The 72089-nt window shown below is 40.1% G+C and overlaps 1 protein-coding gene and 1 non-coding gene across 3 annotated transcripts; both read left to right on the top strand.

Annotated features, from left to right (window-relative positions):
* Positions 1-12879: 12879 nt before the first annotated feature.
* LOC131240003 (protein TRIGALACTOSYLDIACYLGLYCEROL 3, chloroplastic) lies at positions 12880-57717 on the top strand. 2 transcript variants are annotated; one of them, XM_058237991.1, is made up of 11 exons: positions 12880-13061; positions 13194-13427; positions 14268-14396; positions 37032-37127; positions 37275-37352; positions 39099-39160; positions 39274-39349; positions 55732-55839; positions 56852-57027; positions 57112-57196; positions 57301-57717. In XM_058237991.1, the coding sequence occupies exons 2-11, from the start codon at positions 13224-13226 to the stop codon at positions 57337-57339; spliced, it is 1053 nt and encodes a 350-aa protein (XP_058093974.1). In that variant the 5' UTR covers positions 12880-13061; positions 13194-13223; the 3' UTR covers positions 57340-57717. The 2 variants fall into 2 exon arrangements, with proteins under 2 accessions (XP_058093974.1, XP_058093973.1); XM_058237990.1 differs by having other exon boundaries at positions 12881-13427.
* Positions 54169-54295, top strand: LOC131241899 (U6atac minor spliceosomal RNA). The gene has a single exon (XR_009169464.1). It is a non-coding gene; the product is annotated as a U6atac minor spliceosomal RNA (small nuclear RNA).
* Positions 57718-72089: the final 14372 nt, after the last annotated feature.

Here is a 72089-nt window from a genome sequence, read left to right as displayed (position 1 = left end):
GAGCAAAGTGTGCGAGAAACGTGAATGTTTTAGAAATAAAAATTCAAACTTAAGTAAACTAAGTCGTGTCCCTTACAGGATAAATATAAGGATTCAGACCATCAGAATCTGACCCAAATACACCCTCGGATCAGGAAAATTTTTTCAAACATGGCAGTGAACTTGTGGCCCTGATCGAGTGCCGGTGACCATTGAACTAAAACTGGTCTGCCACGGTCGATCTGTAAATCCGATCAGACTGAAAACTTAGCCTGACCTAGATTCATGGTTAATGAGCTTAACTCCTACTGCATGCAGAAAATGGGCCTCCAGAACATCTCCGTTGGACTGAAACGGCCCGTATTTGGCTATAACCTAAGTATACCTTGGCCCTGGGGCCATTTCCATCAGTTCTGGGCCTATATAAGGGCCTTAAACCCTCTCTGTCTCATTCCATACGATTTTGCAACCCTAGGAGAGAGAAGAGAGCAAAGAGAGAAGGAAAGAGAGAGAAAGTGAGAGAGAAAGTGGGAGAGAGTTCCTGGTATCATAGCCCATCGCTCCACGTGCTGAATCCACCTGTCTGTATCGCTATACCGGCGATTTTGATTCCATTTTCGGGTAAGGAATCCTAACCCTAACCTGTTTTAGGGATTCCAATAGTGTAAGTGGTGAAATAGCTAACCCAATTCATGGTATAGGTTGTCATTCTGCCGTTGATAAAGACTAAGTGTCTAAAACGAATCCGTTACGCGTTTACCGGCGTAAGGTGCGGACTATAAACATATAGGTTATGGTTTTTAAGGCTTTCAATGTCTGTTAATGGTTTATTACTGACATGGGTGTCATTTCACATGCCAAATGCGTCATTTGTTTCACGTTTCAGATATATATGAACTATATTGACTATAGTGTACTCTAGGTATTTGTTGAAATGATTGAATGCATGTAGAATTGAGATTCGTGTTTGCCATGATTATCTGTCATGGATAGGGGATAGTTGCATTTGTAACAACTCCTTGGCGAAAGGATCCACCCAAATACATGTTATGACCGATGTACGTCATGTATGTTGAAGGGTGTAGTTTAAGTGTTTGTTGAAAGGACTGAATGAATATGAAATCATAATTTGTACCTACCGTGGTTATGGGATGCAAGTGCATGATGATGGTGTATGTGAGAACTCCTTGTCGGAAGGATTTGTCCAAGTATATGTTAAAAATCAACATATGTCATGTATGTCGATAGGTGTAGTATAAGTGTTTGATAAATTGTCTGTATGAGTAAGTAATTGGTGAATTGTATTGTATATGGGCGTTGAGATAAGGTTCTCAACTACCTTAACTATGTGTATAAATCCCTCTATGTACCTTATATTATATTATCTGATTACTTATGAAATGCATATGTGTGAATTCATGTTTATATTGTATTTCATAAAATGCTTAAATGGTTATAGGATTTGAATTACTTGCTGCTTGATTATCTCACATGAACTCTTGTTGGTACTGAGTGTGGTTGGGACTATGAAATAGTCCAAGCAATCGGTAACAGGTTCTGATTTGGTAGCTGAGGTTGTTTTCGCCCACATGACGTGTTCGATGAGTCTGAGCCGTACTTCAGTTGTAGACAGTGGTTAGGCCACACGGAGTGCTCGTGCACTTCATGTCGATCAATTCGATTTGCGCTCGTACCGGTCGAGCTCGTCAAGTAACCCGATTAGCCCGATGTATGTTCACCATGTATGGACGCTACTGCTTGAATCTAAGGTACCAAACTCACCAGTAAAAACCCCTTTAACCTTGGTACCTCGATCCGCTAAGACTCATGAGCCGGGCATGGTGGTATGGGACACCGTGGTCGAGCTGTCGGCCTACGCTGGGGTGACGAGCCTCCCCGTAGTGTCCAGTGAGCAACACAGCCTCGTGAGCCAAATACAGTGGTATGGGACACTGTATTCGAGCTGTCGGCCTACACTTATAAGGTGACGAGCCCTTTGTGTGACCTCGAGCATATTCTAAGACTGCGTAGAAGCGACGAGCCTTTCCATAGCAACAAAAGTACAAACTGTACCTACACTGATAAGGTGACGAGCCCTTTGTAGCGACCTAGAACCGCAACATCGTATGAGAATTGCTAGGACTGACGACCCTAGAATGGATCATTGTTTGGGAATTAATATAAAGGAGGTACCTTAGCTTCCCAATCCTGTTGTATGAAAATGACTAATAAGAACTTGGTAATCACGCTCATGCACCGCATTACGTGTGCGTTTGGCGTAACGGGTCAAGCACTAAGGAAGTGTTTCATGCGCGATCGTGAGATGAAGTCACTGAGGGAGCGCAGGCGAGGGCATGCATCATTAATTCATATCATTCTTGCATTAATCAGAGTATTTAGGGATGTCTGATTGTGCTGCTTTATCATTACTGCTTGATTGGTTTGATAACATGTTAACCTTTGCTTTATTATTCTACTGAGTTGATCACTCACTCCCACGTTACGGGACGGTGTTGTACACACCAATCAGATCCTGTTGTAGGTTTAGATGATGGCGTAGCCTGCGAGGCAGAGCCAAACTTTGAGGATGATGAGGATGCTTTCTCATATATGCAGTATTCAGGCGGGTTCTCGTAGACCGTTCTGAATCGACGGGGCTTCAGGGTTTATGCTTGTAGAGGACTACCACTCTTTTGACATTTTGTATTTTGAATCAATACTTGTAACTATTTGACCTGGCAATGCGTTCATGCTTTGGGGACCTACAATGATTTATATATTTTATACTCTGATTACAGTCTTCCGCTTGCGTAAATTTAACTGTCCCTGGAGTTTGATCTGCTGATTTAGCTTAATCTCATTCATGTTTTATGCACTAACATAGACAACATCAAATCATCATTATGTATGTTGTATAAGTGATGTGTTGGAATTTGGGAGTTGGGTACTTACTCGACCCTCGATTTTTAGGGCGTTACAAGATAGTATCAAAGCATGATTTGGATTAAACTGGACCTGGGTTATGGTAACACGACGCACAGTGACGCACTCTGATTTAGGAAGGGGGTGATGAAACTTAGAGACCTTGACAATTTCAAACTCGAAACAAATCCAAAAAGGCATGAATATGTGCACGTGCAGTTAGGAAAAGGGGACCCTATGGGCCTAAGGACCCAAAACTAAGAAATTTAGAGGGGAGTAATGAGATAGCTAGGACCTTGGGAATGAAGATTATATAAACAATAGTGACCATTAAATGTTGGGACATGTAGAGTTTTGGACCTAGAGTTGGTACTCCTAGATTTCGAAAGATCTGACAGTATAGGAAATCGAATAAGTTAATAACGTAAACCCTAGGACCTCCCTAGCTGGTATGGTCATGTGTGAAGTGCACGAGTACAAATACATTCAAGTTCAGACAACTCAATTCCAATCAGACAACTTTTGACCCTAAGCGATAAAACAATTCCTTGTATTAGAAATGGCATGAAATCATCTAGCGTATGAGCATAGACTTTGGATTACAACTAGTGGATTATAGCTACTCCCAAGTTAAGACTAGGATACTGGTTATGCTAAGGACTGTAAAAGAACCTATTATACTAAGAAAATTGGAATATAGACTTAGCTGTCTTGATTAGGTTAGAGTGAGACCTCGTTCCTTCGTTGAATCCCCTTAGTACTTATAGGCTTCTTTAATAACTCTTAGAAAGCTGTTTTGACTTAAAAACTAGTCACGTTCAGAGAAAACTTATATATCCCTTGGATTTAACGTAGGTCACATCAATACACCCCTTAGAATTACCTTCTTAAGGACTTGTTACAATCGGGAACACGGAGTAGAGAAACTATATATAAGTGAAGTATTCACGGTTTGAATCGAATTCTCAATCCTGGTAGTTACCAATGAACTCTATGCTCTAATCAAGCAGAAGATAGGGATCAACTAGGATTAAGAACTGATACGAAAAATTTTCTGTCCTCGCGAGGCAGAAGGTCTATGTATCTGGCTCAGACCCACTACACAACTTTCCTTCCATGTTGGCCCTACCACTTACAACTAAAGTTTATTACTTCATCTTTGAGAAGTGTTAAGAATATATAGCTAATAGAGATTTCTCTCTTTAGGCCTAAGAAATTTCTCAAATGGGCAATAAACAGTTAGAAATTAGGTCCCAAATCACAGACCATTCTGGCATACATGTTGTGTATATGAACTTAGAAGGATAGTCTGCCTGTTAACCTATTTTGTCCAAATTCCTTATGTACTAATAATGTATAGATTATCTTACAGTATTAAACTAGACATGATTAAAGAGGGTAAGTCTGGACCGTGACAAAACTCCTTAGTAGAATTAGGCATCTTACCATAAACTTACACCCGTTCCCGAAATCAACTACAACAGCCATCATTTTTAGCTCCTTTCTATAACCATAGGAACCAACTCTATAGTACACATCATCGATGAAAGGAAGACTAATGTATTGAGAGATCGTTTCTCATTCCGTGTCGAGGATAGGTCCCAAATTACACCTTGTTCCGACATACGAATCAGGACATAGATCCTTGAGCCTTAAGAGTGAAAATAATTTTTAAGGGGGTAGAACATTATGAGCCCAATCTAGTTAAGTCAGTCTATACATCCATTGGATCAGAGTGGCGCAGCGGAAGCGTGGTGGGCCCCTGCCCCACTGTTCCAGGATCGAAGGAAATTGATCCAGGCTGTGCGAAGGGATATGTCACTAAATAGGATCCGAATCTTCCTTAGAATGTCTATAATGAAGTCTTTGAAGAAAAGAAATTAGGGTTCAAGTGTTAAACCAATTCATGTTAAAGAATAGGCCTAACAATGGGTACAAGCTGAATTACAATAGCCGAGGTCAGTGTATCTACAATGTGCTCGTTGAATACGAACTTAATAGGAGCCTTAGCCAATTTTAGGGCGAAACAATTTTAAGGAGGGTAAACTAAAATAAGCCAGACTAGCATAGATAGTGTACATCCTGCCACACATATAAACTTAAAACCAATAAAGTTTAGGTAAAAGAAATAATGGAATCCTTACTTATTACCCTTAGCCAATTTCGGGGATGAAATTATTTTTAAGCGAGGTAGATTGTAACACTCCGGATTTTGCCAACTTGGAGTTAGACGTACTTAGGTAATGGGTCGATCCTAACACCTTAATTACTTCTCAAAAACTCAATCCCAAAGTCTCAAATTCCCTTTCAACCCATTTCCTTCAAAATCTCCCATTTCCTTCAAAAATCTCACCTTTCACTACCTTATTCTTCAAATTTTTCTAAGTACTTTCATATTAGATACTAATCTTAAAGTTTAAATGATGAAGAACAATACTTAAACTAAAACTTACTGTAAATGGTAAATATATAAATAAAATGGGCTTTTGACTATTAAACATTTGGAATCTTATGAAATAAATATATTATTTAGAAAGATTAGCTTCTCCTACCCCAAAATCATATATTGCATATGAAATAACTCATTCTGGTTTATAAATAAGACCCGATAATGCCTCGACGGACTCGGGGCCCCAAACAACACAATTCGGGGGGACCCGAGGTGGGTCCCGCATGTATCCGGCACCCCCAGAGGAGAGGACATTGCCCCTGGGGTGAGCCATCACCCTAGAGTCTAGTGACCGGCAAGGCCTCATCCGTACAGCGGGCCCGATCGGGCCGCATCGGGCCGGGCAATCCGCTTTTCACAAATTTCTATGACTTTCGTCCAACTTTGAAAAGTTATATCTCCCTCGTTATAACTCTGATTTAGGTGATTAAAAAGTTATATTGAAGCTTGATAAGTCTAGTTTCATATAAAAATAAGTGAAAAATATAATAAAATACTTAGTATATTAAATATAGGTCGTTGTGACAACTATCCGAAAATCATTAGTTTGGACAGCTACTGCTTCTAGAATTTTTCTACAACATGAAATTTAATGAAATTTGGTAGGGATGAATTGGACTTGATGAAGAATTATTAAAAAAATAATTAAAATAATATACCAACTAAAAGTGCTAGAAAGGGGCGTAGAACTGCCCTAGGACCTTATTCTATTGTAATTAGGGCATAATTTAGTTAAGTGCTAAAATGAACAATTAATAGAATTAGCTCGAACTACTTTAAATATGAATTATAAGACTCAAAATGTGTAGAATCATTAACGCTTCATTATCTTGAAACTTAGAATCCATCTCAAAACCCAGTTGCTCTCGGGAGCACCTTGAAACTCCGTATCGGACTTGGACCGCACGTCGAAAGTCTAATTACCCCAAAACCATACGGTTATGACAGCCTTGCTGTACTTGACAACCCCCTCAGAAATCAAGTCCTAATAGTGTCTAGAAACACACAACTTGAGCCTGGAGCAAAGTGTGTGAGAAACGTGAATGTTTTAGAAATAAAAATTCAAACTTAAATAAACTGAGTCATGTCACTTGCGGGCTAAATATAAGGATTCAGACCGTCAGAATCGGACCCAAATACACCCTCGGATCAGGGAAAATTTCTCATACATGGCAGTGAACTTGTGGCCCTGATTGAGTGCCTGTGATTGTTAAACTGAAACTAGTCCGCCACGGTCGATCTGTAAATCCGATCGAACCGAAAACTTAGCCTGACCTAGATCCATGGTCAGGGAGCTTAACTCTGACTGCATGCAGAAAAGGGGCCTCTAGAACATCTTCATTGAACCGAAACGGCCCGTATTTGGCTATAACCTAAGTATACCTTGGCCCTAGGGCCATTTCCATCCGTTCTGGGCCTATATAAGGGCCTTAAACCCTCTCTCTCTCATTCCATACGATTTTGCAACCCTAGGAGAGAGAAGAGAGCAAAGAGAGAAGGAAAGAGAGAGAAAGTGAGAAAGAAAGTGGGAGAAGTTCCTGGTATCCGAGCTCATCACTCCACGTGCTGAATCCACCTGTCTGTATTGCTATACCGGCGATTCTGATTCCATTTTCGGGTAAGGAATCCTAACCCTGACCTGTTTTAGGGATTCCAATAGTGTAAGTGGTGAAATAGCTAACCTAATTCATGCTATAGGTTGTCATTCTGCCGTTAATAAAGACTAAGTGTCTAAAACGAATCCGTTACGCGTTTACCGGCGTAAGGTGCGGACTATAAACATATAGGTTATGGTTTTCAAGGCTTTCAATGTCGGTTAATGGTTTATTACTGACGTGGGTGCCATTTCACATGCCAAATGCGTCGTTTGTTTCATGTTTCAGATATATATGAACTATATTGACTATAGTGTATTCTAGGTATTTGTTGAAATGATTGAATGCGTGTAGAATTGGGATTTGTGTTTGCCATGATTATCTGTCATGGATAGGGGATAGTTGCATTTGTAACAACTCCTTGGTGAAAGGATCCGCCCAAATACATGTTATGACCGATGTACGTCATGTATGTTGAAGGGTGTAGTTTAAGTGTTTATTGAAAGGATTGAGTGAATATGAAATCATGATTTGTGCCTACCGTGGCTATGAGATGTAAGTGCATGATGATGGTGTATGTGAGAACTCCTTGTCGGAAGGATTTGTCCAAGTATATGTTAAAAATCAACATATGTCATGTATGTCAATAGGTGTAGTATAAGTGTTTGATAAATTGTCTGTATGAGTAAGTAATTGGTGAATTATATTGTATATGGGCGTTGAGATAAGGTTCTTAACTACCTTAACTATGTATATAAATCCCTCTATGTACCTTATATTATATTTATATTGTATTTCATAAAATGTTTAAATGGTTATAGGATTTGAGTTACTTACTGCTTGATTGTCTCACATGAATTCTTGTTGGTACTGAGTGTGGTTGGGACTATGAAATAGTCCAGGTAATCGGTAATAGGTTCTGATTTGGTGGCTGAGGTTGTTTTCACCCACAGGACGTGTTCGATGAGTCCGAGCCGTACTTCAATTGTCGACGATGGTTAGGCCACATAGAGTGCTCGTGCACTTCATGTTGATCAATTCGATGTGCGCTCGTACCGGTCGAGCTCGTCAAGTAACCCGATTGGTCCGATGTATGTTCACCATGTATGGACGCTACTGCTTGAATCTAAGGTACCAAACTCACCAGTGAAAACCCCTTTAACCTTGGTACCTCGATCCGCTAAGACTCATGAGCCGGGCATGGTGGTATGGGATACCGTGGTCGAGCTGTCGGCCTACGCTGGGGTGACGAGCCTCCCCGTAGTGTCCAGTGAACAACACAGCCTCGTGAGCCGAATACGGTGGTATGAGACACTATTCAAGCTGTTGGCCTACACTGATAAGGTGACAAGCCCTTTGTAGTGACCTCGAGGGTATTCTAAGACTGCGTAGAGGCGACGAGCCTTTCTGTAGCAATAAGAGTACAAACTAGGCCTACACTGATAAGGTGACGAGCCCTTTGTAGTGACCTAGAACTGTAACATCGTATGAGAATTGCTAGGACTGATGACCCTAGAATGGATCATTGTTTGAGAATTGATATAAGGGAGGTACCTTAGCTTCTCAATCCTGCTGTATGAAAATGATTAATAAGAACTTGGTAATCACGCTCATGCACCGCATTACGTGTGCGTTTGGCATAGCAGGTCAAGCACTGAGGAAGTGTTTCATGCGCGATCGTGAGATGAAGTCGCTGAAGGAGCATAGGCGAGGGCATGCATCATTAATTCATATCATTCTTGCATTAATCAGAGTATTTAGGGATGTCTGATTGTGCTGCTTTATCATTACAGCTTGATTGTTTGACAACATGTTAACATTTGCTTTATTGTTCCACTGAGTTGATCACTCACTCCCACGTTACGGGACGGTTTTGTACACACCAACCAAACCCTATTGTAGGTTCAGATGATGGCATAGCCTGCGAGGCGGAGCTGGACTTTGAGGACGATGAAGATGCTTTCTCATATATGCAGTATTCAGGCGGGTTCTCGTAGACCATTCTGAATCGACGGGGCTTCAGGGTTTATGCTTGTAGAGGACTACCACTCTTTTGACATTTTGTATTTTGAATCAATACTTGTAACTATTTGACCTGACAATGCATTCATGCTTTGGGGACCTACAATGATTTATATATTTTATACTCTAATTACAGTCTTCCGCTTGCTTAAATTTAACTGTCCCTGGAGTATAATTTGCTGATTTAGCTTAATCTCATTCATGTTTTATGCACTAACATGACAACATCAAATCATCATTATGTATGTTGTATAAGTGATGCGTTGGAACTCGGGAGTTGGGTACCTGCTCGACCCCCGTTTTTCAGGGTGTTACAATATTGAATTGAACGAACAATTTGTTACGTTTAAATGGGTTCTTGGTTGAATACACGCCATGGACTGATGGACGACGGATCTTGTGATTCGATCCTCAAAGATGATGGCTTCGTTTATGGGTAAGGATTACTCCCAATGGTCCTAAGGGTCCTAATGTCTATCTAGATGAAGATCCATTGTTGGATTAGTGGTCCAACGATTTCTGTGTGATGATCAGGTAGCAGACCTTTAAGTGGGACATTGTGGATCTGATGATTTAAGACCCTAGATTAATAACGTATAGTTAAATCTGTCTAATAGGGGAGGGGTTTAGACTAGAATGAAGGTGAATGTTTCAAGAAGCTAGGTTTGTAATTTCATGGAAACACCCGAGTACTAAAAAAAAGTACGGGTTGTTATTCATATATTTAAATTGAAATTCTTAAAAGTTGGAATCAAACAATCATTAGAAAGTACTTTCATGCCCTGCGTGCTCATGTGGCCCAGATAAGCATGTCACATATGTGTAGACGTGGAATCCGCAACTTTGCTATCGCTCCACCTATTGAAGTGCTCCCGACCAACCTGTGAAGGTTTCCATGCCTTTGCGCTCTCATAACCACGAGTACCCTTTTTTAAACTTTAAGGACACCATTAAGACCGGTGAACCTACACCTTATAGTCTCGAGTGCACCAAAAGAAATCAAACTCTTCTTTATATCAGGAACGTGCCTGACATCAGTTAATGTATGATCCATCCCATCAAACATCTTGATACACACCGTACCAATAACCATAACATTACAGGCATTGTAATTGCCCATAAAGACATGTCCACCATCGCACTCTTTGTAACTGGCAAACCAACTTCGATGAGGAGTCCTGTGATATGACGCTCCTGTGTCAAGAATCTACTCGTCTTTACAATTGTTGTACAAATGTCCGATCGTAGACACAGACAACACCTCACATGTGCTTGTCTCTTCATCGGATGTGACAATATTGGCCTCCCTGGAAGAAGCCTTTGAGTTTTCTTTCTTCGACTTAAGATTTGTACAATCCTTCTTTATGTGTCCAGTCATCCCATAATTCTAGCATTTTAACTTACCTTTGCCCTTAGCCTTGGATTTGGATGTAGACCTTGAAGATCATGTATCTCGCTTAGTATCCTGTCTCTTGTGAGTAGTGCATCAGAAGAGGTCCTTATGCTACTATTGATCTTTCTCATAGTATTCCCTTGAATGAATGAGATTACGATGTCCACACTCAGGAACTTATTACTGGTGCACAATGACTCCTTGAATGACTCATATGATGTCGGAAGAGAATTCAACAATATACATGCCTGATCTTTATCTTTGACAACTTCCTCCATTTCTAGCAACTTGTAAATCAACTTTTAAAATTACTGATGTGGGCTTCCACATCTCCACCTTCTTCCATCCTGAAGTTGAACAACTGCAGGTTCAAGTGTAGACAATTTTTAAGGGACTTTTTCGTAGAAACGTCTTCTAACTTTGTCTACAAACTCGTTGCAGTTTTCTCCCTCAAAACATTATAGAGAACCTCATCCATGAGATACAATCGAATAGAGGATAAGGCCTTCTTATCAAGGGTCTTTCAATCATCGTCGCTTAAGAGTCCCATCAAGCCCTTGCTGAGTTAATAGACTAATAATCTTAATCTTTCATAGCTCAAAATTATTTTTGCCTGAGTACTTATTAATATCATACTTAGTGTTTCCTATTGATACTAATCCTTCAGATTCAAGCTTGCGCCCTAATGATAGCTTTGATACCACTTGTTGGGGGACTGTGAAAGCATACAAAGATGAATATATGATAGCAATCCAAAATCACCAAGAAAAAAAGAAGAAGAATACAGAGATTTTAACATGGAAAAACCCTTATGGGAAAAAACCACGACACGAAGTGACAGAAATAACTATGAAAGTAAAAATTACAAATTAAGCGAAAGAGATTACCCAATTCGAATAACCTCGAATCTCACCCTTGCTACACCCTTTGAAACCCTATGACAATTTAGAAAATCTTAGAATACCTCCCAATCTCATTTTCTCTCATATATATAGCCTTGGAAAGAATTCCAAACGAAATCGGAAACAAATCCCGCAAATCCGTGGCTTTTGTGAAAAATATGCACAAAATCTGTTAGCATCGAACACTCATAGATAACATCGAAACTAATCCTTCGGTGGCATCGAACACTTATTGATGGCATCGAACTAACACCTCAATAGTCTAGAGCAAAATATGATTTTTTGAAAATTCTCGATAGCATTGAACACTCATCGATGACATCAAAAAAGTGCCTAGTTAGTCCAACGACCAATTGAAGAAAATTCGAAAAATATCGATGAGATTGAGCACTGTTCGATGCCATCGAAGTAGACATCAAACAGACTGTCAATGGCATCGACATACCCAGTAAGAGACTCGATTTTAGATATCTATTACAACAGGGCCCACAAATGTAGTGGATTTGGGGCAATATTTACTATTAGCTTTGGATGATACAATACTGGGAATCCTTTCCCTCATTTCCAAACTTCGGATGGAATTTACATAATAACAAATGTAATTCCATGTCAACAAATTCTACCTAATACCATGCACCAAACAGACACCCATTGATTAGGGGTCGTTTGGCACCATGGATTTGGGGGGGATTTTAAATCCCTTAGTTGTTTGGCACCATAAAGCAACTGGGGGTTTCAAATCCTCTCAATCGGGGGGTTTGAAATCCAAGGTGATACCTTGGATTACATCTAAAATCGTTCCCATAGTTGCATGTGTAACATGTGTATCACTAGACTATTAATTTATTGGACACATGGCCCACTAATGATATCCTAAAATAATTAGATTATCAATTGCATCACTATAATTACTTTAATACGATGATCAGCACCGTCTAAACATTGTTCATGTAAATCAACAATTAAAAAATGGTTGGTTAGTCACTCGGACGTAATCTTGTGCTTGTGGCCCATCCGAGACCTAGAATTTCATCATTTTTTGGTAAAGTATATATTTCAGCGGGCTTATTATAACCATTGTGTCAAAAATTACATAAGTTCACTAATTAGAGATATACTATGAATAACTACTTTTGGATTAAAGTTGATTATCAAGGGTGCTAAACACAACCAGAGGATTTCAAATCCAGGGGTTTTCAGATCCAGGGGGGTCCGAATCCAGGTGGTTTCAAATCCACGCTTAGGTATTACTCAACAGGACGTGGAGAAGAAACAAAAATCAACGGTTCTGGGACAAAATTTACATTGCTACCGTTAGTGTGGATTGGAGGAGTTTCCTGTAGTTCTGTTTTTTGTTTTTTTGTTTTTTTTTTGCACGGTAAAAAAATCTTTCTCACCTGATAGACGGAGCAGATTTTACATAAACAAGATTGGTGTACATAGCTTGTGTATTTTACGCACTAGTTATAACAGGCTGTAGACGATTATTGTCGATTCACGGCGCTTGCCAATGTGCCATCGCAAAGACGTTTTGGATCACTTAGTCGTCGTGGATCCCACATGTCCGAACCAAAAGCCGCGTAACAACTGTCTCTCCGCCCAAGCATTGCATAAATACCTCGACAAAAACACGGCCAAAATCTCGTGTGAGAGAGCGAAGCCTATAAACAGAAGGAAAAGGAGGCCATCTGCCATACATTTCTCGTGCAAAATACCCATCTCCAATTCAACCGACCACCCCTTTTCTTCAGCTTTTCTTGGAAATATCCACTCCAACCCATCTTTTCTACTCTTCAATTGTAAGAACGCCCCCACCTCGTATAACTATCCATCCATCTCTCTCTCTCTCTCTCTCTCTCTCTCTCTCATTCTCCATATGGTTATTGATTTCGGCCTTCTCTCTCTCTAAATCGAATTGGATATCTGTCAAGATCTCATCGTCAGCATCCCACGCCTTCGAAATGTCGAGGCCCATGGTTTTCACGGCGAATTCGAAGTTACCCCATTTGCTCGGTTTCCGCCACTCTTCTTCTCGGTGTTCTAGATTTTCCATTACGAGTGCAAAGAGATCGAGTTCGTGTTTCAGGGATAGGAAGATCGTTTGCGCTTGTTCGGCGCCTCCGAGGAATTGGGGCGATGGCCTTTCTGCAATTAAGATAAATAATGTAACCTCTTCAATACCACGATCTTTTCTGCCTTTCTTGATTATTTGGGTGCTTTTTTTTTAAAAAAAAAAAGAAAAAAACTTTTTTGGGTATCATATGTTGGATTGAATTGGTAATTCGATACATGTTTGGGACCAAATCCTATAATGGGATTTAAGTATTGGAGCGTTTTTGTTGAAGAAGGTTGCGAATTTGGCTTTAATTCTCTGGATTATGGCTGAATTTCGGTATTTATTTACTGTCTTGGATCGATCAGTAATGCGGGATATCTTTGTAGACAGTTTGCTGGAATGGGTTTTGAATCATGGTGCTTTCCGTTGAATAAAATTGTTCATTTCGCTTTGTTACAGATCAAAACTTTTCAAAGATAAACAATGAATTTCGATTTGGTTGTCTTGGTTGTGATTGTTTATTTATTTTATGTTGGATCAAAGTGGTAATTTGGGATATCTTTATAGATTGTATGCTGAAATGGGTTTTGATTTTTAGCTCTCTTTGTTTAGAAAGTTGTATATCCAGCTTTAATTCTCTTGATTATGGTGAATTTTTTATGTTAATCTACTTCATCGGATTGAACAAACATTTCTGTAGACTCTGCTAAAATGGTTTTCTTTCTTCCTTTCTTTCTTCTTCATCTTCTTTTTCTCCAAACATGCTTATGAAGTTGGATCTAATTCTCTTGAATACAGTTTGTTTCCAAGCTCTGTTTGCCCTTTTGGATCCATTTGGAGGATCTTTGTAGATAACATGCTGAAATGGGTTTAGATCTTGGTGCTTTTCATTGAGCATGATTTTGAGTTTGGTATTTATATTGATGGGCTTTGTTTGTCATGTTGTTAGGATTCATCTGTGTTAGAGAATTCAAGTGTGGGTAGGGAGGTTGAGGATGAATCGGATTTTCTCATCGAGTGTAGAGACGTTCACAAGTCATTTGGCGAGAAGGAAATCTTGAGAGGTGTGAGCTTCAAGGTGAATTTTATTTAGTTTTCTTTAAACTATCTTAATTTAGACCCCTCTAGTCATTGTATGTGTTATGCAATAGTCATGCCATTTATGTTGTTGGATTTTATGGCTATAATGAGGTCGAGAACATCACCAACATTTCTATTGACAGTTAGTGCAATAGTTTTTTTGCATTTGATATGATATTCGAAGGAGTTATACTGATGAGGACATCACGTCACGTACGCCCTTGCGTATGTATCAGAGGAGGAGGCGGGCCGTGCTGATTTCCATGTGGCTAGGCAAGTACCCGTGATCGTGCTGAACACCCCATGTGCATGTGCGAACATCTAGAAGACCCCACACTGGGAAGATGCACATGGGTTGCTTTATCGAGTGATCCAGACCATTAGATCAGAGGGACGCGACGATCGGGCCATTGGATCGATGGATCACATGATTGGGCCATTAATCGTTGATCGTCCACATTAGTTTTAGACTTTATCATATTTTAGGATTTAATTTTTGATTATTTTATATTTGGACACATTATGAGTGTTTTAGTTGATTTTATTTAGACTAGGGTTATTTTCGTTAAAATTCACTTGACAGGGATTTTTATAAATTTTGAAACTTCTTGGATCTATAAAAAGAGGGGGGCATGTGACCTCTATCCCATTGAATTTCATGATTAAAAAAAAAGAAGAAGAAGAGAAAAGCGCTTGCTTTCTTCTCCCATCTTCATGCGATTTGGAAGGAAGATTGGTGTGAGGCTAATCTTCATCAACGGAGGTGCAAGGTCTCCATCTATCCTCACACCATCTTCTATTTTCTTCCTCATCCAGGTATTTTCTTCAGGTTCTTCATTCTCCCCATCACAGATCTTCGTCTTCTCCTAAACCCAAACTTCTTATACCCATCCACAATTCAAACCCTAATCGACCTAAACCCATCCTCTCATGCCACACATGTGAAACCCACCTGCACCTTTTGGTTTCCTACCATTATTATATCAAAACCCCTTTCTTCCATCCTCGAAACCCTAATCCTAAACCTAAAATTTCGAATTTTCCTACTTTCCCAAATTACCCAAACCCTAATTTTCACCCTAGGTTGTATTAGGTTTCCTATTTTGAAATAGACTATACCCTATGCTAATTGGATATCCCTACATCCATTAGATCCTAGTTTCTTTTTATTTAATGATCTTGTGTTACGATGTTGGTAGCTTAGGTCAGGGTTATGGATGTTTTTTCATTTTTTATTTTCATGATATTTGTGATGAATATAGCGATGTTTGTGCTTTTTTAGTTAAATATCTTAATTCAGTTATTTGATCTCACATGTTACTTAGTTCATGCATCGGTCCTGCATCATATACCTTGTTGAAACTAGGTCAACTTAATGCCGTTTCACTATAATGAAGTTGAGAACTTCACTAGCATTTTTGCTGACAGTTAGTGCAATAGTTTGATGCTTCTGATATGATATTCCAAGGAGTTATACCTTGCTGAAACTAGGTCAACATAACGCCATTTCATTGGAGAATTAATTGAGCACCCTCCCAAATGTTATTCATGGATATCTTTCTATTTAATTGCCTATTGCAAGAAGGCCACCATTCAACTGTAGAAGTGTGTTATTTCTTGATTAAAATAAACTTGATCCATGAGATATGCATACTTTGACAAGTAATTCATTAGTCAGTAACAATGTTGTCAAAAGTGATCGCATAATCGGTTATGCGAATGGCATATGTGATGGTTGCATATGCCATATGAATAGTATGCAATTGCATATGCGAACTTTTGATTTTTGATTTATTTATTTAATTTCTCTCGATATTTTCATTTTTTTTTTAAATTTTCAAAAAAAGTTGTGCAATCGCCATGAGTTATGAAAGGCTCATGTTCATGTTGTTGGGTCTGAAAGTGGACGGTTTAATCCCTAAATTGGTTTTAGTCCTTAGCGGGCACACATTCAACCTCGAGCTGTTGTCAATGAGCACGAGTGGGATTCTATGATCTTTATGATGAACAACTTTATTCAGTGAATGCCCATAATTGTGACCCTTGGATGGGAGCTCTTCATCTGTAAAGATAATGGCTCGCGGTGTGAGGAGCTGCCCAATCACGTAAGTGAACATTTCGGGTGGTGCCTCTCCGAAGATGTGTATATCCTTGTGGGTTTTGACAAACATTTCACAATGCGATTGTGATGTGCACAAATTCCCAAAGGAAAATTTCGATAAGGATGTATTTTTAGCAAGGCTACCACATTATAGGAAGTCCCAGCCTTAAACGTCATTCTTGCTAACAACCCTTTGGGTTCCTAGGAGAAGATGCATCGCATATTGGGTTTCATGTTGCATATCTTGATGCATTTAGGGTGGTTCTAAGGGATTGCATGCTCATCATTGAGTGAAACTATTTGTCCCTGAAGGATGACCGGAGCATGAGAGATCGGGGGTTCGGGCCTAGGTAGCAAAGTTGAGCTTGCCTTTCCCTCAAGATAAACTAGTGTGGAGAGGTGACCCTTATTCGGTGCAACTTGGCACGAATTTGCTCCTTGGAGTATGATGGTTGCCGCGTTTGTTGGGCTATATTGAGGAACCAGGTTCTCCCTGAGGATGACTGATTGACTAGAATTTGTTGGACTGAACTGTGGAGTTGGGTTCCTTCCTTCGGGGACAACCAATTTACTGGAATTGTGCCCAGACATGGTAGGGGCATGTGGCATTTAGACTTGCTAGGGTGTCCTTCTGTGGAGGGCAATGAGTGGGTTGGAATGGAGAATTTGACCTCGTCTTTGAAGAACGACCAACTGACTAGGACCCTATCCTGAGTTAGCTAAGGCATGCGACATTTGAATTGGCGATGACGCCCCCCTTGGAGGTCGACGACTAGATTGGGCACCATGTTGGCAAGTGGCGCCCTTTGCAAGACTACGGGCATGGATGATGTCGGCATAGTTTTGTAAGCAATTGTGTTGATGGACTAAATGAGAGATTGGGTGAGCCGGACAGACTTAGCCTTGATCATGTTGATGGTAGGGGTGCTCGATGAGCTTGGGTTTGCTTGATTCTATTACAAGGGGTTTTGGAGGATATCATTGGAAACAACGAGGGTCATGATCATGGTTTTCTTTTCATTAATTAGATTTTGGACCGCATGCTTCATGGTGAAGCATTGATCCATTGTGTGGTCCCTGGATTGGTGAAATGTGCAATTCTTGCTTTCGTTGTAATTGGGTGGAAAAAGGTTCGGTGGGGGCCTAAGTTGGAGCAGAGTGAGGATTTGCCTTTGGACTATCATCGCTAGTACTTCGCTATAGGGTTGTGACAGTGGTGTGAAAACCCTAGGCTCTCGCATCTTTGATTGGGGTACAACGCATTCCCATTGGCTACTATCGTCCTTACTGGGGGAGTGAAACCTTGAGTTATAGTGACGAGATTGTTGATTTTTGCTGGACTTTGATGAGGACATTTCTGTTTCTATCTCTATTCCCGCACCTAATCGACTTTCCTTTAATTTGACCCTTTCTTGCATGGGTGGCTTGATGAGGCCAAGGGGAGATTATCTTAGTTCTTATTTTGGCTTCGACTTGTTCTCCGACGCAAATGAGTTGGGCGAAGTTGGCGTGGGAGTAGGAGATGAGGTATCCAGAGAATCGAATTTGTTGAGTAAATAATCATGGAAATTTATTCCTCATTGTCAATAAGTGTTTTCATTCTGATGGCCATGGCCTGCCTGTTGAGGCATAAATAAGGGATCAAAAATAGATCAGAGAAAGAAGATTAGAAAGAAAGAATATGTAAAGAAGAATGAAGTAAAGAGCAGGAATTCATGTGTTTGCGCTGACCCGTGCAAACTATGTTGGTTGCGCGGGGCCGCGCAAATGGTATAGGAGGTTGCGCGCACCTGCGCAACATCAGTTTGGGTAGGACAAGTTAAGTGGCTGGGATCTGATGAAAGGTGGGCCCCATGGCACAAAGATCAAGGGTTCGCATGTGTGAAGGCCTATAAATACCCCACTCCCCCTCTCATTTGGGAAGGTTGAAGATTTTGAAGAAGATCAGAGCTCCAGGGAAGAAGAGAAGTTCGAAGGTATCAGAAGGAGAAGAGAGGAAGAAGAGCAGAGAGACTTTGTGCTGGACCACGCAACAACATAGTGTTGCGTGGGAATGAATGTTCAAGAAACAGAATTCTGCTGAAATGACTAGATGAAATGCAATTTTCGATCTTCTTTTTGGACAAGAATATGAGCTTAAAAGAAAGAGATCCAATGATTAGATCCGCACAAACATTCCTCTCAATGAGATGATCAAATCACAAGCTGAAGTGCTATGGGGTTTGATATTCGGATTTGACATTTAAAACTCGTTCAATTCTTGTATTCTGCATATCTTATCTTAAAATCAAAAGAAATCAAAGGGTGTAAATGAATTCAGTATGAATAAATATGACGATTGTTCTTCATGCACTCTCTTTGTTTTGATTAAATAAGATAATTTCCCAAACCAAATGCATTTGTTTCTTGTCGAAACAAAATGGCGACTCCATTGGGGATTTGTCTTATTTAAGATTCTAGCATAAGAAGGTGATAAGGACTGGTTTGTCGTAACATCTCGAAGAATGAGGGCCCAAAATGCAGTAATCACTAGAGTGAATGCACCTCCATAGAGTCCGGGGGCCGGTAATGCGAAATGCAGCTAGAAAAAACCCTGAACTACCTCCTCCCGCAATATATCCTGGGAGAGCCGTTCCTCAATTGACATCACATGATTTCCCGGCCTTGCCTACTATGAGAGTTCAATGGACAAAAGAGCTGAAGAGTAAGGCACTGCTTACAAGCTCGCCAACTCCTGTATCGCTCCAATCAACCGACTGCTGTTAGAGGTGGGCATTTTTAGCCCGATCTGGGGGAACCGACCCGATCAGACCCGAACCGACCCGTTTCGAACAAAACCGACGGCCTAGATCGGGCCTGATCAAGTGTGGAAATCCAGATCCGATCGTTTTTCGGATCGGGTCCGGATAGAGGTCTATCCGAACAGATCCAATCTGAATACCCGAACCGATAAGAACTGCACCGAACCGACCAGATCCGACTCAAAGTGGTCTGGAGATGGAGATAGGAAGCTTTAAAGGAGGAAATGGTGGCGAAAAGAGAAGAAATTATATTATGGAGGGTTTGGGGATTATTGTAGTTGTTTTGGGAGAGGGGCAGTGGTGTTTTGTTGTGGTCGGGTTTGATTATGACAACACATCGGCCGGTGATGATCTCGTCGGTGGAGTCGAGGAGAGAGTGATCGTTATGGTTGTTGTTGTAGGCGTCGTCGCATTTGGTTTCATCTTCGGCAAAGGATTCGTTGTTTTGGTCTTGAAGGCGAGGGCGGACTTTTAGAACATTTCAGAGATCTAGGGCGGTTTTAAGGACCGCTCCATTGGTAACATTCTTGGGTTTTCGTTATATGAAATGAATTTTAGTGTAGAGAGAGAGAGAGAGAGGGAGAGAGAGAGATGGAAGTACGTTTGGAAAGATGGAGGGATCTTCACCATGGAAAGATCTACGAAACTTTCTGGATACGGGGATCTACTGAAGCCGCTTCCCGTGGGTAGTCGACTGGCGGTCCACATTAGATGTACTGAGACATGAAATAGACTTGAATTTGAACCGTTCATCATCCTAAGATCTAATCTGTCCAACTAAGGAATGGCAGAACTCCCTCTAGCTCTGGCATGACCAAAATCTTTCCCAGTGCAAAGGACGTACATATTGAATGGCTCTGATCATCATCCGTACATGTCCCAGCGAATGGACAACAAGTTCATTCAGTAGCGCGCATACTACAAGACTGAGGCTAAGGGGATGATGACGGCGTCAGGGATTCCAACCTGCAAGAGAGAGAAGATCCGCACAGACTGGGAAATGGATTGGCTACTCTCCCTGGTAGGTGCTCTATGGGGCCATCATGATGTATTTGTTTCATCCATGCTGTCCATCAATTTTTACAGATCATTTTACTTTATGAGACAAAAAATGAGGTATATCCCAATCTCAGTTGGACCACTTACAAGAAACAGTGTTGAATGAGCGTCTACCGTTAAAAACATTTTGGGTTCACCTATGCCTGTATGACCTAATTAACAGATGGGATGTCAAATAAACAGTATAGTGGACCTTAGGTGGATATCCAATTACTATTGTTTTCATGTGGTGTGATCCTCCTGAGATTTATATACTTCTCATTTTTTTGATCAAGCCTACAATGATCTTTAAAAATGGATGAACGGAATGGATGAAACACATACATCATGGTGGGGCCCACAGAGCATCGAACCACCAGCCACGGGCTAGTGTCAGGGAGAGTAGCCAATCCATTTCCCAAAGACTGACCAACACGGCTATTGACGGCTGGAACCGGCGGATAAAAGGCTGGTCACACCTGCATTGCCATTTGCCTCAGCTGTCATTTTGACAGGGAGTACTAAGATGGCGACACGTATACTTACATTTATGAGTTTGTAGGCCACTGATCAACGACTGACTTATAGTACTCTTAAAGCAATGGAGTAGGCCCAATATTTAAATACCAAAAGAAATATATATGAAATATAACTTTAAATCGTTGAGGTGTGCTAAGCCCAGACGCGTGTTTGCTCATGCAGACGCAAACGTAACAGCATGTTATAATTATGTAAGATCGTGGCCTTGCATCAGGTGAAGGCATTGTTTAAATCAGGTGCTACAAAACGAACGGATGGAAACACATCTTTTTTTAGCCATCCATTTGTTTTTATAATATGGCCCACCTAGAGAGTGAAATGGCCTAATTTAAGCATGAAGATCTAAACAGTGTAGTTCACGGAAATATGGGCTCTACTACATGTGTCATATTGGCATGTGTGATTGCACACAGACGTGAAGGGCTGTACACGCGTTTGTGCTTTGCAAATCTTCTCTTATGAAACATCGGCTAATCACTCGAGGCGAGGGATTGCAGAGCCTAAAACCTCTTTCTCTACATCTGAGAAACCATGGCTTCCATCATCCGCTCCCGCCTCCGATCTCTATACCTCTTCCAACGCGACTTCTCTGCATCATCCATCCCAACGCTCGAAAACCCCAGCTTGATTCTCGCCACACCCATCCCAACTCCCGACAATCCCGGCTTGAAGAAAGAAAATCTTAGTTGAATCCGAACCTTGCACCATCCGATCCTACTCGGTTTTCTTGACCGAGTTGGACTCGGTTCAATTCAGGTCAGTAGGGATTCGGATCGATGTGGGTCAGATGACCCAGACTCGGTCTCGGATCGGTCCGAGTTCAAGTTGGACCATATAAAATCCGGGCCGAATCGAGTTGGGCCCAATCCGATCCGACTCGGTCCGATGCCCAGCTCTAACTGCTGTGGAATTACGGGAAAGTCGAACAACACTCCTCTTTTCGTAAGCCCCATTGCGTGGACATATTCTCATTCTACCCCAACTATAGCTTCATCGGGGCATGGAGAAGTCGTCGTGTGCATGGTCAGAACAAGTTAAGGACCCCCGCCGACAACAGAGGACCGTTTGACCGAGATGACACAAGCGCAAAGAGCACTAATGGAAGAATGCAGGAATCTTTGAGAAGCTTTAGCAACTCTTGTGCACAATGTAGCGCAAATGACAACTCCTCCAATGATGGGTAATATGAATGGACGGGAACAACAATTTGAGGGCTCTCAGCCGCTAAGAATAGGATCACTCGGATCTGCTCCTGCAACAAGAGCGATAACTCAAGAGGAAGTGCGATAGGTTGTTGAAGAAGCCGTCAGAATGGAAAGAGAACGTGAGAATGTTGGCCGATTCAGATATCGAACGCCGTATCCAAGAGAGGTAGAAGATGTTCCCTTTCCGGTTAATTTCAAGCAGTCGGATTTTCAGAAACGGAGACGGATCGCCAGAAGCACATCTAATGCATTTCATTACCAGCATGGGAAACTTCTCTATAGTATCGCAATACTACCTTTGGTTGTTCGGTTCCTCTTTGACAAGCAAGGCGTTTCGATGGTACTCCAATCTGGCACCAGGATCGATTTGAACTTGAGAACAGATGTAAGACGCCTTTATGTCAAATTTCTTCTTGTTAGAACGTGACATCAGCATCACAGAGTTAGCTTCAGTACAACAAAGAGAAGGGAAACTCGTAGAGAAATTCATATACAGATGAAAAACATTGGGAACTTCTTGCAGACAATTACTGCAAGAGAGAGCAAGTGAAGATGTGCTTAAACTCCATGGAAACAGGAATCGCATTTGGTCTTACCAGTGCCGATATCAGGACTTTCTGTGATTTAACCACAAAAGCCCACTCCTTGGAATTAATGACCAGGAAAATGCCGGCATTTCACTATGAAATGACTAGAAGAGGACCCAATAGGTTGATCGCAAATGCTGTGGATCATGAAAAGAGAAATCAGGACACAAGGGAAATGAGAGGAAAGAAGACTGAGCGGAAAGAAGAGTCAAACCGTCCTAGAGGCAGATTTAGTGATAAAAGGCCCAGGTCACTTAACTCTCATGAGGGGTTTGCATTCGAAAAGGAAGACGTAGTTCCTATGATGAACCAATTGCTGAAGGCTGGCACGATAGAATTACCTCCATCCAAGCGCCCTGAAGAGGCAGCAAGAACAAGAGAGATTTTTGCCGCTATCATCACTTAGTGGGACACCCGACAGAAAATTGCTTCACACTAAAATGTATAATATAGAGAATGATAAACAGAGGCGAGATAATAATTGGGAAAGAAAAAGAAAGATATGCGAAAGAAACAGTGAATGTATTAACTGCCCAAGAAAATATTCATGGAAGAACAGGGAAAGAACATCATAAGGTTGTAGGCAAAGCTGTAGTCATCACATTACGATCAGGGAAAAGAGCGACAAGCCCTTCGAAATAGCAAGATGAAGCAACAAAAGCAAAAACTACCAAGAAATATCCTGGCAATGATAAAAAAGGAGAGGAGTGAGACAAGGAAAGTGACTTATGACGTGATAAGTCATTTGAAAGCTATACCGGCCCGGTTAAGCATCTATAACGCATTAAAGTTATCAGAAGATTTTCGGCAAAGCTTGATATAGGCCCTGTTTGACCATGATGTTAAAGAAACATTGCTCATAGAAATGGAAAATGAAGAGCGCAAGGAGCAAGAGGATTGCATGCCAGTAGTTTTCTTTTCCGATGATGATCTAACCTGCGATATAGGGCACAATAGGCCACTAATGATAGTAGGCCATATTCGCGGTAAGGAGGTCAAACGGATAATGCTCGATAACGAGTCTGCGGTGAATCTATTACCATTAACAATGTTGAATAAATTAGGATACCGTCGTTCTAATTTATGCCCCAGTGGAATGATGATACAGGGCTTTAATCAAGATGGGCAACGCGCGCTTGGTAAAATTACAGTAACGCTGGAAATAGGAGAGTCAACTACAGATGTTGTTAGCCATGTCATCAATGCAGTGACGACATACAACCTTCTCTTGGGAAGACCATGGATGTATTAATATGACATTATACCTTCTACCATGCACCAGTGTTTCAAGTACTACAAAGATGGGGTACAATACAAGGTGATAGCCGATGCAAGGCCCTATACAGAAGTCGAAGCCTTCTTCGCGACGCTAGTTATTATGATGGGTTTGGCAGAACGGAAGAAATGGAGAATGATGAAAGCAAAGCCCCAGGGAATACTCACATGAAGGTGACGAGAGAAGAAACTGTAAAGAGAGAATCGTCTGGGACAGCGAAAGTAAGAAAGAAATTTTACTTTGTACCAAAACATCTGAGACAACTGGGACAAACGCTGTTAACACTATTATCACCTGAACAGCTGGAAATCTTATAGTCAAACTACACAGTGCCGCTATCGTATGCTGAAAGGAACAAACCATTTCTGGCTATTCCGAAGAGATTTCATGTCAAATCCAGCACAATGTACCAGAAGCCGATCGAATTTTATGCCCCTTTGGAAGAAAAAATAGAAGAAAGGGTCGATAATAATATAAGTTATGGAAAATTGACATCCGAAGATCTTAAGAAGTACAGTCCAGCAAGCAGGAAAATCATGAAAAATATGGGTTTTGATTATGAAGAAACGACTGGTCTAAATTATGGGAAAGGAATTCAGATCCCAATCGGAGTTAATCAGAAAAGACAGGAAAAATTTCAAGGATTGGGGGCAGAGTCTTCGGTGAAGATGGTTACAATCGATCATGTAAAAGAAACAGATTCTGAAATAATCAAACATCTTGAGACAACTCCGAAGCAAATGGAGGATGGGGGGCAATCGACAATTGACAGTTTGCGAAAAATAAATCTGGGCATGGAAGAAGAGCCACAAAACACGTTCATAAGCGCTAGTCTTCTTGAGCAAGAAGTCGATCAATATGTCAAAGTCCTGAAAGAAAACAAGGACGTCTTTGCTTGGACGTATGCAGAAATGCCGAGCTTGGAACCATCAGTAGCAATGCATCAGCTGAATATTTCTAAAGACAAGAGGCCGATTAAGCAAGTGCAAAGGCGATTCCATCTAGATCTAATCCCTCTATCAGAAGAAGAAATAAACAAACTAATAAAAGTCGGGTTCATCAGAGAGGTTAAATATCCTAAATGGATATCGAATGTTGTCCCGGTAAGGAAGAAAAGCGGACAGATCAGGGTATGCATTGATTTCAAGGATTTAAATGAAGCTTGCCTGAAAGATAATTTTCCGTTACCGATAACTGAGTTGTTAATCGACAGTAAAACAAAATATCCTGTCATGTCCTTCATGGATGGCTATGCCGGTTATAACTAAATAAGAATGGCTCCTGAAGATGAAGAAGCAACATCGTTCAGAACTTCGTTGGGAATTTATTGTTATAAAGTTATGCTGTTTGGTCTCAAGAATGCCGGAGCAACATATCAAAGGGCAATGCAGAATATCTTTCAAGACATGATGCATAAGCATGTTGAATGTTGCGTGGACGATCTGGTAGTCAGATCAAATGATCATGAGGAACATCGCGAGCATCTGACTTCAGTCTTCCGCTGACTTAGAAAGAAGCAACTGAAGATGAATCCGGTTAAATGTGCTTTTAGAGTATCATCAGGAAAATTCCTCGGCTTCGTCATTAAGCACAGGGGGATTGAGATTGATCCAGGGAAAGTCAAGGCCATCCAAGATATGCCACCCCCGAGAATATTGAAGGAATAAAAAAGCTTACTAGGAAAACTGGCATATATTCGACGTTTTATTTCAAACTTGGCAGGGAGGTGTCAGCTCTTTTCTCATTTGATGAAGAAAGGAACAGAGTTTGTATGGGGCAAGTCCTGTCAAAATGCGTTCGATTTGATCAAAGAATTGCTGAAACAGCCTCCAGTATTAGCAGCTCCTGTGAAGGGTAAGCCGCTTATTTTATACATATCTGCAGCTGAAAATTCATTGGGGGCCTTGTTAGCACAAGTGAATGAACATGGGAAAGAAATTGGGCTTTATTATTTGAGTCGAACTCTGATAGGTGCGGAATGCAATTATTGGCTGATTGAGAAAGTGTGCTGGGCATTAATATTCGCAGTGCAGAAATTGCGGCATTATTGCCTTTCTCATGATATAATTCTGATATCGCAAGCAGATCCCATAAAATTCTTAATGACAAGGCCGATGTTGTCAGGAAGATTGGTAAAATGGATGCTGTTGCTTTCAGAATATACAATTACATACGAACTGGCAAAAGCAGTGAAAGGACAAGTAGAGACAGATTTCTTAGCAGCTCATCATATGTCAGATAGTGAAGTTATTACGATGACTTTCCTGATGAACAAGTCATGATGATCGAATCGTCAAATCCATGGCAGATGTACTTTGATGGTGCTTCTCGAACGTCAGGAGCAGGCGCTGGAGTGATATTCATTATTCAAGGTGACTTGTTGCCTTACTCTTTCACATTAGGTACTGCATGTACAAATAATGAAGTTGAATATAAAGCTCTTATTATTAGAATGGAGATAGCGCAAGAGATGAAAATAAAAGCACTACAGATTTTCGGGGACTCCAAGCTAATCATAAATCAACTGACAACAGAGTTCGAAATAAGGAAACAAGAACTCTTGACGTATTGTTGGAAAGCACAACAATTGCTTAAACAATTCGATCATGTTGAAATCAAACATGTGCTGCGATGTGAAAATGCAAGGGCAGACGCTTTAGCTAGCCTAGCAACAGCTTTATCCTGTCTGAATCGGAGTCCTCATTAGGTAACGATTGAAGAAAGAAGGTTCTTGCCATCATCAGAGATTATTGATGAAGTTGCTGAAGCACTCCGTATATCGTGTCTGGAGGTAACAACAGACGATTGGCGCTAGCCTTTTGTCGATTACCTCAAATATGATATTCTACCGGAAGACTCAGCACAAAGACAACAAATCAAGCAAAGATTGAAACGATTCATCATGTGTAGCGAAGTATTATACAGAAGATCATATAATGAAATGCTGTTGCGTTGTCTGGATAGATAGGAAGCAAGTCAAATGTTGCGAGAGGCTTACTCCGGAGAATGTGGAGCGCATCAAGCCAGCCGAAATCTATTCTATCGGGTGCATTGAATGGGATATTATTGGCCCACAATGTTCAAAGATGCTATAGAATATGCGAAGCGATGCCACGAATGTCAGATCCATGGGGAAGTCATACATATGGCCCCCGAAGATCTTCAACAAATAGTCGCTTCTTGGCCTTTTGTTGCCTAGGGACTCAATGTTATTGGTCCTATAAATCCGCCCTCATCCAAAGGAAAGCAATATATATTGGTAGTAACAGATTTTTTCTCCAAATGGACGGAAGCGATTGCATTAAGAAACGTCAAAGAAAAGGATGTTGTCAATTTTATTTGACATGCGATAATATATCATCACGGTATCCCGAAGAGAATCATCACCGATAATGGTACTCCTTTCAAGAATAGGGGTATGAAAAAGTTATGTCAGAAATTTAGTATTCATCACTCATTCTCAACACCTTATTATCCTTCGGCCAATGGACTAGCAGAGGCATTTAACAAAATGATCGTGAAAATACTGAAGAAAATAGTGAATGGAAATAAGCGTGACTGGGACGAAAAGTTGTAAGAAGCATTATGGGCTTTCAGGACTACTCACCGAATAACGACAAAAGCTACGCCATAGTTGTTGGTTTATGGCGTGGAGGCAGTTATCCTGATTAAAACGCAAGTCGCATCACTCAGAGTAACAGTACATCAGTCAATTACAGATGATGAAAATGCAAGAATAAAGCTGGAAGAATTGGATTTACTCGATGAAAAACAGTTAGCAACTCAACAGCGGTTACAATTGTATCAAGTAAGAATATTTGCCGCCTTTGATAAAAGAGTCAAGTATCGCTCTTTCAAGAAAGGTGGCATGGTACTGATGTTGAAGAGACCAATAGTGGTCACTCGCAGGACGGGGCAAGTTTGAGTCCAAATGGGATGGGCCATACATAATAACAATAGTATATTCCAATGGAGCATATAGAGTTGTGGATCAAGATGGACGGGGTATTAGTATACCAACCAATGCTCGCTTCATCAAAAAGTATCGTCCTTGAAGACGAATGCAGTTTTGATACAGAAAGATTATCAAAATAATGCTTCTCTATCAAAAGGGGGCAAGAATAAGTGAAGCCATGTATTCTTCTTTGAACGAATGAATAAAGGATGAATCTCAAGCATATCAAGACTGTATCGATGATTATCGTCAAATGCCAACTACTGCCAAGTGTTGATGATGGTCGCCAAAATTAGCAACTATCGTTGTCGTCATCAATCAAGCCTTACCAAAATTGCTATCATCGTCAAGCCGATACACTATTTTAAACATAATATGAACGTTGTCAAAACATCATCAACAGTGGCGATGTATCAATTATTGATTCACCATTCATGACAGTGGAATACGCCTATACGGCCAACCACACATAAATCTCACGACAGCGAAGGCAGTTTATCATTTAAGGCAACCAAGCCTATACGGCCAACTACGCATAAGGCCTACCATCATCGGCAATATATATATATATATATATATATATATATATATATATATATATATATATATATATATATATATATATATATAATATTATTTGGGTAGCAATGAGAAGCCAGTGGCCCTAAAAAGCCCGTATAGGCCATTATATGCATACTCATGCGGGTAGCGGATTGAGCCAGTGACTAAAAGTCCTAAGCAGCCAAAGATCCACAACGGTCAGTCACGCGTGAGACCAATGCTGTCTATATAGCTTCTGACAGGGTCAATGGGAAGAAAGAAAGTGCCCTCCTGTGAATGGGTCCGACCTCACAGACGAAGAAAAAGCGGGTTGCAGTGTGCGCTCTTTGGCCATTGTCCATAGATAGGCCAACCATGCATAAAACCCCCCAGATTCCTGGCTTGATTTCAGCAACAACTCATGAGGACAGTTTCTATAAAATACCCCCTCATTAATGGACTGGCAGCCTTGGATTTGGTACCCTAAGGTAGCCTTGCGCACCCCGTGAACTCTAGAGAGTTACTGCGGCCAACCCTGTGCGTAAATCTCACCGAGTTCACGGCCCCGATAGCTTCACTGGGCCCCTATGATGGATCGCAGTTTGTGAACTCCTTGGTTGTGATAAGTCTAGTGAACTCATAAGAGTTACAAAGACCATTCACATGAGACCTGACTCCAACTACTCATGAGTCTAAAAAACTGTGTTGCTCCAGTACTCAATAGCTTAAACTGCGTGGCAATCTAACTAAACCGAAACCTAGTTCCGCTTATCAAAACAAAAATCATATAGGAAAATCCCATACAATCATGATAAACTATCATCTTCATTTTTGAAACTATGATGAAATATAACGTCTTGTTAAATAATCACATGAATATATGTGCTTCGAGTAAACTGTAATTCAAACTCTTTCAAAGAAACAATTATCTCAAAACATCGCAATGCATTTATATATCTTGAAACTTAAGAGAAAATTACATATGATCATAAAAAGAAAGGAAAACAAAACAAGCCTCTCATAATTCTTCTGCCATGCCTAAAGCTGCTAGGTAGTTCTGCAAATCTTCTTTGAGCTGAACTTGAGTTGCAATGTGTTTCAATTTAGCTTCAAAAATGATTTTTTCATGATCTGGAATACTGGCTAACTTCCTCTCTAAAGAGGCAATTATTTCTTCATCCTTGATCAGCTCGGACCTTTCAGAATCATCAGAATGAATGTTGGCCTGCATCTTCTTCTGGATCTTCTTTATGTTCAATTCCTCTTCCCAATTTTTCGTCTCCAATTGTAGAATTTCCTTCTTTAGAAGATCGATTTGATTCTGAATAGCCATCCTATTATCGGTAGAAGCTTTCAGTTGTTCTTGAAGGGATAGCTGCTCTTGATCATATCTGGAGATGACAGAGGCAATATGGGAAGCTTTCTCCTTGGAAGACGCCAGTTATCTCCCATATTCCAAAAATCTCTGGAGCGATGATTACATTCTCTGCAAATTTTAGAGCAGTCACCGAATTATGAAATCTTAAGAGAGAGTCACGCAAAAGAGATAATAATTTTGGCTTTTTTGCAGCACTATCCAAGACCTCTATTGCAATGTTCAAATCCGACCATTGATCAGGGTTTTAAACATGTGAACGACCGCTGACATGGAGTTTCTCATTAAGGTCAGCTTATACGCAGGGACTTTCTCAAAAGATAACAAATCGGATATGGTGGCAATTGAACTAGAGCTAGCTGTGCCACTTCGAGGAGGATTTCCTGTAAGGTGATAGAGGAAGTAAGTTATAACAAAAGCTATGAAGGTAAATGATATAGAAGTATAGGTAAAGAAGGGGTTGAATATACCCTCTTCAAGAGTCTTAGCAGTAGGAGATTGTGTTTCTCTGACAGAAGAAGGATCAGGCCTCATCATATCAGCAAAGGAGGGGGCTCTAGCTTCGGTGCTAGAATCAATGGTTGTTGGAGTTGGTAGATCTGTGGGTTCTATTGGGAACATAATTTCGCAGGCTATCACCCTTGGTGCTGCAAGAGGAGCCAAAGAAATTCTCACTGGGGCCGATGGTGCAGCAGGAGGAAGGTCTTTAGAAGGAATATCGCCTGATCTAACATTGATGGCATGAGCACCTAAAATAAAGAAAATAATAATAATGATAAAATAACGATTGCGAGCAAAAGATTAAATGATGATAAAATTGCAGGAGATTTCTTACTCGGTGAGTATCCGTACTCCCCATAATCTAAGGGTTCGTCCTCCTCTTCTATTGTTGTTGGGATTTATGTAGGAATATCAGCATCAGGAGGAGCCTCGACTTTGATATTTTGAGGGATCGATGAAGGATGTTCGCCCGTAGGAACACCTTCAATAACGGTGTCATCTTCATCATCAATATCAACTTCTCCTTCTTCAAAATCATCATCTTCATTAGCTCCTTCACCGTCTTCCTCAATATCATATTCGATAGAAGCAGTACCATCAGATGATGAGGGTGAACTCTTTTCCTCTGATTCTTCTTGCTCTATTTCCTCAATTACAACTTGCTTCCCTTTAGAAGGGGAAATTCTGCTACTTCCTAGTTGAAGGTCCTTATCAACCAAGACTGCAGAGGTTGGAGTAGCAATTCCTTCTTGATGTGAAGGGGGGAGAAGCCTGAGAACGCGATCGGGACCTTGTCATTGGAGAAGATAGACTGGGATGAGTAGGTTGAAGAGCAGGAGAAGGAATCGGATCATCTTGAGTTACAGCAATAACCTCTTGAACCGGAGAAGAGGCTTTCGCAATGTCTTCGGCTACTCTGTTGGAACGATCTCGAGGGACTTTTTCGAAGTCCGTAACAATTTCATGGGCTATCCAACCCTTCAGAGTATTGGTAGGCTTTCTTTTGCGGATCGGTTCTTCTAGAGACATCTTTCTACAAAGTTGACCAGGAAAAGGCGCATGACTCCTCTTTGGTATAAAGCCGACTCCTTCAAACTTGCAGCCCTTGAGTTTTGGGGGAGAAATCTAGATGGGATCGGTTACTGGTAAGCACTTATTAACCAGGTACGACTGATGAACCCACCATCTCATATAACCGTATGAAGCACGGGTTGTACGGTTGCTGCCTGGAATCATGAAAGTAGATCTGACGCGGCTGCCCAACAATTGTTTCCATACCATTGCCCAATTATACGGGCTAGTACCATAGCTGCGCATCCTTCTCGTCACCAGTCCACAATCCTTGGGGATAGCTTGATCAAAGCCAAATTGACGAGCAAATCGGCTGGGATAGTAAGGATCCCTCCAGAATTCTACCCCTTCTCTCAATGGAAGACTGCAAGATCGAATAGAGAGGTAAAATGCTCTTTCTCCTGGAGAGAGTGATTCGGTGTCCATCATATCCGTATCTTCTGTATACCGGTACAGGCAGAACTGGAAAAGGTTAATTGCATCGGTGTCTAAGATTTTGTTAACAACCCAGTCATATGACCTTTTAGCCATAACTCTCTTCTGGAAGAACTATAGAGGAATGTGCGCAGGATGAATGTACGCTTTCTCTGGGGCTTCGAAGGTCCGAGGGAAGTAGATACCCATCCAGCCCGTAATGTAATGCTATTGAGTGTATGTGGAAGAGGCTCCTATAGCGAGACTTTTCACATAAGTCGCTACCTCTCCAAGGGCTTTATAAATGGAGCACAAGACAGGAGGAGCTAGGGAGTGTTTTTGGCCTTCCGCCACAGCACCAGCAATGACAAATGTAGTAGGGCAAATAGCATCCGCCCATTTCGAGCTGGGAAGTACTACTACACTCAACCAGTAGACCAAAAAGGCCGCAAGCTCTCCATAAAGACTATAATCTGCACGGTCTTTTATCTTGTCACGAAGATCCGTCAATTCTTGTGAATGACAACCGCTGAATATATATATATATATATATATATATATATATATATATATATATATATATATGTATGTATGTATGTATGTATATATATAGCAGAACGCTCACCTGCGAACCAGTTCGCACGGACTACATACGAACTTTTTTGAGAACTCATCATATCTGATGAGTCTCGAACATCTGAACGGTCCACATGAAGCAGAACCTCTTGAAACCCCTTGGTACCAATTTTTACTTTGAACCAAAACTTCGGTGGGCCATGAAAAGTGCAAACAGTTTCTTCCCTTGATTTGAATTTTTCTTTGCTATGGGCCATCAGAATCTTAAATCAGGGTGAAAATTCACCCCCTAAGGTTTCATGGGATTCCGCATCTTATGGACCGTTCGGATTCGACACCCATGACATGTGTGCAAAGGTGCGCACGTGCGTAGGTGAGCATGCCTCTCTTTCTCTCTCTCCCTCTCTCTCTCTCTCTCTATATATATATATATAAATAGATGGTGAGAAATATAAAAAGTATAAATACAATGAGAAGTAATGGGTTTATGAAGAGGAAAGTCACCGGAAGGCTTTGGTGAAATGTGCGAGCCATTGCAGGGGAGAGATCTTATGGATGTTCGGGAACTTCGACATTTCTCTGAAAAGTTTTGTCGTCGTTTCTGAGATTGAGGCCACTCGGCCAGGTGAAGAGATGAATGCTAATTCTTCATTGGTTGGTACAAATTTGTCATAGAATTTCCCTGTCAGTGGAAGACTGGCGATCCGGTGAAGATCCCAGAGTGTGATACTCATCTCTCCTGTTGGAAGGTGGAAGGAGTTGGTTGTAGGGCACCAGTAGTTGAGGAAGCCTTTCAAAATGGAAGTCTCCTTGTAGAAGTGTTGGGAAGTTACTTATATCGCATTGTAAACATCGAGCTTGATCAATGTCTTGGAATGTTGGAATGTTTTGCCAAGATCGCCGTTGCCCAGTCCGAGTAATAAGTGCGGGAAGTTAGAAGACCTCTGGTTCTAAACTCTTCCTGGCCCCAGAGCGACTTGCGGTCTCTGAAGTGTTGTTGGATTGTCTCATAGAAATGAGTGGGGAATAAGGTATGGGGATCATGAGAAGGAGCGAGGAAGATCATTGGGTGGACTTCGCCAATCTGTTGCCTTGGCTTCTTTACCAACAAAGTTCCTTCTAGAATGTGAGGTTCTTTCAACACCTAGGTTGCTGTATACGCTAGTTTTTCTCTGTCCATCTGATCCGAGGGTTCATAGTTGAGAATGGATTGATGGCGATGGAGGTTTAGCGGAAGGATGACCATGCCATGCCTGTGAGGGTTATCAAACTTCATGATACCCTCGATCACTCGGACCATCTCTCAAGAATTTTGAAGTCTCTTTTTGTTGTGTTCCTTTATTTTCTCTTGGAACTCTCTATCCTTATTCCGTTGGGGTTTCTTCAATCTGGATGGAGGGGGAGTTTCTTCTCTGGCTGGTGGCTTCTGGCTAATGGTAGGCGGATGGGCTGTTGATTTCAACCATTCCTCCCAGTCAAATTCACGACCATTTCTGGGAGGCCGCTCGATTTCGCCCATTGATATTGCTCTATAGATGAGGGAGGGTAATGTAGCAATTTAATTAGTGAAGTTGAAAGTAGGGATGACAGGCTCCTTGATGTACGTAGGGCGCTTACTGGTGGTCTTCATGCGTTTTCTTTGAGGTTGTTCTGAAGGAGGAGATGGAGATGGTTCAGGAGCATGAGAAGAAGAGGGGTTCAGTAAATCTTGATGAGAGGGTTGTGTTGTAGGTGATTCAATAAGGCGGAAAGTTATCTTGGTGCGGGCCATGGCGGATTGAAGAGGACAGGTGTTGGAATTATCTTGAAGGAAAGATGTTTTGAAAATTCAAAGCACAGAAATTCTAAGTACTTGGAAAAATTTACTGAAGCAAAGGGTTGATTGAGTGAGTGCGGGCAAAGGAGTGCGGTTGTGCGGAATCGCGCTAAGAGTGAAGGTTTTGCGCAAACAGAGTGTCTGTTGCGCGGGTCCGCGCAAAGGAATGTAGTTGCGCGGGGGTTATTCTGACAAGCAGAGCTTCGATAGGAAAACAGGAAATGAAGAATGAGGAATGGCTCTGGTATTTATAGGAAATTGGACCCGTTTATAGACCGACTAGTCTTTGCGCGGGTTCGCGCAAACAGAGGTTGAACGGGCTAAAAAGAGCAGGGTTGATCCTATTCCTTTATCCAGAATAGGATAAACCAAAAGGATCAAGGGGGCATTTGTTGAGGCATAAAATAAGGGATCAAAAATAGATCAGAGAAAGAAGATTAGAAAGAAAGAATATGTAAAAAAGAATGAAGTAAAAAGAGTAGGAATTCATGTGTTTGTGCCGACCCGCGCAAACTATGTTGGTTGCGCAGGGCTGCGCAAATGGTATAGGAGGTTGCGCACACCTGCGCAACATTAGTTTGGGTAGGACAAGTTAAGTGGTTGGGAGCTGATGAAAGGTGGGCCCCATGGCACAAAGATCGAGGGTTCGCATATGTGAAGGCCTATAAATACCCCACTCCCCTTCTCATTTGGGAAGGTTGAAGATTTTGAAGAAGATCAGAGCTCCAGGGAAGAAGAGAAGTTCGAAGTCATCAGAAGGAGAAGAGAGGGAGAAGAGCAGAGAGACTTTGTGCTGGACTGCGCAACAGCATAGTGTTGCGCGGACCCACGCAACACCATACTGTTGTGTAGGAATGAATGTTCAAGAAACAGAATTTTGCTGAAATGACTAGATGAAATGCAATTTTCGATCTTCTTTTCGTACAGGAATATGAGCTTAAAAGAAAGGGAGATCCGATGATCAGATGCGCACAAACATTCCTCTCAATGAGATGATCAAATCACAAGCTGAAGTGCTGCCGGATTTGATATTCAGATTTGACATTTAAAACTCGTTCAATTCTTGTATTCTGCATATGTTATCTTAGAATCAAGGGAAATCAAAGGGTGTAAATGAATTCAGTATGAATAAATATGATGATTGTTCTCCATGCACTCTCTTTGTTATGATTAAATAAGATAATTTCCGAAACCAAATGCATTTGTTTCTCGTCGAAACACTGCCATCATCCAACATAAGTCAATAGGGACTTGTCATTCCTTTGTCTTAAGAAAGCCATATCTACTCTTTTGGGTTCCATGTTTACGATGCTTGAAAATTGGTCAACAAAGGATTGGGGGAGTTGTTCCAAGTCTTGATTTTATGATAGTTGAGCATGTGTCACCCTTCAAGGGTTTCTAAAAGAGGCAGATTAGCACGTTATTGTTGCCTACTAAGGCATCAAGTTCCCCATAGAAGGCCTTGAGGTTGCCTGTGGGACAATCGCTATTGTCATATCTCTTGAATTTAGGTACTCGAAGTTGTCGAGTATTCGGGAATCGGGAAAGGGACAAAGGTCCCTGAACTTGGTGGATGGGAGATCCACACCTTGCTGCCTTTGCAGCTTATTCTCCATTGTGTGGTGTTATTCTTGAAAGTATCCTCGGAATTGTTCAATTTTTGAGGAACTGAACCGGAGACATTTTGCCCCTTGCATAAAGGCATACATTTGATACAAATAGCACAAATTTATTAGATTTAAAGCAGCTTCATGGAATCAATATAGTGATTTCCATTGGTAGGAGCAGGAGGAGCTTTAGAAGTGGGAGCCGGAGTGAGAATGAGATTCCATGGCAAAGTGGTGCCTTGGGTAGAAGATTCCTTTGCAACCCAATTCTCTACCGTTTTACCTAGAGATTTGGGTTAAATTTCAGTCTCATGTTTCTTTTTTGATTGTATCAATTATCTAATGAATAGGAATTATTGTTACTAAATCAAACCAAACTGGGCAGCATGTTTTGTTATTCAAAAAGATTTGTCTAACTTGGGTCTATGGATAATCTCCCTTCTCCAAACAATGCTTTCGTTGCTTATGTACAATCACTAGAACTAACATCAGAACTGTTGTTGCCCATGAGATATCCATGCTTCTTAAAAAAGATATGCAACTTGGAATGGTGGAAGATACTTTCCTTCCAGGACTCTTGTCATGATTTTCGCTGCAATAATGGTACATGCATTTAGATATTGACTTTGGAAGGTTTGCCTCATCTGTATGTTATTTTAGTTAGTTTTACAGGGAGCACTTGTTTCTGTTCAGCTTTAGTGTTGTTATATGGGAATCATTTATCAGGAATCGTATGATCCACAAACTCGGGATATATGCAATGTGCTTGGTTTTTTTTTTTTTAGTTTGTACAGTTGGGCTCATGGTGAGCGATCTAGATCGTCACTGTGATGTGAACCCACTTTGGATGAGCCATTCCCTAGAATTCTCCCCAAGTGAAAGACTCTAGCCTCAAATGTGGAGACTTTTTCCTGTTAAATGTGGATTGTTTGAGATGTTTCTGTGGAGGACATTAGGAAGCATCTATCCACAGTGGAGCCAACAGGCAAACGGTCAGGATCACAGAACCATGCACCCGCTTGTATAGCCTGAAAATGTCAGCTTTGAATATCCACTGGTAGTGGTTGAAGATCATCTAATACCTCTTCGTTTTTCTATTGGATGTTCTCATTTTATGTTTTAGACTTCATTAGTTTGTTAACATTTGGAAATGATGTATCTTGCGCTTGGAGTCATGTCTGGAGGGAAACTGTCATTATTTTCAACTGTAACTTTTATCTGAATACACAGATTAGACACGGGGAAGCTGTTGGAATAATAGGGCCTTCTGGCACAGGGAAATCAACAGTGTTGAAGATTATGGCTGGACTTCTTGCTCCAGACAAGGTATGTGATCTGATGCAATTGCATATATATGAGTTTGTTTTCATTGTAGCTTTTATGGTGGCTAATAATAATTTTCGTGAACTTATTAATTTTGCAAGTCATTCTTAGGGTATCATTTACAAATAAAATCTATTGCTTCATGAGCAGGGCGAGGTCCGTATCTGTGGAAGAAAGAGGCAGGGTTTGATCAGTGATGAGGAAATATCTGGCCTTCGGATCGGCTTGGTATATTTTTAACCCAAACTACTAATGCTAATCAAGGCTAGAAACTTCAAATAAAATGTGTCTATGTTCCTCATGTAAATTTGTTTCCCTAAATGTGGTTATATTCCTCTTCATTTTGAACCATTTTTGGAGAGGTACATCAAGCCGTAAAAACATACTCGCATATTTAGTTTTAGAACTACTCTGCTATCTGTATTGAACACAGTGCTTGATGGAATTCACTAATATTAGGACCTGTTTGGATGCAGTAAAAGTTCTATCCTGCATGACCAGTTCTGTAGTTAATTGGATCTCTAGCGTAAAGGTGGTTGTTTGTAATGTCCAGCCCTGATTAGGGCTGTAATTTTCCATCTTAGTTTCGCTAAGTCAGGTTTTCTCATTTTTATTTTTTTTTGTTAATTCTTTAAAAAAAAAAATAATAATTCTAGCATTGAATGTGCGTCACATGTGCAAATGTGCAAATGTGTCAATATGCACATGTCCATGTCTTGTCCCATTGTCCATCTTCAAGCACCCTACATGTGCCGTCGTCCATCTTCACGCACCCTACATGTGCCAAAATCAATCTTTAAGTGTGCTGCTTGTGCTGTCATCAATCTACAAGCACCCACTTGCGCCACATGTGCCAGATGTTCATTCCCTATCCAGGGTGTTTGACAAAAACATGCAGCACAGGCTATCCAGTGCAAGCCATCCAGGGTAGACTATCATGGATAGCCTATCAGGGATAGAACTTCTGCTGCATCCATTGTTTTGAATATTAGTATTGGGGAGCATTGACTGGGCCAAAAAAGATACAATATGGGGTGTATGTATCGGACTCGTGTTGGACAGTAAGAGTTCGGATTAGCCATGTTTTTTGGCCCAAACGATACTGAAAAATAATCAGGAAAATAGAAAAAATTAGACCCCGGAATCTATCAATATATATATATATATATATATATATATATATATATATATATATATATTGAAATGTCTCTAACATGGTATTCAATGGTCTTTCAGACAATTCTTTGATAAAAGTGTTGTTTGTCAGCTTGACCTGCTGAAAGTCAACCAAATAGGCCTTAATCAAATACAAATCAAGCATGAATTTAATAGATTAGGTTCTATTATAATGTTTTTGAGTGGCAACCAAACTTTATTAAGAAAGAAACAAAGGAGCTAAATAGTTCTACAAGCCAAAAAAAAATGGATAATGAGATTTCATCCTAAGAAGTGAACAGAATCAGCCCCCCATGAGCCTACAAAAGAAAAATGATTACATCCAGCCAAAAAAATTATAAGAAATATAATTTTTAAAAAATAAAAAAGAAAGAAAGAAAATTTTATAAGAAGCACCCAGGATATAACCCAGTTATGAGGTCTGTCAAAGATGTCTTGCCACTTACCAAAAGCATTTCAAAAAACCAAGACAATAAAAAAAAAGTTGATAGCCTTCCCCTTCTAAGTACTCCTATTCCGCTTCAATTCATTGAATCTCACTCAGATCTTTTGCTTTGATCCCAAAGTAGGCTTAGATCTTGTACAAAATGAGTTTTTAAGCTTCCTCCATGGTTGAGATAAAGAAATGAAAAACAAGAAAAAAGTTGGAAAAACTGAAATGGGGCCTTTTTGGCTGTATTTGTCCCATATCGGCACCCATACATTGCAATTCCTGTCAATGATGTTTGCATCAACTTATTTGTACTGCAAAAAATCAAGTCTTTTGTTGATCCTTTTAGTTATTTTGTTGGATAACAGGTATTTCAGAGTGCAGCGCTTTTTGATTCTCTGACTGTCCGTGAAAATGTCGGTTTCCTTTTGTAAGAAACTTCTGAAATTCCTGTGAATGAGTTTGACAGACCTTCCAGTTACAGCTTCAGACTGATAGATACTCGCTGATACTCCTATTATTGTATTACTCCTTTGTTGCTAGGTATGAAAATTCCAGCATGTCAGACGATCAAATATCAGAGCTTGTGACAGAAAATTTGGCAGCCGTTGGCTTGAAGGTAAAAACCTTAACTGCTGATAGAATCACTGAATGATTCTCGCACTTCAATAGATTCTTCTACACCTAAGCATTGTGGTGTTTTAGCAAAGAAGTTTCCAAAGGTGGGTCATCTATGGTGTGTGTAGCTTGTTTCGTTGGTGTTTAGCTTTTTGACGCAGCCGGAGATGGCAAGTGGACAAACGTTCTAAGAATCAATGATTGTGCAAAGCCCAACCATCCACTAGCCAATTGCTAGTGATAACTAACTCCCCTTCTCTTCTTCCAAAAGCACAAATAAAGAAAGCTGAACATTTATTGCTCATAAGAAACATATTGAGCTCACATGTCCCCTTAAGGGGGTTTAAATGGGCAAACAAAACATAAGGAAACCCTAAGTTAAGTGAAAGGGCTAAACTCTAAACTACCCTTTAGTCATGGTATTAAGAAAAGGTTATGCATTGGCTGTTATGTAATGGTAACGTGCTGTAATGCCTGTTCTGAAAATAAAAATGTACTGTTAATGGCTGTAATGGGTTGATACGGGCCCGGAATGGTGTGATACAGGGCCGATGCATTTTTCTTCCTTTAATTTTTTAAAACCGTTGTAGGGCTGTTACATCTCATATTGGAACAGTCATAAGGTTGACCGTTACGGCCATCATTACCGTTATTGAATACCTTGCCTTAGTTATTTCCAAAATGAACCAAGTAGGGGCATTTAGGACATTTCCAACTTATTGAAAGACTAAAGAAACTTTTTTTTTTTTGTTACACACACACCCTCACACCCATGCACACCATATGGGTACTCAAACCCATGATCTCAGTGTTAAAAACCACAAGGTCTACCACTGAGCCATGAGTAGGGACCCAAAAGACTAAGGAAACTTGAACATATGGTAATAACATCCAATCTTCACTCATGTGCCCATGGGCCCACACGTGTGATCATGTGGAACCCACAAGCTGAAATTGCATGGAATAGTCTACCACGGCGCGTGCGAAAGCTTGGCGGAGCTATAAAATTATGGTAAGTCCCGGGGGGGGGGGGGGGGGTGTGATTAGGACAACTTTAAAAATCTTTGCCAATTAATATACTTTACCAATTAAAACTAATGAGGCAAATTAACTTCCAAGCCAAAGTGGATCCAATTACATAGACTACAAGAGATATACCAATCAAGCAACTAGTCTATAAAAGATGGTAAGCTTGTGTGTGCTTTGCAAGTTAAGTGCCTGGCATACAATCCAATTCAAGAATTCATTCTGTTTTACTAATCGAACACATAAACATGAACAGAGTTGTGCTCAAATGACAATTGCAAACACGAGCATGTATAGTGGTTCGGTTTTCCTACTCCACTCCCGACGGACACACTTTCCTCGAGTGTACCGGTATTCACAATCTTAAGAGTTTTCAATAGTTTTACCCCAAACATTTACAGCGCTACACGAGGATGTAACTCACGTACACCCTCGTGTCGCAGGAATATGTTTCCACTTGTGTCGGTTGCTCCCTTAAGAGACTTTAGTTGGTTTTTTTTATCGGATAACTAACAACCACAAGCAGTCCAAGGCCCTACGTACACTTTTACCGAAGGCTTCCCATGGAGACTAACACGTTGTGTTTGGTGAATTCGGCCCTACACAAGAGCCTATGTCCTACACAAGATTGAGCTTGTTGGATCGAGCCCCTTTTGTAGCGCATTCTTGAGATGATTCTTCAATGCTCTCTCGTGCTTGAATTAACTTCTCAATGCTCCCCTGATCGTTGAGGTGACCAGGGTGGTGGGAGGATGATGGAATCTCCTACAACTAATGGTTAGTTGATTTTCCATGGGATTCACCTAGATGGGTGTTCTAGAGGATTTAGACAAGGATTTGACTCTAGGTTTAGTGTCTAATCTCTGAAACATGGATGAGATCAAGTTCATCTTCAAAGAGAGTTTTGAATGCTTATTCAAGTGATAAATCACAAGGAAGATTACTTATATCTCTTTGGTTTAAAGACTTAGGATGAGGGATATGAGTGAGGAATCACTTATGCTTCTATTGCACCAAAAATCATTCAAATGCCGAAATGCCGAATGCCCCATATAAAGGAAATGAGTTCCAACAGTAAAAAAAAAATTAAAAAAAAAATTAAAAAAAAAAAAAAAAAACAGGCAGAAAATGGTTCCTTCGATTGATCGAGCAACCCTTCGATAGGATTGAAGGTCCCTTGATGGGATCGAGAAAATCTAGAAAATAGACGGTTGTTGGATGTTTCTGGTCACTTTTGATCGTTCAAATGTTCGATCGAGAGGCATCGACGGTCTGTCAATGGTATCAAAGTTCACCTGAAATTTGTTGTTTTGGGCTTGAATTTTTACAGCAGCTTTCCACCCATTTTAGCCTAACTTATAATGTTCCAATTTGGCTCCTAAAGCTTTCTGATAATTAATCAAGGTTTACCTATAAAGGTTAGGATCATTTACAGGCTAGGTTGTTTTTTATCTAAGGTTAGGGTCACCAAGGCTCCTCGATTTACCTGTTTCCTTCTTGTCCTCTAGTGTCTTCGGTCTTTAGCTTCCAAAGGCTCAATTGACTCACTAACACATAACTCGCATGATTGACAAATAGATGCACAAATCAGTGCACTAACACATGCATGTTTGATTAGGTTAGTCCCTCCCTTAAACAACGGGTGACATCCCGGCACTCTTGGCTTAGAACTCTCATCACTTGTTACAGATGGATTAAAATGATCCTCCCATGAATAGTTGTAGATTGGAATGTCATCAAAAGATACAACGATAAACTTAACTATGAACGGCTGTGGAATCTTTGTCATCACCAGCATAAATGCACTGCTCTGATAGGCCAAACGGCATGACTAACCAGACATAGAACCCATCCTTTGTCTTAGAAGTTTTCTTCCATTCATCTCTTGGATGATTATGAGATGATACCCACTTCTTATGTTGATATTCAAAAAGATCGTTAAGTTGTAAAATTGGTCATCATTTGAAGTATGTTATCCAAACGTGGGATCAAGAAAACATACTTTAATTATCTTGTTGATGGCATGGCGGCACGTTTGGCAACTATTGTCCTTCTTTGGAGTTAAAAGAGCAAACAATGCACAAGCTGATTCCTCCACCAATTGACAAACCTCAGCATATTCTATTAGATCCATTTGACATGCAGGGAGATTTGACAAAGTTGCTCCAGGAACCAAATTGATTGCATGATGAACATCACACATGGGTGGCAGTTGATTTGGCTACTGATCAGGAGCCAAAATTTGAAATTAGGATAGTATATCTTGAATCTCATGTGGTTTGGTGGAGACTTCGTTGGTTAGTTCTAGCTTGTATTCGCACTATACGAAAACGCACACTATCCGCTATTCCTGAATCTCTTCAATGAATCACACATGCTAAGCACTATTAAATATGGCTTGTCCCCATCAGGTTCTCCATCTCTCATAGGCTTGAGATTGCTGCCTTTTGTGCATGAAACTGTATGTATTTTTGTGGCCCCTTATGAGTCACATCTTTGTCGTATTACCATGGTCGTCCTAGCAGCATGTCTGACTTTTGTTGGAATAATGACACACCAAAACGATTATTTGTAATGACGCAAGTAGAAGTCCACTAAGCACTTCTTTGTTAGGGAACAAATGTATAATTGATCCGTGCAATTTGTATGCCTTCGGGTGCTTTTAGGCTTTCAGCTTTAACTTGTCAATTATGTTCTACAAAGCCACAAATTTCTATCTCTCTTTGCAAAGTGATGAAAATTTTATTAAAAAAGCGCTAAAGGCGTGCAAAGCTACAAAGCCCCAAAGGAAGCTAAAAGAGACCCTCTACATGAATATTCAAAGAAAATGCCGAGTCTTTAACATTCACTTTTGCCCACTCAACCATCCCTGACACCAACCCATGCTTGTCTTTGAAGCATTGGTTGTTCCTTTCGCCCCATATGGTCTAAAGACAGCTAATAAGGACAATCTCCATAAAAGCTTCCCTTATCGTGACCACCCCGTGCCAAGCTTGTAACAATCTCAATTGATGTGGGCATTACCCATGGGATCTCGAAAATCCCCAACAAACCCTCCCAAATCATCCTTGTGAGCGGACAATGAATAAACATGTCATTTACAAATTCTTCATTGTTAAGACACATGGGACAAATGTTCAAAATAATCATTGCCCCTTTTTTTTTAAAGGTTGTTGATGGTGAGCACTCTCCTTCTACCTGCTAGCCAAGCAAAGGCTGCCACCTTAGGGGGGCACTATATTGCCATGCCCAAGCCACCAAAATTAAACCTGACCTGACCTCTCATGAGTTATCAAACTATAGAACTCCATCAAAAACTTGATTGACTTCGACACTCCTCAACTCATGGTATTCTTGCCTCAGGCAAAAAGCTAAGCCCCGGAGCATAGCTAAAGCCTAACAAACTCCTCCATCTCGTTCGATAGATTTCTTCAACATGACAGAGACCACACCCACTTCTTTTCTTGAATAAAAAAACATTTGGCAATTGTAATGTTGTTATTTGTCGCAATCCTGGTGAGCCTATGAAATTCAAATAAGAGGGGTCTTTCCCCTATCCCAAAGTCTTCCCCAAACCTCATCCTCTCACCCACCTTGAATTTAGTTGCCACACTTTCAATGACCTTCTAAATCTTAGAGGTCGTATACAATGAGAACCCTTTTCCCACCACCCATTTGTTGGGGCTCCATACTTTGCAATCAATACTTGGCACCACAAAGAGCCATCCTTAAACTTGAATCTCCACAACCACTTTCCCAGCAATGCCTCATTAATTGCTTCCAACTGCTTCATCCTCACCCCAATCTCCCAATTTGGCTTGCAAAAGACGCTTCAGTGGCTTAGCTACACGAAGAGGAAGGCCTAGATACATGGATGTGAAGCAATCAACATCACATCCAAACACCATAACCAAATCCTTGATTTTCTCTTTTGATGTGCAAATTCCTAACATTTCACTCCTTGAGATGTTCACCCTGAGGCCTAAAACAATTTCAAAGCACTTAATGATCTTGGTCTCAAATGTCACGAAAAATGATGGTATCATCAATAGACTGTAAGTGGGAAACCTGAGGCCCTCCCCACCACAACATTCATATCATGGTATCCAAAAATGGTTACGTAATGGCCATTATAGGAAATTTTACTTGTAACACCCTGCTATGACCGATACAACTTTTTCACACACACACACGAGAGAGAGAGAGAGAGAGAGAGAGAGAGAGAGAGAGAGAGAGAGAGAGAGTGGGTGTGTGTGTGTGTGTGGATTGAGACCATCTATACCTCTTTCAAGTACTAGCTATTATTAACACGATTAGTGCTCGTCTTAGTGTTCTGAACAATCTTGTTATCTTGGGTGAGTTCTAAGGGAGGGAGATCATCTATACCTCTTTAAAGTACTTGCCATTATTAGCACCATTAGTGCTTGTTTTAGTGTTCTGGTCGTGGATTGAGACCATCTATACCTCTTTCAAGTACTTGCTATTATTAGCACCATTAGTGCTCATCTTAGTGTTCTGGACAATCTTGTTATCTTGGGTGAGTTCTAAGGGAGGGAGATCATCTACACCTCCTTCAAGTACTTGTTATTATTAGCGCCATTAGTGCTCATCTTAGTGTTCTAGACAATCTTGTTATCTTGGGTGAGTTCTAAGGGAGGGAGATCATCTATACCTCCTTCAAGTACTTGCTATTATTAGCACCATTGTGTGTGTGTGTGTGTGGATTGAGACCATCTATACCTCTTTCAGGTACTAGCTATTATTAGCACCATTGCTCGTCTTAGTGTTCTGGACAATCTTGTTATCTTGAGTGAGTACTAAGGGAGGGAGATCATCTATACCTCCTTCAAGTACTTTCTATTATTAGCACCATTAGTGCTTGTTTTAGTGTTCTGGACGTGGAATGAGACCATCAATACCTCTTTCAGGTACTTGCTATTATTAGCACCATTAGTGCTCATCTTAGTGTTCTGGACAATCTTGTTATCTTGGGTGAGTTCTAAGGGAGGGATATCATCTATTCCTCCTTCAAGTACTTGCTATTATTAGCACCATTAGGCCTCATCTTAGTGTTCTGGACAATCTTGTTATCTTGGGTGAGTTGCAAGGGAGGGAGATCATCTATACCTTCTTCAATACTTGCTATTATTAGCACCATTGTGTGTGTGTGTGGATTGAGACCATCTATACCTCTTTTAGGTACTAGCTATTATTAGCACTATTAATGCTCATCTTAGTGTTCTGGACAATCTTGTTATCTTGGGTGAGTTCTAAGGGAGGGAGATCATCTATACCTCCTTCAAGTGCTTGCTATTATTAGCACCATTAGTGCTTGTTTTAGTGTTCTGGATGTGGATCGAGACCATTTATACCTCTTTCAGGTACTTGCTATTATTAGCACCATTAATGCTTATCTTAGTGTTCTAGACAATCTTGTTATCTTGGGTGAGTTCTAAGGGAGGGAGATCATCCATACCTCCTTCAAGTACTTGCTATTATTAGCGCCATTAGTGCTCATCTTAGTGTTCTAGATAATCTTGTTATCTTGGGTGAGTTCTAAGGGAGGGAGATCATCTATACCTCCTTCAAGTACTCGCTATTATTAGCACCATTGTGTGTGTGTGGATTGAGACCATCTATACCTCTTTCAGGTACTAGCTATTATTAGCACAATTAGTGCTCGTCTTAGTGTTCTGGACAATCTTGTTATCTTGAGTGAGTTCTAATGGAGGGAGATCATCTATACCTCCTTCAAGTACTTTCTATTATTAGCACCATTAGTGCTTGTTTTAGTGTTCTGGACGTGGATTGAGACCATCTATACCTCTTTTAGGTACTTGCTATTATTAGCACCATTAGTGCTCATCTTATTGTTCTGGACAATCTTGTTATCTTGGGTGAGTTCTAAGGGAGGATATCATCTATACCTCCTTCAAGTACTTGCTATTATTAGCACCATTAGTGCTCATCTTAGTGTTCTGGACAGTCTTGTTATATTGGGTGAGTTCTAAGGGAAGGAGATCATCTATACCTTCTTTAAGTACTTGCTATTATTAGCACCATTGTGTGTGTGTGTGTGTGTGGGTTGAGACCATCTATACTTCTTTCAGGTACTAGCTATTACTAGCACCATTAGTGCTCGTCTTAGTGTTCTGGACAATCTTGTTATCTTGGGTGAGTTCTAAGGGAGGGAGATCATCTATACCTCCTTCAAGTACTTGCTATTATTAGCACCATTAGTGCTTGTTTTAGTGTTCTGGACTTGGATTGAGACCATCTATACCTCTTTCAAGTACTTGCTATTATTAGCACCATTAGTGCTCATCTTAGTGTTCTGGACAATCTTGTTATCCTGGGTGAGTTCTAAGGGAGGGAGATCATCTATACCTCCTTCAAGTACTTGCTATTATTAGCACCATTAGTGCTTGTTTTAGTGTTCTAGACGTGGATTGAGACCATCTATACCTCTTTCAGGTACTTGCTATTATTAGCACCATTAGTGCTCATCTTGGTGTTCTGGACAATCTTGTTATCCTGGGTGAGTTCTAAGGGAGGGAGATCATCTATACCTCCTTCAAGTACTTGCTATTATTAGCGCCATTAGTGCTTATCTTAGTATTCTGGACAATCTTGTTATCTTGGGTGAGTTGTAAGGGAGGGAGATCATCTATACCTCCTTCAAGTACTTGCTATTATTAGCACCACTGTGTGTGTGTGTGGATTGAGACCATCTATACCTCTTTCAGGTACTAGCTATTATTAGCACCATTAGTGCTCGTCTTAATGTTCTGGACAATCTTGTTATCTTGGGTGAGTTCTACGGGAGGGAGATCATCTATACCTCCTTCAAGTACTTGCTATTATTAGCATCATTAGTGCTCATCTTAGTGTTCTGGACAATCTTGTTATCTTGGGTGAGTTCTAAGGGAGGGAGATCATCTATAGCTCCTTCAAGTACTTGCTATCATTAGCACCATTAGGTGTGTGTGTGGATCGAGACCATCTATACCTCTTTCAGGTACTAGCTATTATTAGCACCATTAGTGCTTGTTTTAGTGTTCTGGACATGGATTGAGACCATCTATACCTCTTTTAGGTACTTGCTATTATTTGCACCATTAATGCTCATCTTAGTGTTCTGGACAATCTTGTTATCTTGGGTGAGTTCTAAGGGAGGGATATCATCTATACCTCTTTCAAGTACTTGCTATTATTAGCACCATTAGTCCTCCTCTTAGTGTTCTGGACAATCTTGTTATCTTGGGTGAGTTGTAAGGGAGGGAGATCATCTATACCTTCTTCAAGCACTTGCTATTATTAGCACCATTGTGTGCGTCTGTGGATTGAGACCATCTATACCTCTTTCAAGTACTAGCTATTATTAGCACCATTAGTGCTCGTCTTAGTGTTTTGGACAATCTTGTTATCTTGGGTGAGTTCTAAGGGAGGGAGATCATCTATACCTCCTTCGTGTACTTGCTATTATTCGCACCATTAGTGCTTCTTTTAGTGTTCTAGACGTGGATTGAGACCTTCTATATCTCTTTTTGGTACTTGCTATTATTAGCACCATTAGTGCTCATCTTAGTGTTCTGAACAATCTTGTTATCTTGGGTGAGTTCTAAGGGAGGGAGATCATCTATACCTCCTTCAAGTACTTGCTATTGTTAGCGCCCTTAGTGCTCATCTTAGTGTTCTGGACAATCTTGTTCTCTTGGGTGAGTTCTAAGGGTGGGAGGTCATCTATACCTCCTTCAACTTCTTGCTATTATTAGCACCATTGTTTATGTGTGTGGATTGAGACCATCTATACCTCTTTCAGGTACTAGCTATTATTAGCACCATTAGTGCTCGTCTTAGTGTTCTGGACAATCTTTTTATCTTGAGTGAGTTCTAAGGGAGGGAGATCATCTATACCTCCTTCAAGTACTTTCTATTATTAGCACCATTAGTGCTTGTTTTAGTGTTCTAGACGTGGATTGAGACCATCTATACCTCTTTCAGGTACTTGCTATTATTAGCACCATTAGTGCTCATCTTAGTGTTCTGGACAATCTTGTTATCTTGGGTGAGTTCTAAGGGAGGGATATCTTCTATACCTCCTTCAAGTACTTGCTATTATTAGCACCATTAGTGCTCATCTTAGTGTTCTGGACAATCTTGTTAGCTTGGGTGAGTTCTAAGGGAGGGAGATCATCTATAACTTCTTCAAGTACTTGCCATTATTAACACCATTATGTGTGTGTGTGGATTGAGACCATCTATACCTCTTTCAGGTACTAGCTATTATTAGCACCATTAGTGCTCGTCTTAGTGTTCTGGGCAATCTTGTTATCTTGGGTGAGTTCTAAGGGAGGGAGATCATCTATACCTCCTTCAAGTACTTGCTATTATTAGCTCCATTATTGCTTGTTTTGGTGTTCTGGACGTGGATTGAGACCATCTATACCTATTTCAGGTACTTGCTATTATTAGCTCCATTAGTGCTCTTCTTAGTGTTCTGGACAATCTTGTTATCTTGGGTGAGTTCTAAGGGTGGGAGATCATCTATACGATCTCTCTCCCTCCTTCAAGTACTTGCTATTATTAGTGCCATTAGTGCTTATCTTAGTTTTCTGGACAATCTTGTTATCTTGGGTGAGTTCTAAGGGAGGGAGATCATTTATACCTCCTTCAAGTACTTGCTATTATTAGCACCATTAGTGCTTGTTTTAGTGTTATGGACAATCTTGTTATCTTGGGTGAGTTCTAAGGGAAGGAGGGAGGGACCATCTATACCTCCTTCAGGTACTTGCTATTAGTAGCTCCATTAATGCTCGTTTTAGTGTTCTGGACAATCCTATTATCTTGGGTGAGTTCTACTTGAGCTGATCCTGGTCTCGAAGCAAACAAACGCGACATAAAGCCACTTGTAATAGAATGGGAAGGTGTGTACGCCTTGACTGGAAGCCGCTATGTGATGGGGACATCTTGCGCACATGCGCCCCCCCCCCCCCCCCCCCCTCCGCATAGACGCAAGGAGGAGGGCCCCACCATCGATCTAGATCGATGATGACGTCTGAGGAAGACCTCCTAGTTAGAGGACTGCGTTTTGGTTCGTTGGAGTGGACCCGATAGTCTTGTGAATTCCACCATGGGTTCTCATGATTGTGGCCCACTATTCTAATTAATCTAGTACTTTGGATTTTGCTTATTATTTTTATTAGGAATATCATGGATGGTTTAGATTGCTTTGATTAGTTGTTAATTTTTATTACTTCGTTTCCAAGTAATAGGTTATGCACATGGCGCGAGTTTTGGGGTATAAGATTTTATTATAAATAGGCACCCCTTATAGTCTTTTTTCTCATGAAAGATTAATAAAATTTCTACGTTTTTCTGCTCCTCTAAATTTCTGAGTTGTGGAGATCCAATTGGGTGTGAAACCATCCCTTCCTCAAGCCGACTACCGTAGTGTGAAGCCACACCTATCCCGATTCACCCCCACCTTCTATCATCTATATTTCTCTTCTCCTACGATCATCTACGCTTCAAATCCATCCTTTATTGCAACCGTTTTTCTCTCTACAACAAATCTCCAGAATCTGACCCTGCGGGAGGGTTGAAGCTTTGGCGGAGCACCACGCGCAAACCGTGTATTGGATCAGGCTGAAATTTGGAGGTTGTGTCCCACCCCTGGCCAATTAGGGCCAAGCTAGCCGTTTTTTGATTTGTGGGCCTCGCACACGTGCGGCACACCTCCAGCGTACGTGCGTCTGGGCCTTCACCGCTGTCCATGCATGACACTTCTCTAGTTCGTCTTTTTCCTCTCTTTCACCCCTCTTTCACCCCTAATCCCTAACCCTAACCCTAACCCTAAATTCCTCAAATCCCCAATTTTATGCCCTTTCTTCAACCTTAGGATTCCCCGAATTAAAATCTGTGAAACCTTTGGATTGGGGAATTATTTCTGTGCATGTGTAGATGAACTTACCCTCCTTTGATTATTGTTTGGTTTATAATTTTGATTGATCCAACCCTAGCTTGTGTAGGCCTAAGCCTGCATAGAGTTCCCTTGATTGAATGCTTGAACTTTTGTGTGGGATATGGAATTTTGTGTAATTGTTTCCGAACTAATGTGATCTAAAGCTTGAAAATCTTACATATCATATTTGAATTTCATGTCCTGCATCAAATTTGGTGTCAGAGCACAAGGTTTTTATAGGGGAATGCATTGCATGTTTAGGGTTTAGTTTATTTGTGTCCATTATGCATCAAGTATCATCATATAGAGCTGCTTAGAGGTCCATAATTCCTGATATAAGCTGCTGAATTTTCTGCTATTAGAAAATCCCCATATCTCTTTGCTGGATTTTCTGTTGACAGATTCTTTGGGCAGATAAGTTGCTGGAAATTGAATAGTATTATGTCGTCTCCCCCATATAGAGTCCTATAGGAGCATTTAGTCCCATCTAGGCGCATATAGTCGTATTAGAAAGTCCTTAAGTCGAGTTAGTAGTTGTATGCCTACATGTACAGGTCGTGGTTTTGGCTTGCACCCTACACTAAATATGAAGCAATTACAAGAGTCACTGAACAACCTAACCCAGCAGTTTGAGTCTTTAGGTAAGCGCTTGGAACAACGTATGGACCAATGCTTTGAACAGCTTGATGTGTGCATTACCCAATTAGAGACCTCCGCCAAGGCAAACCCCACCATTGGGGAAGATGCCCAATCTCAGACAGGTGGTCAGGAGGATAGACCAAGGAATGGAGATGGCCAAAGAATCGGTTATGGGCGTGCACCCATGCACCCACCCCGTGAGGGACATCAAGACCACTATGACCCCGATGCGCAACTTCTCAAAGGATTTAAATGCCCCCACGTTTGATGGTCACTTGAACCCTAAAGCTTTTTTAGATTGGTTGACAAATACGAACCACTATTTTGAGTAGTACGACATGTATGGCCTTGTGGCTAGAGAGAGTGCACCAAAGGCTAGTGTAGAGTTACTCACTAAGGCCATTCCAGTAGTAGATGAGTTTTGTGATGTCTTTCCTGATGATCTACCGGATGAGTTTCCCCCTATGAGAGATGTACAGTATACCAGGACGTGGGACACCGTACTACCTATAGCTGAGTTTGCGTTTAATAGTTCTGTTGATAGGTCCAAAGGAAGTCCTTTTGAAGTTGTTACTGGTTATAAACCTAGGAAACCTATTGATCTTGTCCCTATGTTATAGTCCCATAGGCCATCAGAGTTTACAGAGTCTTTTGTGCATCACATTCACTCATTGCATCAAGAAATCAAGTGAAAGATTACTACTAGTAATGAATATTACAAAATTTCTGTAGACCAACATAAACGATTCAAAGAATTCAATGTAGGGGATTCTGTGATGGTCCGCATCAGGCTAGAGCTGTACCCTCAGGGAGTCATTCGTAAATTACATGCGCATAGCGTTGGACCATTCAAAATTATAAAACGAAACGGTCTCAATGCATATGTGGTAGATCTTCCATCTTTCATGGGAATTAGTTTCACATTCAATGTGGAGTATCTAGTTGCATTTCAAGGGACCACTGATACATTGTTCGACCTTTTACTTAACCATCCTGATTCCCTAGACCTTTCCTTTAATCCATGGCCTACTCTGGACCCATCTTCCCAGCCTCTACCTTCCATACATACCCTTCCCACACCCAGAGAAGAGATAAAGGATATTCTGGACCATCAGATAGTATCGACGTCGGACGGCGGATTTCAAAAGTTCTTGGTCAAGTGGAAGTCACGCTCAGCTTCAGACAGTATGTGGCTCGCTGAGGAGGAGCTTCAGAGACTTGATCCTGACATATTGGATCGGTTCAGGAGTTTTGTTTCGCCAGTGGCGAAACCTTCACAACCGAGGAGAATTGATGGGGACATCTTGCGCACATACACGCCCCCCTTACGCACGTACGCAAGGAGGAGAAAGGCCCCACCATCGATCTGGATCGATGATGACGTCCAGGGAAGACTTCCTAGTTAGAGGACTGCGTTTTAGTTCATTGAAGTGGACCCGATAGTCATGTGAATCTCACCATGGGTTCTCATGATCGTGGTCCACTATTCTAATTAATTTAGCACTTTGGGTTTTGCTTATTATTGTTATTGGGAATATCACGGATGGTTTAGATTGCTTTGATTGGTTGTTATTTTTTATTACTTCGTTTCCAAGTAATAGGTTGCGCATATGACGCAAGTTTTGGGGCATGGGATTTTATTATAAATAGGCACCCCTTGTAGTCTTTTTTTTTTTTATTTATGGAAAATTAATAAAATTTCTGCTTTTTTCTGCTCTAAATTTTTGAGTTGTAGAGATCCAATTGGGTATGAAACCCTCCCTCGAAGGGCTGACTACCGTGGTGTGAAGCCACACCTATCCCGACTTGCCCCCACCTTCTACCATTTATATTTCCCTTTTCCTACGATCATCTATGCTTCAAATCCATTCTCTATTGCAGCCGTTTTTCTCTCTACAGTAGATTTTCAGAATTTGGCCTTGCAAGAGGGCTGAAACTTCGGTGGAGCACTACGCACAAACCGTGCATCGGATCAGGCTGAAATTTAGAGGTTTTGTGGCCCACCCCTGGCCAACCAGGGCCAAGCTGGCCGTTTTCTGATTTGTGGGCCCCACACACGTGCGGGACACCTCCAGCGCACATGCATCTGGGCCTCCACTGCTATCCATGCGTGACGCTTCTCTGGTTTGTCTCTCTCCTCTCTTTCACCCCTCTTTCATCCATAATCCCTAACCCTAACCCTAAATTCCTCAAATCCCCAATTTTATGCCCTTTCTTCAACCTTAAGGTTCCCCGAATTGAAATATGTGAAACCCTTGAATTGGGGAATTATTTTTGTGCATGTGTGGATGAATTTACCCTCCTTTGATTATTGTTTGGTCTATAATTTTGATTGATCCAACCCTAGCTTATGTAAGCCTGAGCCTGCATAGAGCCTCCTTGATTGAATGCTTGAACTTTTGTGTGGGATATGAAATTTTGTGTAATTGTTTCTGAACTAACATGATCTAAATCTTGAAAATCTTGCACATCGTATTTGAATTTCATGTCTTGCATCACTATGCCTGGTCATTCTTTTTATTCTTGCACTTCTCGTTCCATCTATTATGCTTTATAAAAGTTGTTTAGTCAAACTGTCACCAAATGATGTTGGATGTCTGACTGCAATCTGTTGTAGTATCGTGCAATATGTTGCTTGGTTATTTCCATTAAACGAACAAATCATCAATTCATAATACTGTTGGGTGTACTCCTCAACAGCCAGGTTGTCTTAATATAGGGTGAGAAGTTCCTGAAACGTGACAATCTCATAATCGAGGAGCTAGAACCTCTGCTTAACCCTTACTTTTATTTCCTCCAATTATTTGACTGGGGGAATACCACAACGTTGTAGGTCCTCTTCAGCCATGTACCACTAGTCTTGGGTCATTGATGTCCTTTGGCTTCAAAGCCGCAAAATGCACCCTAACAGCTCCTAACATCTCATACCAATGGAAATGGAATTACATTAACTTCATCTAATCGTTGAAAATCTCAGGATCCAAATTACCATCATGATCCGCAGTCTTGATCTTTAGAAGAATTGTTATATACTTGATGTGATAATTCTGTTCTCCCTCAAGATTTACTGGATATTCTTGTCAACATGGGGATGCAAGTCTTGGGACCTTGCCATGGTTAGTGATCATGTTGAAGTCAGTGCACATCCCACTGTCAACGTGAAGTTCTTGTCATTCATTTCAGATCGTCCCGTGTTGATTGAAAGGAGAGATGGTTGGGGCATCTCTCCTGACAGGGACAGGAACATCCTTCGGTCTTACCTATTACCACACATACGGTTAAGGCTTCCCACTTAGGTGGATCTTGCCCAATTTTACTGTGCAAGACATTCCCAGACACCTTATAGGTTGTTGTTAAATGTGCAATTATCAGTTTTTACCCTTGTTCCTTCCTTCTATGATGGCCAAGTGGCTGGACTGACCACTTAACTGATTTGATGCAATTCATTTGCTTCATCTAATGTCCATCATTTGTCACATGGGTACTTGTCTTTATATATATATATATAAGTTTTTTTAATCTCCCTCTTATGATCTTATCTCAGTACCAAGAATGTCCACTTCTTGTCCCGTGTTAAATGCGCAATTATCAGTTTTAGGGAGTCGGTGAGTTAGCTAGAGTTATTGGTTTGGGATAAGGTATGATTAAGTTTTGGGGGTTGGAAGAAGGGAACAATATGTTTTTGGGAAGGGAAATATGGACAGTTAGGGTTGTGGTGATGGGGGAGAGGGACAATTAGAGTTTTGGAGAGGTAAAGAGACAAGTTAGGCATTTGGTAATTGATTTTGGAGATGGTAAGTTTTGAGATGGACGGATGAAGGAAAACAAAGAAATAACACAAATGGGTAAAGGACAAAAAGGGAAATTTCTATTCCAAGAGTGTCTTGCTTGTACACCACTTTCAATGCAACCGGAGATGCACCCCCCTCCCCAAAAGCACAAGAAAATAAAAATGAACTTGTATTTCTCGTAAGCAACATAATGAGTTCACAGGTCCCTTAAAGAGGTTTAAATTGGCAAAAAAACATAAAGATTCACAGATCAGATTTAGCCACCTAATACCCACCTGCCTTTGCATATGTGAGCAAACAGTCCAGGTTCAGCGTAGGTGGCCCAAGCAAGCTAACTCACAGCAGCTGCATGTACAAATACAAGGTCATCTCATCGGCCAAGCTTGGTAGCGTGAGCTTGTAACCTGAGCAGGGGCAATGGGTGGTGATGGACGGCTGACTTAAAAAAAAAAAAGAAAAAAAAAGAAAAAAAAAAGGTCATCTCATCGTGGGGGAAAGAGAACACGTTTTCTCAAATATGGCCTGAAAGATGGACTTCTGTTCACTAGGAAAATACCTGATTGAATATGCATCTTTTTCATTTTGAGCCTTCGTGGCTCTTATTTCATTCCATTTATTCACCCTCTTTTGTTTTAATCTGGGATCCAATCTGAACAATCAAGCCTGTGATGACCCTTGGACCCTGAGCGCTTGGATTTCTTGATGGTTTTTCATCTTTTATCATTTGATGCAGTTGTCAAAGATACTGCTGTCCTTCTTATAGCTTATTTATGGCATATTTGGGACTAGCGCTTTCAGTACATACACATAAACCCTGGGATCCTGAGCTTTTGGGTTTATTGATGGTTTTTCATCTTTTACTCTTTGATTTAGTTGTTGAAGATACTGTTATTCTTCTTATAGCTTGTCAGCGCTTCTATTCACTTTGATAAATATTGAAAAAATCTAATTAACATTGTGCAGGATGTAGAGGATCGATTGCCTTCGGAGTTGTCTGGTGGAATGAAAAAACGAGTAGCATTAGCTCGGTCCATAATATATGATAATACAAAGGAGGCAGTAGAACCAGAGGTATGTGCAGTGTATATCACAAAGCACCTATGTGGTTTCAACCCTGACATTAGCATCTAAGTGTTAAACCACTGCTATATTTTGTAGTCAATCTTGGAAATACACTAGGTATGATTGTGTATCAGATTTCCTCTGTTTCCTTGTATAATACTTAGAATGTTCAACTCCTCGCAATATGATTGACCAAATACGAAATAACAAACACATATGCCCGTGAAAACTGGTACTCAATTGTTGAATCTCGCTTGAGGGTTTTCAATGAATATAGTTGGCGCAGTTGGAATGGTTATTTTCATCGTCTAGATTGTGGTTCAGGTTGCAGGACAGCACTGTCCCATAAAAACTTCAGGAGCACTATATTTTCAGGGATAAGCCATGGGTTCACCATTTTGATTTGAGAAATTACTGTCATAGTGTGCAATTTTGAGTTGTTAGAGGCCAAAATAAATAATAATAATAATAATAATAATAAAACCTCTTGATGTCAATTTGGTCATAATGGGAGTTGAGATGTCTTCAATATCATTTTTGAAAGCATTTGATACACGAGGTTTGATGTTGGAGGCAACAGTGACATATACCATGCCCTTCCTAGTTTTTCTTAAGGGTAATTTTCTCCTTGGAGTATTTCTCCAGAGCTAAGCAACATACAAGGTGGGCACCCTTGTCCTAATCGTTGAATACAAACAACAATTCAACAACTGATAACAATGACCGTAACTACAGCCATGTCAGGTTATCTTCTGTCATCTAGCGGAGGCATCTATGGAATATGTTCTTCATCAGGAAAATGAAAAGTTCCATTGGTGTGTGTGTGTGTTTTTTTTTTTATTTTTTTTTTTTAAATTTTTAAAGGAGAAGAAAAAGAAAAAAAAGGATGGCATGGCTGTAACTAGATCCATGGTATTACTTGCATTTGGAAACCAAACGGCCCCTAACTGGGGCAATGTAACCAGCAGTGAAACTCAGAAACCTGTTGGCTTATTTTTCTAACACTGTTGTGTTGTGGCAGGTGCTCTTGTATGATGAACCCACTGCTGGTCTTGACCCAATTGCGTCTACTGTAGTCGAAGATCTTATTCGCTCTCTCCATTTGAAAGGAGAAGACGCTCTTGGGAAACCAGGGAAGATTGCATCTTACGTCGTCGTCACTCACCAACATAGTACTATAAGAAGAGCAGTTGACAGGTGATAATATCCTCCCTAACTCCCCCCATCTCACCATTAGAGGATTCCACCTGTAAGCCAACCAAATCTTCTTGTATCGAACAGGCTTTTGTTTCTCCATGAGGGGAGAATCGTATGGGAAGGCATGACTAACGAGTTCACCACGTCAACTAATCCCATTGTTAGCCAGGTAATGCAGTATGTCAAATTCACAGCCTGCCATGTCTCCAGGAGCACTTACGGATATACCTTTAAAAGCCTAAGCTGGGTTTTCTTTTGTACTTGGGTTTGCAGTTTGCATCTGGAAGCTTGGATGGCCCAATCAGATATTGAAGGATATACTCCCCTGGTGAGGAATATATAAAACCCATTCATTTTGATGGCATTCTGGGGTTAGGGTGGAATTTTCTTTGCTACCAAGATGGATGGAGGGAACGAGACACTGTTTCCACTCCCATCTTCCTCTTACTTTCATTTCCCTCCCCTCCCAACCATTAACAGTTTCCAGCCATGTACCGGCAACTGTAGAGTGTTGATGATGAGGAAGACGATGGTATCAGATGTAGAATTCTCATGTCAGCATTGCAGATTTGTGAGGTTGACAGATAAGTTGTATGAAATGTAGGATGATGAGAAGGAGCTAACAAGGCAACTTCCAGCATTTATTGTACTTGCTGGTATCGTTCAATCACATAGGTTTACATTCTGATATTTCTCAAGGCTGTTGTTATTCAGTGTATGCTACAACTACAAAAAATAGCCGAATTCCCTAATAAGCCCACGCCAAACAACATACACACCAAAAGCGTGATATCCCATTTGTGTTTTTGTCTGTCACCCACAAATTCTTGAACTGGAGTAGTTGTGTTCAACAACATAATCCTAACGATTCTTGGAAACTACATACACCCAGCTTGTTGCTTGCTCAGTGACTTGGTCCCAAGGATGGCAGGCTCCGGGGAATCAACTTGGTCAGCTCATAAAACTTGGCTTAAGTACTGTTTGGTAAAAACTGAAACATTAGGTCTGAAAATTAATTTAAGTGCTGAATTTTAGTACTTGTAAGTATTGAAAAATCTGTTTGGTAATTTGTCTAAAAAAAGTCATGATATATGAAATTAAGCACTTTTTTTTTCCCACAAAAATCTGTATGGTAAACACAAACTATAAATGTTTGAAAATTGGCCGTTTGTCATATTTGCCCTGTTGTCTCAATTTTCTATGTTCTGTAGATTATGAGACAACCTGTTATTGCCATGCTACCAGATTGGCACACCTATGCCCTATTCATATATATCTCTTAAACATAATCTTTCGATTGATGGATGTATTCTTCTTCATGTAATAATCATAACCCTTGGATTGGTGTTCTCGAGTGGACAAATAATAAGAGAAGCACAACGACATTTCATATTTAACTGATAAAGGCTGATTTCAAGGATAGGATCATCGAATATTAATTAATTAATTAATTAATAATAATCTTATTATTATTATTTTGCATGGTCCATCCACATGGTCGGGTTAGCCTTGGCCTCACGCAAAACGGTGCGGCCCTTGCTACATGGCCCACCTTGATGCATGTATTCTATATCCATGCCGTCTATCCACTTTTCCTGATCATTTTAGGGGTTGAGCCAAAAAATGAAGCAGATCCCAATCTCAGGTGGACCAGCTGATATTTGCATATATATATAGAGTCATGCTCCCCTACGCACGTGCGTACCTTTGCACACGTGTCATGGGTGTCTAATCTGAACAGTCCATGTGATGCGGAATCCCATGAAAACCCCTGTGATAAATTTTCTCCTTGATCTAAAATTCCAGTGGGCCATTGCAAAGAGAAATGCAAATCAAGGGAGGAAACTGTTTTCATTTTTCATGGCCCATCAAAGTTTTAGATCAAAGTAAAACTTGGTCCTGGGGGTTTCACGAGGTTCTGCTTCACTTGAACGGTTCCGATTTTGGATCCACATCACGTATGATGGGTTCTTAAAAAAGATCGTATGTAGTACGTACGAACTAGTTCGCAGGTGAGCGTTTCCGTGTGTGTGTGTGTGTGTGTGTATATATATATATATATTGTATATATATATATATATATATATATATATTCCTGCCTTATCCAGATTTGTGTAACCTTATTACCATGGCTGGCAAATAAACACTACAGAAACATTATCACCGGTCTAGAAAGTTTTTAATGGTGAAGTGTTCAATCACTAGCATGGTCCACCTGAGATTGGATCTGCTTCAATTTTAGGCTCATGCCCTAAAATGATATGGATGGAAGGCATGTATATAAAATACATATATCATGGTAGGCCCCACAGTAAGGGCCGCACAGTCTTGGGTTAGGCGGGCCGCACGTTATCCACTCCCCATCCACAGTGGGCTCCATTCTGACAGTTGTTTATCATGAAACTAATGGGCCCACATGTATTCTGGTGGAGCATCATATAACTCCCATGTAACCTGTGTATCCAAATCTGAAGTGGACCACGCCATAGGAAACTGTGGTAATTAAATGCCTTACCATTAAAAACTTCTTGGGCCTCCCAAGTTTTTAGATTAAGCTGATGTTTATGTTTTTCCTTCATCCATGTCTGTCTCACCTACTCAACAGGTTGGATGGGAAATAAACATTACAGTGGGCCTAAGAATTTTATCAATGGTGGTCGTTCAATCATTATTTCCTATATTGTGGTCCACTTGTGATTTGATTGGCCTCTTTTTTGGTCTCATGCCTTTAAAAAAGCTGAAAAAAATGGATGAACAGCGTGGATAAACACATACATTATGGTGGGGCCCATAAAGCACCACCATATACAATTAATTTAACCTCGACCCTGAACCAACTGGGTGGGTGAGGCCCAGATCATAGGGGCCCACCGCGATGCATGCATTGTATATCCACACTGTTCATCTGTTTTTCTAGCTTATTTTAGGCCATGGTCCCAAAACTGAAGCAGATACAAATTCAGGTGGACCATACCATAGGAAACAGTGGTTGTTTGACCATTAAAAACCTTTTGTGGGCTACAAAAGTTTTGGATCAAGCTGATATTTGTTTTTTTTTTTTTTTTTCCTTTCATCCATATATGTGTAACTTTATCAACAGGTTGGATGGTTACATTGGACGCTAGGAAGTTTTTATTGGTGGCCATTCAATGACCACCTTTTTGCTGTGGTGTGGTGCGCCTGAAATTTGTATCTACTTCATTTTTGGGACCACGTTTAAATAAGCTGTTAAAATAGAAGGACAGTGTAGATATATAATGAATACATTGAGGTGGGCCTTATGGTCCGGGTCTCACCCACATCTCTTGTTGCTAGGGGTGTGCATCGAGTCAAACCAAGTCGAGCTGGCCTCAGCTTAACTAGGCTCGGTCACCAGGCTAACCCAGCTTGAACTCGGCTCGGCTCTGTGACCGAGCCAACATCTCTAGCTCAACTCGGCTCAGTCAACAATCGGACCAGTTCGAGCAAGGTTCGACCTTATGAGCTTTGGAGCCAAGCTTGAACTGTGGAGCCGAGTCCGCGATGGTGTGTATATTTATATTAACCCGCAGTAGCATATGCGGTCCCTTGAAATGTCAAATTAATGCTCGGCATGTACAAAACCACTTTACATGGGGCATACGTGGATCCAAATCTAAACCATTCAAATTTCGGTATAGACTTTGGATGGCTCATGGTCCAAAATTCAAATGGGAAAGGATGGTTTTTTAACTGTTAGATTTATGCCTATCAAATGGTTGGCTAAAATGAGAACAACTGACGGTTCAAGTTGAATGGATGAATGTTTATTGATCAGAGGTTAGAGTTCTGCAATCCATCTGATTTTGAGGCTATGCCCCATCTGGGTACAAGATTTGGAAGGTCTGAATTAATAAATCCATATGGATACCACGTTTCCAATGGTAAGCATTTAGTCCCTAGTGTTTCTCGTGATGTGCGGCCATGAGCATTTGTTCTTCTAAATTTTGAAGTCGTGCCCTATTGTGGCCTTTAGAAATTGATGGACGGAATGGATTTATCATGAAAATCTATGTGGTGGGTCCCAAGTAGCTTCCGAGCACAGGAACTTCCTATGGCTGGGGGCACAGCAATCCCTGACTCAATGGAGAAGCAAACAGCTTTCCTTTAATTTATTTCATTCCCTGACTCCAGGATCTTCGGACGGTTTAAATTGATAAAAATCCGTGCCACATTTACGGTGACTGTGTGCTGGTGGATGTGCTGGTTACACACTGACGAACGCGGTTTAATTACTGACAGGTTGAGTAGCAGACTCGAAATGGGTGGACGGTTTTTTAAAAGGGCTTATATACCCCTGTGCTGAGCCGAGCGGAGTCCGAGCTGGATTCGATCCGAGTCGAGTCGAGCTGAGGCAAGCTCGAACTCATTTTCAAGCTAAAAAAATCAGCTCGATTTTGCTCAAACTCAGCTTCGAACTGAGTCGAGTCAGGCAAGCTAACCGAGCTAGCTCGGTTCGTGTACACGTCTACTTGTGGCAGCAAGTCACACACATGTATGCCACTCCTCGGTATGCTTCCGGGGCCATTCCAGGAAACTGAGAGGGCCCACGTTGATGTTCGTGAGAAATCCATGCTGTCCCACCAATTTAAAAGCTTATTTAGGACATAGGCCTAAAAATGAAAATGAGGCAGATTCTCAGGTGGACTACACCACAGTAAATTGGTAATTGAGCGCTCACCATTAAAAACTGATCGGTAGCTACAAAAGTTATGGATGAAGTTGATATTTGTGTTTTCCCTTCATCCAGGGCCATGTGACCTAATCAGCAAGCCCTAGGGAGCTTTTAATGGTAGGTGTTCAATCACCACTGTTTTCCATTGGTGTGGTCCCTTAAAATTTGGATATTGGATTTGCTTCATTTTTGGGCTACTATCTTAAAATGATGATCCAAAATGGAAATACGGCATGGAAAAAACACATATATCATAGTGGCCCTTAAAGCACCATCCAGTAGCCACCTTGCTATTTGCCATGTCAGTAGGCAATCCGTCGAAGCCCGATTGGGTACTACACCAGGACCTAGCTAGAGATGGATGGTCATGTTAGGGGATCTATGCCGGATGTATATGTTTTATCCACACTATTTATCTATTTTGGCAAATTGTTTGAAGGCTCAAGTGGACCACACAAAAGAAAGCAATGGGGATTAAACTCCTACCATTGAAAACTTCCTAAGGCCAACCGCGATGCTTATTTTCTAACATGTTCATAAGGTCACATAGACCTGTATGAAGGGAAAACATATATATCAGATTGATCCAAAACTACTGTGGCCCTCTATAAGTTTTCAATGGTAGGCTTTCAATCCCAATTGCTTCATGTGGTGTGGTCCACTTGAGCCTTCAATATGCCTCCTTTTTGTAATTATGCCCTAAAATAATCTTTTAAAATGGATGGATAGCATGGATAAAATATATACACCACAATGAGCCCCACAGAGGCTATTCACAACCCTAAGCGCAGGGTCGCAATGTAGTAATAACTCAGTGAGATCGAGGTCGAATCCACAGGGAATGGGGAACATGGCCTAGAACTAATCTAAGTCTAACTTGGTTTGTTGGATTCTAATCCAGCGATTTTAGAAAAAAGTGAAAAATAAAAGATAAAAGGACTAAGGATCCAGGAATCTACTTGTAGCAATCACCATATTTATTTCATCGATTTAGGGGTTATAACTTAATTGGAATTGAAGTCCTAATACATCCAATCGAAAGATGGAGTAATTAAATTATTTAGAAACAATGTTTACAATATGAATTCAATTGAACCATTTTCTCATGAAGCACTCAGACATCAATCGCAGGGAATCAAAAGCGTCTATAGCACCATTAGGCGACTATAGATCAATCAATTATACAGATTAATTCATTCTCTAGGTCAAGACTAAATAATTGTTAAATCAAGCATTCATCACATTCAACGTGCATAACAAATCAAAAAAATAAACAACTCATAGACTTTAAAGTAAAATCAAATCTATTCAATCTAATATAATAATTTCAACTATTGTTTGCTGAATCAAATAAACTAAATAATGAAATTAACTACAAGCTTCATCCCTTAGCCTTAACTAAGATATTAGCCAAACAAGACTAATATCTTAGAAGAAAAACTTTTTTTAAAAATCAACTAGAACCCGTAAAGAAATTAAAGTGAAAGAATGTTGTCGGTGATCCACCTAGAACTTCTCTGCCTTTCCAAACCCTAGAAGATGTTTAGAACGTCCTAGGGACTCATATTTAAAGTTATGGAACTCTAACTTTCACACTGACATGGAGATTTTGCAAATCCACCTTGGTTTACGCACATCTATTACGCTTCAATTGCATCAAAGTCGCATCGTAAAAAGCTGTGCAGAATGTCAAATTTAGCTGGGACTGAAGTTGGCTTCAATAGGACCAAAGTTTGCTTTAGTGAGACTGAATTAAGGCTGAAAATCTTGCTTTCTTGCTGGACTATTTTGTGAGATTTCGGTGGGACCAAAGTCTTTTTTTTGAAATTATTTCAGGACTTTCTCTTTTTAAACTTGGAACTTTAGAATATGATTTTTCTGACTAATTTTCAGGATTCATTTTCTTTACTTCAAATCTTCGATTCTCTTTATTCCTCACTTGGTTTTCTTGGATCTTTGGCATGCGAATTCTTCATTAATGACTTTCAAATCTCTAATTCTTCATTATCTTCTTTTGAGCTCTAAATCTATCCTTTTATGTGCATATTCATCTTTAGGTCCAAAACCACCTTGCATGACAAAAACATATATAATTAAATCAAATTAACACTTAAATGCCAGGAAAACTAAGGTGATTGATGAGTTACATATGCAATATTTGAGTATTAACATACTTCCCAACCAGCATCTTGCTAGTCCCGAGCAAATCATGCGGAAGATATTTCGAAATTAAATGAACAAATTTCCATAAACTTAAGCAATTCTTAAAACAATAAAAATTTTAGAAATCCAAGGTATGTCAATGTAAAGAATAGTTTATAACTAAACTCTGGCACTTGGTAAATATCCTAAACAAATTCAAGCATTAATCTATAATTTGACAGTCTTTAAACATTGAGTTCCATGTGCATAATGAAGTCTAGACGTATCGCTACCAAAAGTTTAGTTCTCTACTTTCATGATAATATTGATGATTCATAGAACATTTAAGATAATTAAAACCTAAACCAAAACTTGCCTTACAGTTCAATAAGCATTCTTTCAGCTTTTGATTTTTCCATCGACGGCTTTCACACTATTTTCACATTTTTTTTCCTTTATAGTCATTTCAAGGAACTTCAATAGGTAGCCCTTTTTTTACAACAACTATTTTTTAGCTGGGTATTTTATTTTCTCTCCTTCTTAATTTTTTAATTCTTCTCATTGAACATAATGGACAAATTCCTCAAGTTTGATTCCTATCATTTTTAATAATCATCAAGTTAACGATTCAATTTCAAACTTAAACTTTAATGTGTAAGCTAAATGTGATATATGAAATCATGACGCAATCAATGTTTAAATACTTCTAATTAAAATATTAAAAACTTCAAGCTTAATTTTAGAAATCTATTAAGTAATTAAAATTTATATTTCAAAATCCTCAACAATAAGTACTTTATCATTCTAATTTCTAGATTATCTTTAAAAATCACTAAACTTTACAGAAAATTTTAAAAATTTTTATAACTAAAAAATTTAACAATTTTGCTCAAATTTGAAAATTTTCCAAAGGAAACATACCCCCCCCCCCCACCCCCCCGGAACCTAAAATCTACATTGTCCTTAATGAATAAACATATGGAATAAGGGCAAAATTGAGAATAATGAAAATAAATGGGAGTAAATGAAGAGTACCTGGATGGGCTAGTGTGATCTTCCTATTAAAAGATGTTCTAGCAACTATACTATAATGACCCGAAAAATTTTATGCCAAGACCCGAGTACTACCTCTATTTTCCTTAGAAGCTATTTGTGGGTTACTTAGCGCTAAACTCGATTGCTTATGAAATTAGCATCAATCACTTTAAATTTGATCTGCATGACTCAAAACCTGTAGAATCACTAGCGCTATGTTACTCTGAAATCTGGGATTCATCACTAAATCCAGTTGCTCTTGGAAATTTTTAGAAACTTTGGATCGGACCTGGACCGCGTGTCGAAAGTTCGATGGCGATGATCTTAGGCATTTGTGGTCACCATGTTGGACTTGGCCATCACCTCAAAAATCAAGTCCAGATGATGTCCGGGGTCGATTTGATTGAGTCCGGAGTGAAGAGTGTGAGAACGGTGAGAAATTAATGTGATTTTATGAAATCTGAGTCATGTTGCTTGCACGATGATTTTAAGCAATCTGACCGTTGGATTCTGACTCAATTTCACTCTCGGATCAGGGAAGATGGCCCAGGCAGGTCATAGTGCTTGTGGTCCCGATCGAGATTAGTTGACCGTTGAATTGAGTGTGGTCCGCCACGGCTGATCTGTAGATCCGATCGGTACGAAAACTCAGCTTGACCTAGATCCATGGTCAGTGAGCTTAAGTCCGACCTCTTATGGAAAAAGGCCCACCAGAAGTGCTCCATTGGATCGAGAGAGGCCTGTTTTGGTTATAACCTAAGTATACCTTGGCCATGGGGTTATTTTCATCAATGTTAGGCCTATATATAGACCTTAAAACCCTAACTCTCTTTTCCATACGAATTTCCTAACCCTAGCTAAGAAAGAGAGAGGAAAAGATAGAGAAAGTGAGAGAGAAGTTGGTGAATCATCTTAGATTCTTTCCTGTTCTTCTTCATCCTTAAACCACCACTTTTGAATCGTTATTCCAGTGATTCTAAGTTCCTTCTTGGGTAAGTTAACCTAACCGTAATCTATTTTAGAGCTTAGAATGGTCTATGTGTTGTAGTAGCTTATTTATATCCTTGTCCTAGGTTATCTTGTCGCCGTTGACGAAGACTTATCGTCTGAATCAGTTCGGTGTTCTCCTTTTGGTTTAAGGTGCGGACTTTAATCGTATAGGTTATGGTTTTCAAGGCTTTCAATGCCAGTGAATGGTTTATTCTTGTTATGGATGAGATTTCACATGCCAAATGCTATGTTTATTTTGTGTTCCTGATATGTATGTGATATATTGCAATTTGTGTTTTATATGTATATGTAGGAAGTACCGTATATGTATAAAATATGAACCTGTGTTTGCCATGATTATTTGTAGTGTACTTGTGCTAATTGTATGTGCGACAACTCCTTGGTAAAAGGAATTGTCCAAATGCGTGTATTTCAACATACGTCATGTATGTTGTATTATGTATTCTAAGTGTTTGTAGAAATGTCTGAATGATCTAAAGTGCAACATATTAACTTAATTGCGGGCATTGAGAAGCGATTCTCAACACTCCTAGTGATGTATATGATTTACCACATGCAAGTCATATTCCCTGTTGTTTAAGTTCAAGTATTACTTATGTGAGAATCCATGTTAAGTTGACATTCTTCAAATGCTCATATACTACATGATTTGAGTTGTTGTTTTATTACTATTCTAAATTGTTGATATCAATATTTTTTGTAGTAGAATGTGTTTGGGACTAGGAAATAGTCCAGAAAATCGGTAATCGGCCTTGAGTTCGTGGCTGAGGTTGCTTTCGCCACGAAGAGCGTGATTTGACGAACCCGAGTCATATTAGAGTTGTCGGAGTGGTTTGGCCACACCGAGTGTTTGCGCACTCTATGTCGTTCAACCCAACGTGCGCTCGTGCTAGTCGAGTTCGTCAAGTAACCCGATTGTCCGATGTATGTTCACCATGTATGGACGCTATTGTTTGAATCTAGGGTACCAAACTTACCGATGAAATCCTATTAACCATGGTACCTTGATCCGCTAAGACTCATGAGTCGGACATGGTGGTATGGGACACCGTGGTTGAGCTGTCGGCCTACGCTGGGGTGACGAGCCTCCCCGTAGTGACCAGTGAGCAACCAAACTCGTGAGCCGATTATGGTGGTATGGGACACTATATTCGTGCTGTCGGCCTACATTGATCGGTGACGAGCCCTTTGTAGTGACCTCGAGCATACCTGGATACCGCATTGAGGTGACGAGCCTTATTGTAGTAACAAAGGTATGATAGGCGTGCATTGATTGGTGATGAGCCCTTTGCAACGACCTAAAACCATATGATCGTATGAGATTGTCTAGGACTAACGACCCTATAATGGATCACTGTTTGGACATTGATATGAGGAAGGTACCTTAGCTTCTCAATCCTGCTGTATGAAAAGGACTAATAACAACTTGGTAATCATGTTCATGCACCGCATTGCATGTGCCTGGAAGAGGTGGAGTACTTTGAGGTGATGTCATGCGTAACGTAAGATGAAGACGCTGAGGGTGTACACGCGAGGGCACGCATCATTCTACATACATCCTTGCACTAACAAGAGTACTTAGGACATGTTTGATTGTTCTGCTTTACCATTACTGCTTGATTGAATTGATAACATGTTAACCTTTGCTTTATTGTTCCACTGAGTTGATCACTCACTCCCACGTTCTGGGACGGTGTTTAAACACCCACCAGACTCTGTCTTAGTTGCAGATGTTGATGTGACCCCTGAGGCAGAGCAAGAGTTCGAGGATGATGAGGCTGCATTTTCTTTCATGCAGTTTTCATGCGGGTTCTAGTGAGCCTTGTTCTGATGCGCGGGAATTTTGGAATTTCTTTTTGGGAATAGATGATGTAATTTAATGTCTTGTACTTTTGATAGCATCACTTGTAATATGACCTGGTATGTATATGTATTTTAGGGATTTGCACATGTACACATATATTTCTTTAAGTCTTCCGCTTGCGTTCTGTCACTTATTCCTGAATTATGTTTGCAATTTGGCTTAATCTATTCCATGTTTTATGTACTCATATAGACAACATACATCCATCATTAAATATGTTGCATAAGTGATGTTTTGAAACTCGGGAGCTGAGTTATGCTCGACCCCCGAATTTCAGGGCGTTACATATATCGAGCCTAATAAAACAAACTAATCGTAGGAAATAAATCATAACCCTAAACTAAGAGAATAAGGAAAAATTACTCATTCATGTCAGCAAGGTTCCTCCTCCGGCCAGTATCTCGATAAATTTCTCAACAAGATCACCCAAAAGCCCTTTTTGTAGTATGCTTGGATGCCTTAGAGCATAAATGTCTAGATAAATTTATAAACCTCAGCCAAAAAATTTTCTTTTAATCTCTCGATGTATCCAAAGTGTATAATATTCACTTGTGATAGAAAAATTTTCAATGTTAGTACACTGAAGTGAACAAGAGACTACAATTAGGTGAAGTTCAAAAAAATTCTTATTAGGCAGTGTAGTCTTAACACATTCCAAAGTTTCATACTTCAGTTCAAATTCTAGCTCCTCATTTAATGGTAAACATTTTGGATCTATGGAATGACGTGCTTTAGAATAATGATTCCCTCAGTCAGTAACAACTGTCGAGGTACTGTCTTGCAAGGCATTCACTATGTCTTATAATATCATATAATCATTAAAATCCTCAGAGTGTGCCAAACAAACTTCTAAAGAGTTGAGACATTCAGTTAAAAGGGACTCATTCACCGCATTTGAATTAAGCATGTCATGTGGGTGGAGTAGAGCATCATTACTATGTTTAAAATAACTTGTGCCACTCGATCATTAACTTGAATTGTCATTGAGATCGACTCATCGAAAAACTGAACCGTATACTCATGTTCATAATCCAACTCCACATTCTCAAATTCAGTACATTCCACATGCAAGTTGGAATCACTCTTTTGGCATTGTGTTTCTAGATTGGGTTGAGGCTGGGATAAACTAGTCTCTTCCTCAACAATAAGGTGCGACTGAATTCTTTAAATGAAGAAGTCAAACAATTATAATGATGTTCTAATTTCTTTGAATGATTGCATGATGTGTTAGTTAATTTGCGCTTGAGCATTCATGAATTTCTGAAGTGAATCCTCTTGGATTGTTTCTGGTTACATCTCAAAGGTAAGGGATCCAAGGGGATAGTCACTATAATCCATGGTTGGTACACCTCTCTAATCTAAACTGTGTTGCTTTAACAAATTAAAGTCATATGGATAATACGTGGGAGTATTTGATGGTTGTTGGTAAGCATTATCACCCATAATGTAATCACGCAATGTCCTCTTAACTGGTAGATGATAATTGTTCTCCCTCCTATATTCTCGTAGTGATTTCTTAATCGGTGGAGTATAATTGTTCTCCCTCATATGATCACGTAGTGACTTCTTAACTGGTGAAATATCATATCTCGGTCGACTTTCAATCATAGTTTTAGTTAATTTTCGAGACGTAGGTTGTTTCCTAAAATAATCGTTTCACAACCCTTCAACGTATCTCTTGTCTTCTAGAAGTAGCTTAGATTATTCACATATCCACTCTTACATGAACATGATGAAACCCTAAAAAAAATTATATGAAAAAATCATACAATAATAAGAAAAGAAAGTATATGGAGTAGGAAAGGATGTTATCGGAAGAGAGGAACTAGAATGAAGATCCTATAAAAAAAAAATAATAAACAATGTTAGTAATGTTAGAAAAAGAAAAGAAAAAAGAAACCCTAAAAATAAATTTCTAAAAATTAAAAACTTCTAGAAATTGGAAAAAAATAATTTTGGAAATTAAAAATTTCTAAAAACCTCATATTAGAAAATTTTAGAAAATTAGAAAAATATAACCTAAAACAAAAATCAAAACTAGAAAACCTAACCCTAATCGTGTTCAACGTCACTCCCCGATAATGGTGCCAAAAACTTATTCACAACTCTAAGGGCAGGGTCACGATGTAATAATAACTCGGTGAGACCGAGGTCGAATCCACAAGGAATGGGGAACACGACCTATAACTAATTTAAGTTTAACTTAGTTTGCTGGATTTTAATCCAACAAATTTAGAAAAAAAGTGGAAAATAAAAATATATAAGGACTAAGGATCCAGGAATTTACTTGTAACAATCATCATATTTATTTCATTGATTCAGGGGTTATAAATAAATTAGAATTGAAGTCTTAATCTATCCAATTAGAAGATGAAGTGGTTAAATCAATTAGAAGCAATGTTTAAAATATGAATTCGATTGAACCATTCTCTCATGAAGCACTCGGACATCAATCACAGGGAATCAAAAGCGTATATAGCACCCTTAGGCGACCATAGATCAATCAATTATATAGATTGATTCCTTCTCTAGGTCAAGGCTAAATAATTATTAAATCAAGCATTTATCGCACCCAACGTGCATAACAAATCAAGAAATAAATAACTCATAGACTTTAAAGTAAAATCAAATCCATTCAATTTAATATTATAATTCCAAACTTTATTTGTTGAATCAAATAAACTAAATAATGAAATTAACTACAAGCTTCATCCCTTAGCCTTAACTAAGATATTTGCCTAACAAAACTAACATCTTAAAAGAAAAACTATAAAAAAAGATCAACTAGAGAACCTATGAAGAAATCAAAGTGGAAGAACGTTATCGGCGCTCCACTTAGACCTTCTCTCCATTTCCAAACCTAGAAGATACTTTGGAACGTCCGAAGGACTCATATTTAAAGTTGTGGAACTCTAACTTTGTCACCAACTTGGAGATTTCGCAAACCAACCTTGGATTTATGTACTCCTATTATGCTTCGGTTACACCAAAATTGCCTTCGGTCACATTGAAGTTACATATTAAAAAGCTATGCAGAATCTATCAAATTTAGGCGGGGCATAAGTTGATTTCAGTGGGACCGAAGTTTTCTTCAGTTGGACCGAATTAAGGCAGAAAATCTCATTTTCTCATTGGACTATTTTATGCATTTTCGATGGGAATGAACTGAACTTCAGTGGAACCAAAGTCTGTTTTTTGAATTATTTTAGGACTATGTCTTTTTAAACTCAGAATTTCATAATATGATTTTTCTGGCCAATTTTTAAGATTCTTTTTTTTCACTTCAAATCTTCGATTCTCTTTATTCCTCACTTGGTTTCCTTGGATCTTTGGCATGTAAACTCTTCTTTAATGACTTTCAAATATCCAATTCTTCATTATCTTTTTTTGAGCTTTAAATACATCCTTTTAAGTGCATATTCATCTTTAGGTCGAAAACCACCTCACATGACAAAAACATATATAATTAAATTGAATTAATACTTAAATGTCATGAAAACTAATATGATTGAAGGGTTAAATATGTAATATTTGAGCCTCACCAAGGCCTCGATAGGATCGTCCATCTCTAGCCAGGTCTCAATGGGGCAACACCTTGTCCGCACCCCAATCTGCCCCCACAATCACTACCAAAAAAAGGGGGCAAAGGCTACGAATAAAAACTGTAGCTAAATACTTATGGCTAGGTTATCGTCCGTAGCAGAACCGTAATCGTAGGTGCCGTAGCAAAGGTCTAAAAACTATGGCTATGGATTCAATCCGTAGCCATAGATGAAGATGGCTAGAAATATAATCCGTATGGCTACAAATATAATCCGTAGCCATAATTTCTATAATAGAACGTACATATAGCTATAGATAATGGCTTACAATTGCTAGTGTATGCCCTGATAGATCAACTCATCTAAAAATTCCAGATTCAACAATAAACGAAACTAGTGCATGCACAACAAAGAATACATAGTACCAAAAGCTCAAGCTTATAATGAGATCAACATATTAGCATACTAAAATTGGGATAACAGCTAGCATATATCAATAGAAATGGTTTCCTTAAGTCGGGAGAAACACAATCCATAATATATAGGAATAAAAGCCAAGCAATCAACGGAAAAAAAAACACCACTGCTGAGAATTACAACACTAAGGGGAGAACAACCTACCCAATAGCAGTGGCACCCCAAGATGCAACATTGTAAATAACTTTGCTTCCATCCCATGCCTTTCGAAGTTTTCCCTTTTTCTTCTTTACTGCTGAGTACTGGAAGAAGGCGAAGAAATGGGTAAATGTATCTTCAAAACTATTTCTGAACAGAA

This window comes from Magnolia sinica, chromosome 3 (assembly GCF_029962835.1).
Source record: "Magnolia sinica isolate HGM2019 chromosome 3, MsV1, whole genome shotgun sequence".
Lineage (NCBI taxonomy): Eukaryota > Viridiplantae > Streptophyta > Magnoliopsida > Magnoliales > Magnoliaceae > Magnolia > Magnolia sinica.
The sequence above is the reverse complement of the archived record's forward strand: the minus strand, read 5'-3'. Positions and strand labels throughout refer to the sequence as shown.

What these genes read in the sequence shown, in the direction of transcription:
- LOC131240003 (XM_058237991.1), top strand. Translation starts at nt 13,224, where the DNA reads ATGTCGAGGCCCATGGTTTTCACGGCGAATTCGAAGTTACCCCATTTG. An exon ending in GACTTCTTGCTCCAGACAAG is followed by an intron (nt 37,128 to 37,274) that starts GTATGTGATCTG and finishes CTTCATGAGCAG; the next exon opens with GGCGAGGTCCGTATCTGTGG. An exon ending in CTGGCCTTCGGATCGGCTTG is followed by an intron (nt 37,353 to 39,098) that starts GTATATTTTTAA and finishes GTTGGATAACAG; the next exon opens with GTATTTCAGAGTGCAGCGCT.